Below are 72,089 nucleotides of genomic sequence, written 5' to 3'. Positions count from 1 at the left end.
TGCTTCACCCTCTTGCCATGTTTAACAACATTTAATATTGTTGGGTACATAAACGAGATCGAACTAAATAACTTAAATGTGGTGTTTCGTCAATATGCAACGGAGTTGCATAATGAGCTCCAATTAATTTGTAGGGTTGTTTGTGCACTTTGCCATGCCATCCCTCATTAAACCGGACATGCATCATACTTGTTTGCGCACCGTGCCATGTTCATGTGTTGGTTGTTTACTATGTTGTGTGCTTCTTTCCGGTGTTGCTTCTTCGGGTTGGTTCCGAGAACGTCGCGTTTGTGAGGACCCGTTCGACTACGTCCGTGTGTCTTCTTCATGGACTCGTTCTTCTTCCTTGCGGGATTTCAGGCAAGATGACCATACTCTTGAAATCACTTCTATCTTTGCTTGCTAGTTGCTCGCTCTTTTGCTATGCCTATGTTGCGATACTCTTGAAATGACTCATGAGGAGTTTTCCAGAATTGTGTTCGTTGCTTCCGGCCTCATTTAAACTTGCCTAGATAGGTAGTTTTCTTTGCTTCACCCTCTTGCCATGTTTAACAACATTTAATATTGTTGGGTACATAAACGAGATCGAACTAAATAACTTAAATGTGGTGTTTCGTCAATATGCAACGGAGTTGCATAATGAGCTCCAATTAATTTGTAGGGTTGTTTGTGCACTTTGCCATGCCATCCCTCATTAAACCGGACATGCATCATACTTGTTTGCGCACCGTGCCATGTTCATGTGTTGGTTGTTTACTATGTTGTGTGCTTCTTTCCGGTGTTGCTTCTTCGGGTTGGTTCCGAGAACGTCGCGTTTGTGAGGACCCGTTCGACTACGTCCGTGTGTGGGTACATAAACGAGATCGAACTAAATAACTTAAATGTGGTGTTTCGTCAATATGCAACGAATGTTGCGATACTCTTCTTCCTTGCGGGATTTCAGGCAAGATGACCATACTCTTGAAATCACTTCTATCTTTGCTTGCTAGTTGCTCGCTCTTTTGCTATGCCTATGTTGCGATACCTACCACTTGCTTATCATGCCTCACATATTGTTGAACCAAGCCTCTAACCCACCTTGTCCTAGCAAACCGTTGCTTGGCTATGTTACCGCTTTGCTGAGCCCCTCTTATAGCGTTGTTAGTTGCAGGTGAAGATTGAAGTTTGTTCCTTATTGGAACATGGAGATGTTGTTCCTTGTTGGAACATGTTTACTTGTTGGGATATCACAATATCTCTTATTTAATTAATGCATCTATATACTTGGTAAAGGGTGGAAGGCTCGGCCTTATGCCTGGTGTTTTGTTCCACTCTTGCCACCCTAGTTTCCGTCATATCGGTGTTATGTTCCCGGATTTTGCATTCCTTACGCGGTTGGGCTATAATGGGAACCCCTTGACATTTTGCCTTGAATAAAACTCCTCCAGCAATACCCAACATTGGTTTTACCATTCGCCACCTAGCCTTTTCTTTCCCTTGGGTTCTGCAGACTCAAGGGTCATCATTATTTTACCCCCCCGGCCAGTGCTCCTCTGAGTGTTGGTCCAAACTAGAGTCCTGTGCAGCGCCCCCTCGGGGAAACTCGAGGTTTGGTTTAAGCTGTATGGAGCGCTCATCTGAGTGTGCCCTGAGAACGAGATATGTGCAGCTCCTATCGGGATTTGTCGGCACATTCGGGCGGTGTTGCCGGATTTGTTTTAACTTGTCGAAGTTGTCTTGTAGAACCGGGATACCGAGTCTGATCGGAATGTCTCGGGAGAAGGTATATCCTTCGTTGACCGTGAGAGCTTGTCATGGGCTAAGTTGGCACACCCCTGCAGGGATTTGAACTTTCGATAGCCATGCCCGCGGTTATGGGCAGATGGGAATTTGTTAATGTCCGGTTGTAGAAAACCTGAAGTTGACCTTAATTAAAATACATCAACCGCGTGTGTAACCATGATGGTCTCTTCTCGGCGGAGTCCGGGAAGTGAACACGGTGTTGGAGTAATGCTTGACGTAGGTTGTTCTAGGATCACTTCTTGATCATAGTTTTATCGACCGTGCCTTGCCTTCTCTTCTCGCTCTCATTTGCGTATGTTTAGCCACCAGATATGCTAGTCGCTTGCTGCAGCTCCACCTCATACCTTTTACCCTTCCTATAAGCTTAAATAGTCTTGATCGCGAGGGTGTGAGATTGCTGAGTCCCCGTGACTCACAGATACTTCCAAAACCAGCTTGCGGGTGCCGTTGAATCATGCAGATGACGCAACCAAGCTCAAGGAGGAGCTCGATGAAGATTTTGTCCGTTGTGTTGTTTCATTCCTGTTGATCAGTAGTGGAGCCCAGTTGGGGTCGATCGGGGATCTGTGTAGCATTTGGGATAGTCTTCTTTTATTTTGGTTCCGTAGTCGGACCATGATTGTATCTGGATGATGTAATGCTTTATTCATGTATTGTGTGAAGTGGCGATTGTAAGCCAACTATGTATCTCTTTCCCTTATGTATTACATGGGTTGTGTGAAGATTACCTCACTTGCGACATTGCTTTCAATGCGGTTATGCCTCTAAGTCGTGCTTCGACACGTGGGAGATATAGCCGCATCGAGGGCGTGACACTGGGTGTCTTGGACTAAGTGTCCTTGACTGGGTGTCTGGGACTGTGTGTCCTCGAGTTTAAATACTCAGCCGCTCCAACCAGACGTACAACTGAGACAACAGTTGGAACTGGTCTACCAAATCATTGTCTTCACCGAGCTTACTGGTTTTATTTCCTCAACCTTTTCATTTCCTCATAACTGTGCTGTATGTATGTTCGTATCTGTGTTTGAAGACTTTGACTGAAGACTTTCTCAATTTCCTCAGTTCAATTTCTTCAGTCTGTTTGTCTTCATCCTGAGTTATCCTGTGATTACGCTTCCTGTACTCTGTGCCTGTCTTCATTTCATCATGATGACTATGCTGTATTCTGTTGTGTTTACTTCTGAGTACTTATTCCGCTGCTAGTAGTTCTTTGCTAAGGAATTTCCTCACCAGCAAATTCCTCAGTGAAGAATTTCATAAAAATCGCCTATTCACCCTCCTCTAGTCGATATAACGCACTTTCAATTGGTATCAGAGCAAGGTACTCCCTTGTTCTGTGTGATTTTGGTTTAACCGCCTGGAGTTTTAGTTATGTCGACCGCAGGTATGATCAAGGTCTCTGGTGGGTGTCCTACCTTCGATGGGATAGATTACCCCTACTAGAAGAATAAGATGCGAATGCATCTTGAAGCAATTGATAACGATCTCTGGTATGTTGTGGAAAATGGTGTTCCCTCAGTCACACCTTCTCTGAATGCTGCCAATGTGAAGAGATTCAAGCAACTCGACTCTCAAGCGAAGAATATCATATGTGGCCATCTGAGCAAAGGACAGTATGGCAGAGTGAGTGCTTTGGAAAAAGCGAAGCTTATCTGGGACAGGTTGTCCAAAGTGAATGAAGGAGTCTCAACTCAGCGTGACTCTTGAGTTGATGTTCTTCGCAATCTCTTCAACCGCTTCAAAAGACTCGACAATGAAAATGCGCAACAAACCTTCGATCGCCTCACTGACATCTCAAATGAGCTTCAAGCCCTTGGTGCCACTGACATCACCGACCATGAGGTGGTGAAGAAATTGTTGAGATCGCTTGATTCCTCATTTGACACTCTGGCATTGATGATACAAGAACGTGCTGATACAAGTCACTTGATCCTGCTGATATTCTCGAGAGGCTAAATACTCATGAGTTCCAACTTGCTGAAAAGAGAGATCTCTATGGTTCAAGCTATAGCAGAACACGTGCACTGAAGGCCAAGGCAGTATCTGAGTCCGAAGATGAAGACTCTGCTAGCAACCTTGGTGATCCTGAAGAACTGAGCCATGATCTGGCTCTGCTCGTGAAGAAGTTCCAAAAGTTCTCAAGACGTGGTCGCCTTGGAAGATCCTCAAGGAGCAATGATTCCTCATCCAGTGACTACAAGAAGAGGCTCTGTCACAAGTGCAAGAAACCTGGACATTTCATTCAAGATTGTCCTCAGTGGGAAAAGGAATCAAAGAAGAAGAAATACAAGGATTACAGTTCTCATGATGCAAAGAAAAAGAAGAAATGCACACAATCCTCATCATCAAAATCCTCAAAGCCTTCATATCACAAGAAGAGCAGCTCCCAGAAGGACAGGGCATTCATTGGCAAGGAAATGGACTCTGAGGCTGAATCTGAAGAAAATGAGGAAGAGGAGTCATCTGAGGAGTCCGAATCCGGAGTGGCGAGCCTAGCTCTCGCTACTGCATTCGTCATCAAGTCTATCTTCAATACTGAAGAAAATGACCTCACCAACAAGGCTGATGAAGGCGATGATGACTACGCTCCCACCTATTGCTTCATGGAAAAGGGTGCCAAGGATGATCAACCCAAAGCCACTGAGTGGGTCCTTGATAGTGGATGTACAAACCACATGACTGGTGATAAGAATCTATTGATGGATGCTCCATTATCTCCGTCACATCTGAAGCATATCATCTTTGCTGACAAAGGCAAAAGTCAGGTATTGGGTCTAGGTAAGGTTGCGATTACAAAGGATCGACACATGGACAAAGTCATGCTTGTTGAGTCCTTAGGATACAACCTTATGTCCGTCTCAATGCTTTGTGATCTTGATATGGTTGTTGTCTTTGGCAAGTACCGTTGTGTTGTGGTTATGGAAGCTGACAATTCCAAAGTCTTCGAAGGCTTTAGGAGAGGAGACCTGTATATTGTTGATTTCTCTACAGGACCACAGCCAGCCGTGTGCTTACATGCAAAAGCTTCAGAAGGCTGGCTCTGGCATCGACTACTTGGTCATGCAGGCATGAGGAATTTGCACATGCTTGCGAAGAAGAAGCATGTCATTGGCATCGAGAATGTCAAATTCCTCAAGGATCACCTATGCGGAGCCTGTGAAGCCGGGAAGATGACCAAGGCCAAGCATCCAGTGAAGACTATCATGACCACCACTCGCCCATTTGAATTGCTTCACATGGATCTCTTTGGTCCTAATCATTATTCTGCTATCTCAAATGAAGCATCTCAATATGGCTTCGTTATTGTTGATGATTATTCTCATTACACATGGGTACACCTTGTTACTTACAAACATGAAGTGCAGGAAGTCTTCAAACGATTTTCCTCGAGGGCTTCAACCAACTTTGGTAGCACATCAGAAGTGACAATGGCACTAAGTTTAAGAATTCTGGTCTCGATGACTATCTTGATGAACTTGGTATCACTCATGAGTTATCTGCTCCTTACACTCCTCAGCAGAATGGTGTCGTGGAGCGCAAGAACAGGACTCTTGCTGAGATGGCTCGCACTATGCTTGATGAATACAAAACGCCTCGTCGTTTCTGGATTGAGGCAATTGATACTGCGTGCCACATCATCAACAAAGTATATCTTCACAAATTCTTCAAAAAGACTGCCTATGAACTCCTCACTGATAAGAAACCCAATGTAAATTATTTCAAAGTCTTCGGTGCTAAATGTTGGATTAGAGATCCTCATCACAACTCAAAATTTGCATCGAAAGCACATGAAGGTTTTATGCTTGGTTGCGGAAAGGACTCACACACCTACAGAGTCTTCAACAACATTCTTCACAAAGTTGTTGAAATTGTAGATGTGCGGTTCGATGAAACTAATGGCTCGCAAAGAGAGCACCTACCTACTATGATAGATGAACCAGCACCTGAGGAAACTATCAAGTTCAAGGCTACTGAGGATGTCATTCCTACTGAAGAATCTGCTGAAGAATTCATTCCAGAACATGAAGAACGTCGAGCTAATGCACCTGAAGAAAATGCTGAAGAAAATGGTGCTGAAGAAAACGCTAATCAAACTCTTCAACAACAACCAGCTCATCCTCGCATTGCAAAAGAAGTGCAAGTTGAAAAGATCATCAATGACATCAAAGTGCCAGGTCCTCTCACACGCTCAAAAGCTTCACATTTGTCTAACTTTTGTGGGCAGTATGCTTTTGTCTCTATTACAGAGCCCACTAAGGTAGATGAAGCATTTCTGGAGCCTGAGTGGATTCAGGCCATGCAAGAAGAATTACATCAGTTCGAGCTTAACAATGTCTGGGAACTGGTCAAACGTCCAGATCCTCGCAAGCACAATATCATCGGCACAAAGTGGATCTACTGCAACAAGCAAGATGAAAATGGCCTTGTGGTGAGGAATAAGGCACGACTTGTAGCTCAAGGCTACACACAGGTTGAATGAATTGATTTCGATGAAACTTTTGCACCTGTTGCTAGACTTGAGGCTATTCGCATATTACTTGCTTATGCTAACCATCATGATATCACTCTATATCAAATGGATGTGAAAAGTGCATTCCTCAATGGTAAGCTTGAGGAAGAAGTATATGTTTCTCAACCCCGAGGTTTTGAAGATCCAAAAACTCCTGACAAAGTCTTCAGACCCAACAAGGCCCTCTATGGCCTCAAGCAGGCCCCACGAGCTTGGTATGATACTTTGAAGGAACTCTTCATGAAGAAAGGCTTCAAACCCGGTTCACTCGACCCTACTCTTTTCACTAAATCTTATGATGGTGAATTGTTTGTGTGCCAAGTATATGTTGATGATATTATCTTTGGCTGTACTGACCAACGTTATAGTGATGAATTTGCCTATATGATGAGTGAAGAATATCAAATGTCTAGGATGGGAGAGTTGAAATTCTTCTTAGGTCTTCAAATTCGTCAACAACACAATGGCATATTCATATCTCAGGAGAATTACCTCAAGGATGTACTGAGGAAATTTGGCATGCAAGATTGCAAAGGCGTCAAAATTCCTATGCCCACAAATGGCCATCTGTGCACTGATGAAAATGGTATTGACTTCGATCATAAGGTATACCGCTCCATGATAGGTTCCTTATTATACTTATGTGCATCTAGGCCAGATATAATGCTTAGTGTTTGCATGTGTGCCCGATTTCAAGCTGCACCGAAGGAATCACACATAAGGCTGTGAAGCATATTCTTCGATATCTAGCTCACACACCAACACTTGGATTATGGTACCCCAAGGGCTCGGCTTTTGATCTTGTTGGATATTCTGACTCTGACTATGCTGGTGATCGTGTGGATCGCAAGTCAACATCTGGTACATGTCATTTCCTCGGACGATCTTTGGTCTGTTGGTCCTCGAAGAAACAGAACTGCGTATCACTATCTATTGCTGAAGCTGAGTACATTGCCGCTTGTTCTTGCTGTGCCCAATTGCTATGGATGAAGCAAACTCTCAAGGACTACGGCGTCAACATGGAGAATGTACCTCTCTTCTGTGACAATCAGAGTGCCATCAAGATTTCTCACAACCCAGTTCAGCACTCGAAGACAAAGCACATTCAGATTCGTCATCATTTTCTTCATGATCATGTGTTGAAGGGCGACATTTCTATTGAGCATGTGAAGACTGAAGAATAGCTAGCCGATATCTTCACAAAGCCCTTGGATGAGAGGAGATTTAGCAAGTTGCGGTGTGAGCTAAATATCCTAGAATCTTCGAATGTTCTTTGAAAAGGACACTCATCCTAACACTTATGCAAAATTGATGACTTAGATGTGCAACACATGAAGAAACGTTTTTCTTCAATCAATGAAGAATAACACTCTTAGTGTGAAGAAATTAACGAAGAATTTGATTCTCAGAACCCTACGATAATTGTACGCGTTATCTGAAATCATCATTCTTATACGGTGGGTCACGCCACCACCAAAAGTTGAAATTCCTCAAATTATTCATATTCTTCAACTTTGCATAGTCTTCACTGGTTCCGTCGTTTTTCTTCATTGGCTATATATAGGGCTGGACTATTCTGTTACCCTCGCGCCCTATATAGAGGAGGTGATCCGTTTGTCCAAAGCCCACCGGACCTCTTGCATATGGTCAACCCCCAACCTTCTCCGTCCCGAGCGCACACCACCTCCACCTTCCCGCGCGCTGCCAGCCACCACCTCCGCCCCCGTGCCACCGGACGCCGCCTCCCTCCCCTGCCCCGCCTGACGCCGCCTCCCTCCCCCATGCCGCCGGACGCCGCCTCTCTCACCAGCCCCGCCGGACGCCGGCGCCACCACGACCACCCTCCCCGATGCGCCATTGCCATGACCACGCTCCCCGACGCGCCATCGCCACCCCCCCTCCCCTAGCGTGCCGCCGCCGCGACCTCCCTCCCCAGCGCGCGCCGTTCGTCCCTCTTCCCCACCGCGTGCAGGCAGTTCAACGTGCGACCATGGGCCGTTCAATGTCTCCGCCGTGGACACGCCCCTCTACCTCCTTCTGGTTGCCTGTCATCCTGGTGTGGCCAGGGCGTTGGTTTCGCCGCCAGTGCGACCAGCAGTCCAACCCGGCCGCCCCAGGCCGTTCACTCGTCGCAGCTCCCAGGTCCCTGCCCACCCCCCTTCTTTCTTCTTCACCGCATAAGCTTTTGCTAAGTGCATGCCATGTGTTTGCTAAAATTTCTCAGTGCACTCGCCTACTAGTTTTAATATGTTCATGTTTGTTTGTAGCTAATGTCAAATCTGGTTTCGCTTGAGGTAGGGACAAAGAAGTGAGCAAAAGGAGAAATTGATCAATTGCTCATTATGCAGCAGTGGTTTTCCTATGCACATGTTGACACAATGTATCATTAAAATGGGTACGATCAAAATGCCTCTCATAGGATTTGCTATAAATGTGTACACCTTTGTAGGCTTTTTCAGTTGCTAGCAAAAATAGATTTGTAGAAGTTCAACATAAAAAGTGAAATCAGTTAGTTGATGGAAAATAATTCACTTAGATATGTATACACTGCAGTAGAAGTTTGATTCAAAAAATTCTATAGTTTGTTAAACAAAAAATAAAAACACATACTGTGGTTTAGGGCCTAGACCACAAAAATTTCAGTAACTAAAACAGTTCAAAAAATAGGTACAATGGTAGTTCAGAGTTCAAATATAGTTGCCGTCAGATAATTGGAACTTTTCAGATGTTGAGAGGGAGAAATGCACTGCTCAATTCAAAAAATAGCTGAATGAAAGAACTATAGCTTTCTGTATGCTTGTTTTGTGTTCTTGCATCAAGTGACACCAAACCTGTTTGATGGAATATTCACAAGGAATGATCACACACAAGTGACACACTCAGTCAGAATCTAATTTTGGATCAGTGCTATTCTTATTTTCCATGTGTTCTGCATTTTAGGTGGTGGAGAACCAGTAAGTGCTACTACTGGTGTACACCAAGTTCAAGGATTTTCCCATGCTCGAGCATACACTGGCTCTGACCTCCACCCGTTGCCGCATGCCTGGGATCCGCAACCTCCGACCTCACATGTGGACCTCGGCTGGCTTCTCTGCCCCGAGTGTCGCCGCCGGTCTCCCTGCAGCATGGCTTCGGTTCCCTCCTCCGGATGCGTCTGCGCCAACCATCTCTACGAGGCACTCGGCACCCTGCAACATGACCGCTCCAAGGCCATGCCTTATGCTTCAGCGGCAAAAAGTGGAGCCTGCTGGAGGAGTCGCGGGGTCAAGGACCACCAGCTCAACAGTCCAACTGGTTCCTCTATGGCCGGTCGCTCAAGGAGCTGAGTGCAAGCCGCTCCTTGCTGCAAGCTGCTGCTGCACCTAGGACTGCCCGGCATAGCCGCATCCTTTTCTGTTGCTACCGATGCATGCCCCTACGCAGCTACCAATTGCTGCTATTGTTACCTCTATTTTCTATCTGAAGTTCAGTTCTAGTGCGGTGACTAGCGAAGCTAGAGAGGTACAGAATGTTGATTTGACCATAACCCTTACTCACACCTTTAATGTTGCTAGTGGTGGTGTTTATGTTGTTACTTCGATCGAGAAGGAAGTAGGAAGGAGAAGGAGAAGGAGAAGGAGCAGACTAGCAACCTTGACGTGGAGGAGAACGAGAAGGCCAAACATGCCACCCATGGTGCCCCTCAACGAACAGCTCAAGATCGACAAAGGTAGCCGCCGCAGTGCAATGAGTAATCAAATTGATTCATTTTGTTTGTTTCCTTCCATTCAATCTGGGGAACAATCAATTGTTCTTTAATCTTAACTTGTCTTGTTTGATCTCAACTTTGAATCCATCAGCCAATTAATTGTTCTTTCCTCATACCTCTGCTCTCGACCCTCGATCCTATTGCATTACAGGAAGTGAGCGAGTTTGAGAGAGATTTGAGAGATGAATGTGTATGTGGGGTTCCTGTTGCTATGTATTCTGGTTTTGCATTTATAGGAAGTGAGCAGAAATTCAGGAAGATGAATGTGCATGCTGCTGCACTACTGTGTTTGTTGTTTTTAGAAAGTTGATTGCTATCAAAATTTTGTTGCTTAAAATGATGCTATTTGCTGATCGATGCATATTTACATAAAAACTCTGAAAAAGTTTGGACAAAACCCCCTAGATCGTTCGAACGCCAAACCCTGTTAAGTTCCCCTTGAAAAAAAAATCTTATCTTGTTCCTATTTTTTGCAGGTTGTAGCAAAAACAAGTTGCTAAAGTCAAAGTCCCCAAAAAGCCTATTCTTTGCATCTTCAGTACTCACTCAGGTGAGGTCTGAATTTCTTCAAAATCTAAAGTTCAACTTCTTTGAAAATTTGGCAACAGTTCGATGAAAAGGTTTACCTCAGTACAAAAGTATGGGTACCCAACCAATTTCTGAACAATGTTTCTACTTTCTGTAGGTCCTTGTTGGGATGAGAGGGATGACTAGAAAGTTCAGAGAAATATATTTACTTGACCCAGAGGTGGTATAGTTTTATTGATCTCCTTTGTAATACTGTGTGGACTAGAAAATGGATTATTTTAGTATATTGCGATTTTCAGTCAAGTTTTTGTGCCCAAGCTGAGCTTATTTTGTCCATGTACAGTAATAATTAGTGTGTTAATTGTGCATTGCAGAGTTTTGATAGAAATGGTACTTCATTTGGTTTGTGATATTTAAACTTACGCATCACCATATGTCTATGTTGATGCCTGTAATTTATCTACTTTGTGTTCCCGAGATTTCTTTTATAGGTCTCTATTACAGAGTGCTGAGAGGGATTGATGTTAAATGTCGAACTTATGTTTTCGTGTGTAGTTGGTAAGATGTATACTGCACATCAGTGTAGTGAGAGAAATAAAAAATGCAGCTAATTATTTTAGATGTTAGGTTGTCTAGTGATTTTGTTTCACACAAATTGCAAAAAAGGTCGCACTTTCTTTCGCACTTAGTTCATGCGATTAGTTGTTATAAGTTCGAAGAAGTTTATAATACCTCCAAAGGACTATGAGATTTTTTTTGCATCAAGTGACACTACATCTGTTTTGATAGGATGTCCACAAGGAATGATCTTCAATGACGACTAATTCGTGTGAATTCCTCCACTAAACTACAGTTCGGTATGTTAATATTTCAGTAACACGCTCATTTCCGTTTGCTCATTTTAGTCTAGTACAATTTATTATTTTAGTTCAGTCCAAAGAACTTATTTTAACCGTGTAATATACATTGTTTGCAAAGATGAATATAGTTGTTATTGCAAAAACAGTACAAACTTTTTAAAAGTTTCTTTTTGAACTTCTCCCAATTAATATACATGAACTTGATTTTCTTTTTACATGTACTTACAACAGCTCGTTGGATTTTGTGTGTCTGCTTGTAACACAATCAGTTCATATCTCAGGAGACCATAAGTTCAAGTTCACTAGTATTTACAAATGCTGGTAGCAGTGCTAGCATTTTAAAACTTGTGACCTAAGAATTAAGCTTGCATCTTGTTACTTCTATGGAGGCACTAACCTTTTCATTTTTTTAGACCAACCACTGACCCGAGAATTAGCCATGGTGGTGATCGAGGGAGAACACTCGGCTAGAGGGGTTCCCAAATTAGTTGTGCATGGACGGCCACATCAAGCAGTAGTAAAGTTCATCATATGTAGACTAGTTATGAACTAAACATGCAACCTCCTCAATGTGCCTGATGATGCTTGACATACAAGTACATGCATTTGCCTGATATGCAAGTCCGTGTTGTTGGTATGGTCGTCGCGGAGTATTGCAGCGGCACATAGTGGCTCTTCGAGCTGCAAGACTTGCATCCGTTAGCTAGCACCAAATTTTGCTATTGCTCCGACCACTCATGCCAAGAACAGAGAGCACAATTCGCAAAGTTCAGAGCAATCTGTCATAGTTGATTCAGTGTCTAGGTCTAGTGGAATCCCAAAGGTGCGTGAAAATCTATGAAATTGCTATGTATGGGATGAGTTTTGTTTGTTGTGAGTAATGTACTAATGGTTATCTGCTGCTCCTTTTTGTCAAGAATTTGTAATGAGTTTCAGTTCTGATTTCACTCGCTCACAGTACCATTGTTCTTCATAGCACACCACCTGTTTGTGCAAATACCTATGAGAGGACACCATACAATGGAGATGAAAAGGTGTGTTCAAAATAATGTCAAACAACCTGCTCCTTTCAAACATTTTGGATAAGTGAAAAAATGAACGTTTGCAAGTTCAAAACAACTAGTTCAATAAGGTATTCAGAGAGCTTTTTTAGATAAAAGTTTTCCTGCAATTATCATTTTTCATGTGTGATCATTTCTCCACTTAGAGCAATTTTCATGTGTGATCTGTACTTCAGGTGCTAATATAAGAATTCGTGTCCTCAGGGAGTTCATGTATTACTACCATAGGAGTTCAAAAACTACACAATGAAAAAGTACGCCCCGTAGTACACTTAAACAAAGATACTCTAGAAAGTTTATTGGAAAGAATACTTAACATGAGCGGCATGTTTGTTTTAGTGTTCCTAAAGAATGGTCCGAGGACACAAATGCATCATTGCTTTATTGTTTCTCTTGCTTATTAAGATCTAAACGGATAACTTATCTTGAACTGGATGGTGCTGCAGTTTGGGGATTTTATATTATATGGCATTTGGGGATTTTGCAGCAGTTTATGAAAAGCTAGTAAGTTCAGACTCCGGAAGGAGAGATCATTGTTTGTTAAGGTCTGGTGTTTAGTTGGTGGTTATGTGGTACCTACACCGTCACTTTTCATCAAGACCTCAAGAAGAGATATCATCTCAAGGTGAAAAAAATTCCTTTTACTGCTCCCTTTCTTCTCTTACTCATTCATCTTATTATATGCACACAAAATTCATGTCATCCTAAATTTGTTACACTGGTGCGGGAGCAAAAAATAGATGCACAAGTTCATCTTTAGTGACACACTCGGTTCAAATTCTAATTTTTAGTTAGTACAATTCTTATTATTTTAGTTCAGCGCCGATTTCTGACTTCCTCGGCCATCACCACCACCTCATGTAAGTTCGCTGCCGAGAACAAGCATGACCACCTAAAATATCCGGTGGTCGCCTTGGCCGCCCTCGGCCACGAGCTCGTCCACCATGCTTACTTGCAGCCGTCCAAGTGGAGCACGGACATCAGTCCATGTAGAATTGAAGCCACCATCTTCACCAAGCAGAATGCTTGTGCTAGTTCAACTTTTTCAGTCCATCTTCTGTGTGCTATTCAGTACATCTAATGCCAAATCGTAAGTACAATTGCCTCATCTTCATATAACATAATTCAATTTATAATGTTGTTTACTGTCCTAATTTTTTGGTACCAGTAACCTTCCTATATACATATGCAGCATCAGTTCAGCCGCTGTTATGGTAATAAGTAGTTTAGTAACTAGAAAAACAACAAAAAGTTGGTTCACTTTTTTTCTCAGAAGCTTTTTTGGTTCACCTTGTATATGGTTTTTCAGTTGACCTTGTATATGCCTTTTCAGTTCATTGTACATGTTTCAAAAGGAGCTCCCTTAGTTTTAGTAGATGTGGAGATTGGTAAAATCTAAAGTTCAACTTTTCTGATGGGCACTTCATAAAGCAAAGAAAAAAGAAAGCAGAGCAAAAGTGAAGAAAAAGAAAAGAAAACCAAAGTGGTTCTGGGAAGAAAATGCCTACTATCGAGTAATACATTCTCTCATTAGTCTATGGTTATTTGTTCATGAGAATGAAAAAACAGTGGTACTATACAAATTATGTGAGCTGTTCATATAAAAAAATGCCTCAGTTTGTGTAACATCAGTTCTAACTTTTATAGCTTGATAAATGATTAGAAGTCAATATGAATTCATTTTGATCCATTCTCTTGTGATTTTAGGCTGAACTCCAATACTTGCATCCGCCACCCTAACGTTGGTGTGTTCCCTCAGTCCTCTCTCGACAAATCCAACAGTACAGGTTCTTCGGTGCGCCAAGTATTTCCTGCGGCGATGCCTGCATCATGGCCCATTGAGGAGATCTTGTGTATTCCACATAGAAGAAATATTGTCAGTTCATGAATAGAAAATTTATGTACCAGACTTAATATTAGTTTGGTGTGTATTCTATCTTCAGTCCATGAAAAATCACAGAATAGTTGGTGTGTGTGCAGAAATATCGTCAGTGCATGTTTCAAAATTCTGCAACTTTAGATATATCACCTAAATAAGTAATGATTTGTAGCGAGTCCATGAAAAATCACAGAATAGTTGGTGTGTGTGCAGAAATATCGTCAGTGCAAGTTTCAAAATTCTGTAACTTTAGATATATCACCTAAATAAGTAATGATTTGTAGCGAGTTTCTTCAAAATTCAGTAAAGTTTAGATATATCACCCTAATATCGTCAGTGCAAGTTTCAAAATTCTGTAAGTTTAGATATATCGTAAAGAAAAATCGATGAGTCACCATCTGCTTTATATTCATGTTCTCTGCATCACAAGTAGCAAATGGGATTGACTGGGAGTGATCCCTGAACCATTTCATTAAAGTCCATGGTTTCCAACAATGCTAATGCTACCAGAAAGGAGCTGGAGGTGATGAAGCCTCCTGGCTTCTCCAATTAGCATGTTTGGCCAGTCCTAAATCTCCTCCTCAATCTCTTCGATGATGATTGGGCGCCCATCAAGGACGAGAGCTACCTCATCCTTGTTGACACCATAGATTGCAAAAGCAATGAACCAATACCTACCACTACCCATCATGTAAAAAACGATACTTTCGTTTTTGTTAGCCTTCCTTAATTACCACTTGATGCTCACCTTTCCAATTGCAGTTTCCAAAAAAATTTAGAGCTTCAGTCCAAATATGTTGCTCCTGTGATTATCCATATGTAGAAAATCACACTAAAAGATTGTTTTGTTCTCTGAACCTAAACACATTTTTTCTTTGAGCTTAAATGCATTTATTCTCTGAACATAAATAGGATGGCTCTCTGAACTTAAGTGTGTGTGTGTTCTGTATGTACTCTGTGAGTGTTAGAGAACAATATGATGTATTTTGTTCTTGTAGAATGAAAAAATGATGTATGCATTGCTTCTTGGCCCAGCTGAGAGAACCCTCATGTTAAAAAGTATAAAGCAGTTTTGAAGCAATTCCTAGTGTCTTTCAAAGCATTCATGGTTAAAAAGCAACGACAACCTCTCCGTTCGAGTTGAGCATTGGTCATCGTCCAAGTTGAGGACTAGGTGCCGTCCAAGTTCAAAAAGGGTCGTATGCAAGTACAGAAGTTTGTTTTAGTGAGAAAAATGCGGGGTTTTGACAATATTCTGTATGATTCATATGTTCAACCTTAGAACTTGGTGATATGCAGTATATTTTTCTATGACGAAGGCACACATGAAGTTCTGTGCAAATGGTTACCCCCCTAGTGCTTCCAAGATTCATATTTTGTTTCTTGAAATGTGTTGTGCGCCTGTTTGATGAGGTAAAGCAAAGTAAAAGGTGAAAATGTCATTAAAAATACTTGGAAGTACAAATGTGAAAAATAAATAATTTCTGATTCTCGTCAGGTAGGAAGTTTGGAGAAGAAAACATAAGTTTTTAAAAGAAGGGAATGGTAAAAATGTAAGTCCGTTCAACTACATAAACCATGAAGGTACGATGTGTGATGACACTGTCAGTAAGGATAAGGATGAGAAAGAAAACTAAAAACTAAAACTAAAAGAACACCGAGTGATTATTTTTTGAGAAGTACAAACTCTCTAGTACCATAAGTACCATAAATAAAAAATAAAAATTGCATCAGTTCTGACTCAAGGGACATTAAATTTGCAAAAAAATTGTACCAGTAAAAGTTCGAAGGAAAAAAGCAACTTAATAAATGAAAAAAAATAAAAAGTTCACAACTACAAAAGTTGTACGTTCAAACATGACGTCTCAGATAAGTTTGGGAAAAAACTCAAATAAAAGAAAAGCCCACGGAAATTCAAATGGTAAAAGTTCAAGTCACAAAACGTGAGAAGTTCAAAAACATCGTTGCAAAAAAAGAATTCAAATAAGAAACACACAAAACATTTTATTTTTGAAAAAATATCATTCAATTCAAGATATAAACCATGCAAGTCCGAGGACTATGATACTGTAAACCATTGAAAAGTTACGAGGAAAACCATACCAAAAAAAGAGTAAAGTCTAGTCTGCGAAAACACGATCATTACAAAACCATACAGACATCAGTTCAAGTAGATTTTTTGGAACCATTCAAAATTACTCTGTGAAAAATACCTCCTGAGTACACACATACACATAGATCAGTACGAGTACTCTGTTTTTTCTGACGTGAAAACAATACGAAGGGTCTCACCGTATTTCAAATTATTCTTCATTAGTTGCGAATTTGAGAAAACGTTCAACATGACTAAGTTTCACATTTTCAATAGCTTTGCGTAGAAGTTGAACTGAAATCTTTGGCCTCTTTGAAAGTTTCGCATTTGACAATTCTTTGTGAAATTTCGTGGATAAGCAAATAAGCACTCTGGCAGTAAATGGGTTTGGATTCGTGGACAACAATAATTGATGGATGCAAATAAGCAATCTAGCCCTTTCTCTCAAAAAATAGAAATCGGAAACTAGCTATATACACAATTAAGAAACAAACTGCCTCCTCTGTTTCTTCCCAAATTGGGAAGAACGCAATACAACTAGTACTATGTATAGTATAACTGTGCTCTACTTAGCTGAACGATTAACTCCACACAGCGTCTGCGTCTCCGCCATGCCGCTGTGCTCCCTATCCTCTCGCCACGCTCCAGCATCCGGCGGCTCGATGAGCATCCCCTGCGCCAAGCTCTCATAGTACGACCCGGCAACCATGCCGCCAAACCACTGCTCGTTGTCGAGCTCCAGCAAGTCACCTGACAACATGGAGAACAACGCGCCGCTCGGGATAACAACCGAGTCCTCTGCTGGGCAAGGTACTGGAAGAACAATCTGCTGCCGCCGGAACACTAAATTGCTGTCAAGATTGATAAATTAAGGTGTTTTTTTGCAGGTTCAATCTCTGATTATTTTCTTGTGGGGAATCCAATCTTTGGTTTACCTTGTAAAAGTACCTCCTTCCGGGCTCCAACTCGTTCATGAGGCCATCAAAGACGAAGCCCGGATCCCTCCACCCTACGCCATCGTTCGCCGGCGCGTCGCACATGTGCTTCTGCTCGTACGTCCTCACCTCCGTGCCCACCTCCGTCCAGCCCTTCTCCTCCTCCTTCTCAAGCCCATACCTCATGGCCCTCTTTCTGGTGTACGCGCACATGAACATCACCCGCATCTCGTCGGCCCTATCGGCGAACGTGAGGTGCAACTGCTCGGGCCGCGTGGCCGAGCCCGCGAAAGAGACCTCGCCAGAGTGGAGGACGCGGTGGCGGCCATGGAGGAGCGAGTTACCGTCGTGGTCGACGTGGTGGTAGGAGTACTCTTTGGCAGTACAGCGAAAGTGGCGGAACTGGTAGCGCGCCCGCAGGTTGGGGAGCCATGGGAGGGTGAGCTCTCCACGGCTGTTGCGCCAGGAGGCAGAGCCATTGAGGAAGATGTAGCCGAGAAAGTCGCGGTCGCTGGAGGTAGGGCCTGGGTTGCCAGGAGGGATCGGCCACAAGCATCTTGGTCGACGGCTGGAGTGGCCGGCTGAACAGACGGGGGGAGAGCGGGAGGGGCTCTTATTTGCATTTTTAATAAAATACGATCAGTTCAACGAAAATGACAGAATCAGTACAACCCCTCGAATGCATCAGTTCAAGTAGGGTAACAGAATAATATTCTGTTACGCGAAACAAAATAGCCTTGGGTGAGGAATAGTTATTCTTCACCCCCTCTCTATTTTGACGTCAATGCACCGTATTTTTAGGTTCCGTAAATTTTGTCTTATTTCATACATAAAAAGAGAACGTAAGAAAATATATACTCGTCCTAGAAAATATTTTATGTTACGTAAAATTTTGAACGTAAAACATAGTGTAAAACATACATAAAATGCGATATTTCTGGTCTTATAACGTATTTTTTTGTTTTCTTATATCAAATTTTACGTAATGAATCAATACAAATGTAAATATTTATATTTCAAACGTAATTTATTTATGAAGTGGTCGTAAGATTACCTCATGTGAAAAATAATTTATTCTACACCCTGGGTGATAAATAGTATCACTATATATATATGAGTTTATGTCCTCTACAGCATTCACTTATTGCTATTTCTTCAAGTTGGTTTTCTGCTAAGTGAATGTGATCGGACCCTTCCCCTCTATGCTATACTCAACCCAATCTGCTCACAAATTCTTCATGTGCGTTCTATTTGAAACTTGTTCAAAATCTTCACTGTGTCCTTGTCAGCTGAAGAAATTGCGAACGGAACTTTAAAACCTATCTTATCGAAATTTTCGGTTTTGCCGCTCAAACCGTTCTGCATCCCTCGATACACTTATCCACTCACCCACGATCTAACACGATCTCCACCTCTCACTACGTGGGTGACACATGTCATGCAAATGAGAAGGGTCAGGGGCACGTTCGTCCAATTTCTTCGGGCAAGCAGTTTTTCACCGTGGCTATAAATACCCCTCCTTCCCTTCCTCACTTCTTTTACTCCGCTCGACCTCTCTCTCCAGCTCGAGCTTCTCAAACCCTAGCGCCACCGCTACTTCATCGCCGCCGGTGAGGAAGAGCTTCACTGCCTCGACCTCGTCGCCGACGTACTCGCGCCGACCGCGGACATCTTCACTCCGCCGCCGCCGTAGCCGTCTTCCTCCGCTAAGTTAGGGCATGGAAGATCTGCACAGACGAACTTCACATCTCCTCACTCCAGTTCGTCATGTTCTTCATCCAGGGTAAATAAAAGTTAGTTTTAGTGCCCTCGTTGATTCGAATGATTATCTACAAAATCTTCAAAGGTGTTTTTCTTCATATCTTCACACACTAAACTCCTCACAAGTCATCTGTTCTTGATTCGTTTCTCTAAGCATCATTTTTCTTCAAGATTCCTCAATTGTGTGGATCTTCGATCTATACAACTCTGGAACCTAAGACAAAGAACGCTTAGTGAAAATCTTCAAGACTCATCTGGTCAAATTCCTCAAACCTGTTCATTTTGAAAAACCTTCTGAGAATACATATGACCTCTCCAAATTCCTCGCAACTATACTCTGTTCACAGGTATACATGTCAGCTACTGAATCACTAGGTTCTCATCAACTTAACTCATTTGCAGCGTTCCTCGAAGAAAAGTTGCATACTTCTTCAGAGAATTCGATTGTTGAAATTCCTCAACTGAAGAAAATGGCTGATGGTAAAAGGCCACAGAAGGGAGGAAAGAGGCCTGAGGTAAATACATCGTTTGAGATCGCTGATGACATATATGCTGGGTACTGCACACTTACTGAGGAAACCAAGAATGAGCGCAAAGTGCGCATTCAGAAAATAGAGAGGAGATGGGCAAGAGAATGGAGGGAGTACAGATATGTCACTCCTAAGTATATGAAGAAATTCGCACTCAATCCTCCATGCCCAAGAGCTCCATTGGCACCTGGCCAAATTGTTGATCCCACCAGCCTCAAGCGCGGTGAGGACTATCCTAATGAATGGGCCAAGCGCCAAGCCAAGCTGGCTAAGCAAGCCAGAGAAGCAGTGAGGAAATTTAATGAAGACTCTGCTGCTACTGCTGCTGCCTCTGCTGAGGCCTTTGCTGTCAAGCCAAAGAAGGCTATGTCAAAGAAGCCTGCGTGCAAGCCAAGTGCTTCACCAACAATGCCCTCAAGGCCAAGTTCCTCAGCAATGCCCTCACGGCCAGAATCCTCAAAGCCCTTACGGCAAATTCCTCATGCTGCTCCTGTTCCTCCAAAGTCCTCAGCTCCTCCGCCAAAGCCTTCAGCTGTTCCGACTAAATCCTCAGCACCTGTGCATCTCGCTTCGTGCCAAAGGACTGCCAGCATCTCCATTGCCTTAGGTGTCTCAGCTAGTTCCTCAGCTGCACCAAGTTCCTCAGCTGGCCCCTCACTACTAAAGACAAAGGCCACTGCTAGACGAGGTCCACGCCCAAGTCCTCAAAAGAAGCAAGTCGCTTTCCAAGTGCCGTATGATGAAGACGAAGCTGATGATGATGAACTTGCAGAAATCATCAGAGATAGGCAAGTCAGGGCCGCTAGAGCCAAAGGATCAGAGGTGCCACTGCTTTTGGATCCCAAGCTGATCCTCGACTACATTGATGATTGGCACAAGGACCCCAACACTCCCTTGCCTGACTTCAAGCTGACTCCTGGCCAAAGTCACATGCTGACCCACTTCATTCAAGAAGAAAAGTGGAAATTTGAGAAGGCCAGGAAGATCAAGAAAGCGCAGTACAAGAAAGAGGGCTATCTGAAGAAAAACGTTGTCTCTATGACAACTGAAGAACTTGTCACTACTCAGACTGAGATTAAGAAACTCAGTGATGACTTTGAAGCATATCGCGCTGATTGGCCTGGAGCCAAGGTTCGTTTTGTGAAACTTGCGGATAACTTCACTTCCAATGTTGCAGCCCCAACACAACAGGAAATTCCTCAGGCTGAAGCATCTGCTCAGCCGACTGAAAAATATGCCAGCACCGCTGATGAAAATCAGGCTGCTGAAGAAAATGTGAGTTCCAGGGCTAATGACTGCACTCCAACCGCTGAAGAAATTGCCAGGGCATCCACTTGTGGTGCGCCTGAAGAAACTGAAGAAATCAGGGCAACTGCATCAGTTGTGCTTGAAGAAAATCAACCAGATTCCTCAGCTGCTCCTGCACCAACTTCAACTCCAATCCTTCCATCTGCATCAGATGTGAAGAAGACCAAGGCTGCAGAGCGTGCTGCAGTGAAGAAAAGGAAAGCATCAGCTGCTTCAGATTCTTCAGCTCCGAAGAAAATGAAGCCTATGACAAGTTCATCTGCACATCCGATTGATGTTGTTCCCATCTCAACCAGGACATCAAAGGGCCTTGTTCCTTTTGATGAAGAATATGTGATCCCCAGCGGATCTGATGAAGAAACTCATTCTGCTGCCTCGTCTGAACCATTGGATGAAGAAATTGAAGTGGATGCGATCCCTTCAACACCTATCATCTCCTCGCCTATGCCTCAGTTCACAGCTAAAGAGGCTGGCGTTGAAGAAATGGAAGATGATGATGTGGACATTGGCTGCTCCACACCCATCATCAGTGATGAATTCTGGGAAAGTCAGCATCCAAACTCTCCAATGTTCACTCCTCTACAGCAAATTCCTCAGTCCCCCACACAAACTGTTCACATGGGATCTGAAGAAACTCATCCCACTGCATCTGTCCATGAGGAAATTCCAGCCACTAGCGTTGATGAAACCGCTGCTGCACAACCAACTACGCAGACTGCCACTGAGGAGGAACCAGAAATTCCTCAGCCTGAAGAACCTGCGATTGAGATTCCTGAAGTCGTGATGCAACTCACTGACACCCCTCTGCCGAAGCCAAAGGATAGATTCTCACGCAAGCAAAAGTTCAAGGCTGATGATTTCTTCGGCGAGCATGTATTCTTCGAAGATTACAACCCATATGACTCTGCTCGCATTAGGAAGAGGCGTTTCTGGACTGCCAGTCAAGCAAATTTCTATTCCTCAGTGTTGTTCAACAAGGAGAAGATTTTCTACCATGAGCATATTCCTCACGTGGATATGGAATCTCTGCCGTGCTTCGCACCAGTCCTCAGTGTTCTTCATGACGCTGGGCTACTCAACTTTTGCTCTGACATCTGCGATTGGAATGAGGAACTGATTCTTCAATTCTATGCAACGCTGCACATCACCGGAGATGCTAAAGATGTGAATTCATGGGTGCTGGACTGGATGTCTGAAAACACTCACTACACTGCACCAGCCTCTGAATTGCTTCGTGCTCTACCACTCAGTCCTCCCCTTGAAGAAGCTCGCTGCATCTACAGTGAACCTGAGCTCACACATCATTACGTGCAGGTGCTGATGAAACCTTTGAAGCCAGGTCAAGCACCAAGAACCAAATTCCTCGTGAAGGAATTGCTGTACGTGCCCAGAACTGTCTATCGTATTCTTACGAGGATAATCAGTCCTATCAAAGGCCACGACTCATCTGATGAGGAAATTGTTGGCATCATGAAGAATCTGGTATTCAACATCGTTCATGTCATTCCTGTCAATTATCACGATTTCTTCATGAGGACCATGGCCAATGTTGCACTGTCTCCGTTTGAGCTGAAGCCTTATGCACCTTGGATCATGAGATTCCTCAGGACAAGGTCTTCGGTCAACTACAAAGCTGATTTCCAGAATCATCTCAGCTACTTGGCCCCAATTGAAGTCCTCAAGCAGACATATTCCTTAGTTGATGGAAAGGGCAAGGCACCAGCTGTAATTTATGAAGGCATTCGTCCATTGGATGGTCAGTTTCGCAAAGCTGCATCTTATTCCACCAATGATGACTCTGCCACACATGACTCTGCCAATGCACCTAATTAAGTCCACTCCTCAAGCCACTGCTCCGCGCGTGATGACTGACCGTGAACTTCTGCTTAGTCTTCACCAGAAGCTGGATCGAAATCATAAATGGGTTAAGCGTCAGTTTGGTTCACTTCTTCACAACATGACTGCCACACACAATGGAGTGAAGAAAAACCACTACTACCTCCATCAAGTCTTCAGTCGCACCTGGGCAATCCTGTCACATCTGTATGGTGAAGAAGATCTGAAGAACATGGGTCTTAATGAAGATTTTGACTGGTCTGCACCTCCACCGAAGAAATTCAAGAAGGTCAAGGTTCCTTCTCTGGTGGCCAGCTCATATTCTTGATCGCGCGACACTGATGAACATGAAGATTTGGACGACACTGCGGCAGGACCTACATCAACAAACGACCCCAACAACGCTGGCGCTCCTTCATCAACATGATTATCTTCAGGGGCGTTAGTCCTCATTTTTGATCCTTTTGGTCATTCGATGACAAAGGGGGAGAAATATGAGTTAGTCTTCAAGCGGGTCTACTATATGGGTGTTTTTTGCTAAGTTACAACTCTCATTCTTCTAAAACTTTATTGGATCGAGTTGTAATCTTAAACCCGATGGTGCCCTGATACTTTTGATGCACTGTGCTCTGATACTCTTGATGCACTATTCTGCATGCTTATTCCTTGTTAATATTATTGCACGCATGCTGAATTTCATCAGGCACCATATTTCATCATACATTTCAAATTCTTCATATTATATGTTAAATGCGTGTATGAATTACAAGATATATGGGAAGATCTCCATGATTCAACTCTTCAAGTGTGCATTGCATCAAAAGCAAATTCCTCACTATGCACATCTTCAGGGGGAGTTCTTATATATCTTGCAATCAAATTCCTCAATATCAGTATTTACACTTCATATGTTTATCCCCGTTGAAAACTTAACCTATATTGTCATCAATCACCAAAAGGGGGAGATTGTAAGTGCATCTAGTGCCCCTTAGTGATTTTGGTGTATTGAAGACTTATAGGTTAAGGGACTAATGCGTGTGTGAGTGTACACAGGTCTATAAGTCTATGAGGAGTTTGATATTTACAGGAAAAGTCGACGCCTAAAAATGAATATCTTCGACTGAAGATTTTGGTATTTCTGAAGACTTGGAAAGTGAAGAAATTGGTGGGTCCGTGAAGACTTGATATTCATGCGAGAAATATGAAGCTTGAAGACTTTCGTTTTCATAGTTTTGTTTTTCTCTTTCTTGAGTCATAGGAAACACCGTACTGTTAAAGGGGGTCGAGGAAATACTAAGGAAAAATTTCCATGTGATGCTCAACTCAAATCCTACACCTACCAATCCCTTCGAGTGAAGCCATTGGAAATCTCATATAGTTCAGTCAATTTCTTCAGTGACAGAGACGAAGTTATTCTGGTCTCTAAGGAATTTGTCCTGACTAAGGAGTTAGGAATTCTCCAGTGCGGATTGCCTACACAGTGAGGAACATGATAGCCCTGACGATTTTGCTACTCAAAATTCCGACCGTTGCTGTGCTATGCGCCAGCTGTCCCAAAATATCTATCCACCTAATGGTCATATCATTGAAGGGCATTTATGTCTTATCATGTCGGGCTGCTCCCTAGGCTATAAATAGCCGCCCCCTACAACCACTAGCTAGTTGGCTGCTCCGAGAGAAACTGACACTTGTCATTTGAGAGCAACCCATCCTCCGAGGAGTTTGAGCGAAAATCATCAAGTGAGGAAAAACCAGAAACCCAAAACCCAAACACCTACAAACCCCAAGTGATTGAGCATCACTGAAGAGATTGATCCCGAGTGGATCCGACGCTTGTTACCTTTGAAGACTGTGCTTCTTCCAAACGGTTAGGCGTCATGGTCTAGAGCATCCAAGAGGAATAGTGGATCGCCGAGTGACCAAGTTTGTGAAGGTTTGGAAGTCGCCTGAAGACTTACCACAAGTGATTGGACGAGGTCTGTGTGACCTTAGTTCAAGGAGAATACGGTGAGGACTGGGTGTCTTGGACTAAGTGTCCTTGACTGGGTGTCCGGGACTGGGTGTCCTCGAGTTTAAATACTCAGCCGCTCCAACCAGACGTACAACTAAGACAACAGTTGGAACTGGTCTACCAAATCATTGTCTTCATCGAGCTTACTGGTTTTATTTCCTCAACCTTTTCATTTCCTCATAACTGTGCTGTATGTATGTTCATATCTGTGTTTGAAGACTTTGACTGAAGACTTTCTCAATTTCCTCAGTTCAATTTCTTCAGTCTGTTTGTCTTCATCCCGAGTTATCCTGTGATTACGCTTCCTGTACTCTGTGCCTGTCTTCATTTCATCATGATGACTATGCTTGTATTCTGTTGTGTTTACTTTTGAGTACTTATTCCGCTGCTAGTTGTTCTTCGCTAAGGAATTTCCTCACCAGCAAATTCCTTAGTGAAGAATTTCATAAAAATCGCCTATTCACCCCCACTCTAGTCGATATAACGCACTTTCACCCATTGATGTTCATGGCAGTGCGACCGCACGAAACCATCACTACAAAAAAGACACATTCGTGACATTTTGGGCCGAACGAATTTTTTTCCTGTCATACTTATGACACTTCTGTGACAATAATTGTGAAAAAACACGGTATCATCATAGATGTGGTGGGGTCCTACTTCTATGACAAAAAATCATGACAGAAAATGGGCTTTTCATCCTGGGCGGGCCGGAGACGCAGCTGCATGACATTCTTTGGGTCGTCCATGACGGAATAAACCGTGGTAGAAGCGAGGGCGAGGAAAATATCGGGGTGTTCCCGGTTACGGTGGGTGGTCGGGGCCAAGCGATGCGCGTTTCTCTCGTACATGCGCGTGCGTGGGTGCGAGGCGTTGGGCTCTAACTGAACCCGAGTGATTGCACTACAGGCTACGTGTTACTGAACCCGAGTGATCGATCGATGGCTGTTAACTGAACCCGATCGAGCGATTCCTTCACTACTGCTGCTAACTGAAGCCGATCGATGCTGCCTCTGGATGAACAGTGAGCGTTGGGGGTGGGGTTGGATGAACAGTTCTCGGTGGGGGTGGATGAACAGGACCCCGTGGTGTTGCCTCTGGATGAACAGTACCCTGATCGATCGAGCCAATTGGGGCTGGATGAACAGGATCCCGTGGAGGGCAGGATGAACAGGACCACACCGTGGAGGACAGGATGAACAGGACCACCCCATGGAGGGCAGGATGAACAGTAGCCCGTGGAGGGGTGGTTGAACAGGAGCCCGTGGAGAGGGCTGGTTGAATAGTAGCCGGTGGAGTTGTTGGGTTTCATAGTAATTTCAAAATTTTTCCTACGCACACGCAAGATCATGATGATGCATAGCAACGAGAGGGGAGAGTGTTGTCTATGTACCCTTGTAGACCGCAACGGAAGCGTTGACGCAACGTAGAGGAAGTAGTCGTACGTCTTCCGATCCGACCGATCCAAGCACCGTTACTCCGGCACCTCCGAGTTCTTGGCACACGTACAACTCGATGACGCTCCCCGGGCTCCGATCCAGCAAAGCTTCGGGGATGAGTTTCGTCAGCACAACGGCGTGGTGACAATGATGATGTTCTACCGACGCAGGGCTTTGCCTAAGCACTACTACGATATGACCGAGGTGGAATATGGTGGAAGGGGGCACCGCACACGGCTAAGGAACGATCACGAAGATCAACTTGTGTGTCCTAGGGTGCCCCCTGCCTCCGTATATAAAGGATCCAAGGGGGGGGGGGTGCGGCCGGCTTAGAGGAGGCGCGCAGGAGGAGTCCTACTCCTACCGGGAGTAGGACTCCCCTCCCGTTCCTTGTCCAACTAGGAGAGGTGGAGGGAGAGAAGGAAAGGGGGGGGGGCGCCGCCCCTCCCTCCTTGTCCAATTCGGACTAGGGGGAGAGGGGGCGCGCGGCCTGCCATGGCAGCCCCTTCCTCTTCTCCACATTAGGCCCATAAGGCCCATTAACCCCCCGGGGGGTTCCGGTAACCCCCCGGTGCTTCGGTTTTATCCGAAACTTCCCCGGAACCCTTCCGGTGACCGAATATAGTCATCCAATATATGAATTTTTATGTGTCAACCATTTCGAGACTCCTCGTCATGTCCATGATCACATCCGGTACTCCGAACTAACTTCGGTACATCAAAATGCATAAACTCATAATAACTGTCATCGTAGCGTTAAGCGTGCGGACCCTACGGTTCGAGAACAATGTAGACATGACTGAGACAAATCTCCGGTCAATAACCAATAGCGGGACCTGGATGCCCATATTGGCTCCTACATATTCTATGAAGATCTTTATCGGTCAGACCGCATAACAACATACGTTGTTCCCTTTGTCATCGGTATGTTACTTGCCCGAGATTCGATCGTCGGTATCCAATACCTAGTTCAATCTCGTTACCGGCAAGTCTCTTTACTCGTTCCGTAATACATCATCTCACAACTAACTTATTAGTTGTAATGCTTGCAAGGCTTATGTGATGTGCATTACCGAGAGGGCCCAGAGATACCTCTCCGACAGTCGGAGTGACAAAACCTAATCTCGAAATACGCCAACCCAACATGTACCTTTGGAGACACCTGTAATACTCCTTTATAATCACCCAGTTACGTTGTGACGTTTGGTAGCACCCAAAGTGTTCCTCCGGTAAACTGGAGTTGCATAATCTCATAGTTATAGGAACATGTATAAGTCATGAAGAAAGCAATAGCAGCATACTAAACGATCGGGTGCTAAGCTAATGGAATGGGTCATGTCAATCAGATCATTCACTTAATGATGTGATCCCGTTAATCAAATAACAACTCCTTGTTTATGGTTAGGAAACATAACCATCTTTGATTAATGAGCTAGTCAAGTAGAGGCATACTAGTGACACTTTGTTTGTCTATGTATTCACACATGTATTATGTTTCCGGTTAATACAATTCTAGCATGAATAATAAACATTTATCATGATATAAGGAAATAAATAATAACTTTATTATTGCCTCTAGGGCATATTTCCTTCAGGAGTAGCGCGCGGTGGAGGTTGGATGAATAGGAGCCCATGGATGAACAGTCGCAGGTGGAGGCTGGAGGAGGTCGACGGTGGATGAACAGTAGCCCGTGGAGGCTGGAGGGAGTCGATGGTGGAGATGAACAATATCCCGTGGAGTCCCATTTTGCGGTACGCCACACCCCTCCCGATGAACAGGACCCCCGTTTCGACCATAGCGCTCCAACACAAGCCCGTTTCCTCCGTTTTACGGTATGCCACACCCCTCCCGATCAACAGGACCCCCGTTTCGACCCTAGGAGGTCCGTTTCCTCCGTTTTGCGGTACGCCAGACCCCTCCCGATGAACAAGATCCCGTTTCAAACGTGGCCGGTCGAACACAAGGCAGTTTCCTCTATTCTGCGGTACGTCAGGCCTCATTTCCATCGGCTGTTCCGTCCAAGCCCTCCCGATGAACACGACGACGTATTCCATTCCGACCCAGCCGGTTGGCTCCCCATGAACACGACGACGACTGATGTCTACTACACAACCTTCTTCATGTAGACGTTGTTGGGCCTCCAAGTGCAGAGGCTTGTAGGACAGTAGCAAATTTCCCTCAAGTGGATGACCTAAGGTTTAGCAATCCGTAGGAGGCGTAGATGAAGATGGTCTCTCTCAAGCAACCCTGCAACCAAAGAACAAAGAGTCTCTTGTGTCCCCAACACACCCAATACAATGGTAAATTGTATAGGTGCACTAGTTCGGCGAAGAGATGGTGATACAAGTGTTATATCGATGGTAGATAAATGTTTTTGTAATATGAAAATATAAAAACAGCAAGGTAACTAATGATAAAAGTGAGCACAAACAGTATTGCAATGCTAGGAAACAAGGCCTAGGGTTCATACTTTCACTAGTGCAAGTCCTCTCAACAATAATAACATAATTGGGTCATATAACTATCTCTCAACATGCAACAAAGAGTCACTCCAAAGTCACTAATAGCGGAGAACAAACGAAGAGATTATGGTAGGGTACGAAACCACCTCAAAGTTATTCTTTCCAATCAATCCGTTGGGCTATTCCTATAAGTGTCACAAACAGCCCTAGAGTTCATACTAGAATAACACCTTAAGACACAAATCAACCAAAACCCTAATGTCACCTAGATACTCCAATGTCACCTCAAATATCCATGGGTATGATTATACGATATGCGTCACACAATCTCAGATTCATCTATTCAACCAACACATAGAACCTCAAAGAGTGCCCCAAAGTTTCTACCGGAGAGTCAAGACAAAAACGTGTGCCAACCCCTATGCATAGATTCCCAAGGTCACGGAACCCGCAAATTGATCACCAAAATATACATCAAGTGGATCAATAGAATACCCCATTGTCACCACGGGTATCCCACGCAAGACATACATCAAGTGTTCTCAAATCCTTAAAGACTCAGTACGATAAGATAACTTCAAAGGAAATCTCAATCCATTACAAGAGAGTAGAGGGGGAGAAACATCATAAGATCCAACTATAATAGCAAAGCTCGCGATACATCAAGATCGTGCCACCTCAAGAACACGAGAGAGAGAGAGAGAGAGAGAGATCAAACACATAGCTACTGGTACATACCCTCTGCCCCGAGGGAGAACCACTCCCTCCTCATCACGAAGAGCACCGGGAGGATGAAGATGGCCACCGGAGAGGGATTTCCCCTCCGGCAGGGTGCCGGAACGGGTCTAGATTGGTTTTCGTTGGCTACGGAGGCTTCTAGCGGCGGAACTCCCAATCTATTGTGCTCCCCGATTGTTTTATGGTATATGGGTATATATAGGAGGAAGAAATACATCAGGGAGCCACGAGGGGTCCACGACGGTGGAGGTCGCGCCCCTGCCTCGTGGCTTCCTCGTTGATCCCCTGACGTGCACTCCAAGTCTCCTGTTTTGCTTTCTTTCCAAAAATAACTTTTCCGAAGGTTTCATTCCGTTTGGACTCCGTTTGATATTCCTTTTATGTGAAACACTGAAACAAGGGAAAAATAGAAACTGGCACTTGGCTCTGGGTTAATAGGTTAGTCCCAAAAATCATATAAAATAGCATATAAATGCATGTAAAACATCCAAGGTTGATAATATAATAGCATGGAATAATCAAAAATTATAGATACGTTGGAGACATATCAACGACGATGTTTCTCCGTTCCAACCCAACCATGTAGACGAGCCCTAGCCGTACATACGCGCGAGTAGGTGTTCGAGACCCCGCCCGTATGTACGTACGTGGCCGTATTTACTTTCTTGCACCCTGGCCGATGTACGTACGTGTGCATGCTACGTGCGCGCCTCTACTACGACATGTGCGTGCCTCTACATCAACCATTATGTACGTACACGTTCGCGACCAGAATGACAACGCTACGTACGCTTCGACCAGGTGCCTCCCGACTGTCAGGCACTTCCTTGCGCGCGAAGATGTAGCTAGTGGGTCCTAGCAGTCAGGGGGGCGAATCATTTTTTTGCCCGGACACACTTCCTTGCATGCGAAGATGTAGCTGGTGGGTCCCAACAGTCAGGGGGAAACATTTTTTTCGCGAAATACGGTGGCCCGTCCGGTGGGTCCCTGTTGTCAAGTGGAGGAATATTTATTCTGCGTGTAATAAGGAGGCACTTCCTTGCTGCGGCCGTGGACCCAGCTGTCAGCCTCTCCACGTACAGTACTCTTCCGATGAAATTCATTCCTTGACAACGTTAACCACGCCGCACCGAGAGCACCAGGGCGGTGGACCACGGTGAGGCCTAGGAAGGGGACGACATGGAGCCGGGGAAGATGCGGCAGTGGAAGCCCGCGCGGAGAGGAGTACGAGGGTTCACTGGTTCGGCTGTGGTGTGAGGTTGCCATCGCCGCAGGGCCTGGACAGCGGTGGGAATAGTAGGGGGCGGTGAGGCCTCCGCGGCAGCACAACCGGCCACGGGAGGCAGGAGCATGTGGCACAACCAGCGCTGCTTTGGGCGTTTGGAGCAAGAAGACCAGAGCTTGAAGAAGCACTACGGTCGTTGGATGGACATCGTACGGTCACTTGAGATCAAACCGTGCATATTGACTAAGTTGACAAAGCCCTCCATCCCCGTTAACTTAGTAGGCCCACAAGTCAGCCTCCCACTATATTGGGTCCCAGCTAGCAGGGGGAGTATTCTTTTTTTGTGTGTAATAAGGAGGCACTTCCTTGCGTGCGAAGATATAGCTGGTGGGTCCAAGCTGTCAACGGCGGTAACGTTTTTTTCGCGAAATACAAAGGCCCTTTCGGTGGGTCCTAGATGTCAGGTGGAGGAATAATTATTTTGCGCGTAATAAGGAGGCATTTTCTTGCGTGCGGCCATGACCTAGCTGTCAGCCTCTCCACGTACAGTCCACTTCAGATGCATGTCGGTCGTTGACCACGTTGACCAGGCCACGTCGAGAGCACCAGTGCGGTGGACGACGACGAGGCCTAGGAAGGGAACGACACGGAGCCAAGAAAGACTAGGCAGTTGTTTCCCACGCGGAGGAGAGTACGACTGTACAAGGGTTTACTGGTTCGTCTGCCGTCGCCGGGGAATAACAGCAAGTGTGGGTGAGTAGAGGGATGGCTAGGCCATCGATGGGAGTACGGTGGGGCGGTGAGGCCTGCACGGCAGCACAGCCGGCCGCGGGGAGGAGAGAGCAGGCAGTCCCGCCGGCGCTTGTTTGAGTGACTGGAGCAGGAAGGCAGAGATTGAAGAAGCACAACGGACGTTGGATGGACATCCAACAGTCACTGCTTGTGCGTCAACCTTTTTTTAGGAAAGCCTCAAATATGTGGAAAACATCATACATCCCATCTGCCATTATTTCTAATAATTTATAGCCCATTTGCTAATTCTTAAGTTTTTTCTGGAGACCATATTCTTTTTGTTAGCATTACAACCCATATTGTGGCCACGGTTAAACAATTATACGAAATTTTGCATATTTCGATGCGGTCCGAACTATTTTTAATCCCGAAATTTCGAGTCACGTTCAAACTGATTTTAAAAATAAATATATATCAATATAAAATCCAACAAATTGTCCACGCATAAAAATCAATGCAATTTAAAATCTCAAAATGATAAAAAAGAAATTTGAAACTAATTGCCAGTTTGATGTGTTTTAAAAATGTACAATCCATTTCTCATTACTGATAGGCCATATTCTCGGCCAGCTGAATGAAAGCTCTCCTCGTCTTGAAAGATTTGCAGCCCAACAGGCCTGACAAAGCGACTTACTTGGCAAATCACAAAAAAACTGGGTTGTGATCATGGACCGAACTGTCAGCCTCTCCACGTACAGTACTCTTCCGATGGAAGACGGTCGTTGACCACATTGACCACGCCGCGTCGAGAGCACCAAGGCTGTGGATGACGACGAGGCCTAGGAAGGGGATAACGTGGAGCCGGGGAAGACACCGCAGTGGATGCCCACGCGGAGAGGAGGACGAGGGTTCACTGGTTCGGCTGCGGTGTGAGGCTGCCGTCGCCGCAGGGCCTGGCTAGCGGTGGGAGTAGTAGGGGGCGATGAGGCCTTAACGGCAGCACAGCCGGCCATTGGAGGCAGGAGCAGACGGTCTCGCCAGCACTGGTTTGGGCCGCTGGTGCAATAAGAGCAGCGATTGAAGAAGCAACATGACCGTTCGATTCAAATCCAATGGTTACTGCTCCTAGAATCGTCCGTTGACTAAGTTGACAAGCCCTGCGTATGCATCAACTTAGTAGGCCCACAGGTCAGCCTCCCAACCGGTGTGCCCCAGATGTCAGTGGGAGGAATCATTTTTTTCGCGTAATAAGGAGGCAGTTGATTGCATGCGGCCAGGCCAGCGGAGGGAGTAGGGTGGGCCGGGGAAGCCTGCGCGGCATCACAGCGGGCCACAAGAGGAGGGAGCAGGCAGTCCCGCCGGTGCTAGTTTAGGCGGCTGGAGTAGAAAGATCAGAGATTGAAGAAGCACATCGGCCGTTGGATGGACATCCAACAGTCACTGCTGCTAGAATCGTGTGTTGACTGACAAAGCCTTGCGTAAACAAGTCAGCCTCGAAATCTGTGGCGTGTACAGCCCATTTGCTATTATTTTTATAATTTTTACTCATTTTCTAATTCATATGGAATTTATTGCAGCCCGTTTTCCATTTTTAGTATTGCTGCCCATTTTCTGGTCAGTACCAGGATTAAAAAGTTAACTAAATATGTGGGAAATTTTGAAAATTCGCAAATTTTTACTGGGGAACAAAATATTCTTAATCCAAAAATTAGCAGCCATACTAAAACAAATTTAAAAATAAATTAATACTATGTCATGTTAAATTCAATGAAATACATATAAGATATCAGTAAATAACAAAAACAAAAAAGAAATTAATATCCCATTTGCTATAATTTTTTTGGAATTTTCAACCCCTTTTGATATTACTTTTAACAGACACTGACCATACTCTTTGGCCAGGCCGGAATGCATCCCTCCCCGTCTTGAAAGATTTGCAGGCTAGTAAGTCGGAGAAAACAAATAGGCCTAACTTGGGTATTCTTGAAAAAGAAATACCGGGCTACCTATTTTTCCAAAGAAAAAACCGCTGGGCTGGTCATATTGTTAGACGGGCCACAGAGACCGCACAACCCAGCTTATAGCCTGCTCCTCCGAATTACTACTAAAAAAAGTTGTGCAATTCTGTCGTTAATTGACTATACGTTGAAAATGATGTGGGTCCCAGATATCAGCATGGTGGATTAGAGTAAAAAAACGAGGGGTTCATCTGAGTAGTAAAAGAGGCGCTTGCTTGTGTTCGGGAGTGACCTGGTGGGTCCGTACTGTCATACTCACAACTACAGTCCTCTCCTGATTCACTATGTTGACCAGGACCGTTTCAAAAAAAAAAACTATGTTGACAGGGCCGGACGGCGGTGCCGCGGCGAGCGCACCAAGGCGGAGGATAAAGTGGTGCCGCCAATGTGCTGGGCTAGGTTGGACATTCTTATTGAAAAATAACAATGGACCGAATCTATTTACGACGTTGACTACGATTTGCATGGGTCCGCTGGTTGCAGGAAGAAAATGCTGGGAGGAAGAAGACTGGTCGCTATCTTTGCCGAAGAATAATATCGACTGAATGTAACGACACTATCATAGGAAATAATATCCTCCTGTTAAATCTTGAATTTAAAGAACTGGTGCATGAGCATTTAGCTTTATTTATTTATTTACTTATTTATGTTTAGGGGACCATGACCATGTACCTGGGCCGGATTCATGTGAGAGCCTCCCTTCCAGTTAATTCCGGGCTACTCTATTGGGCCTTCATCAGTGGGCTGCATGTTATCAACAAGTGGAAAATGTGTTCCGTACGAAAAATAGTATGTGCTACGTGTGGTACGGGGCACTAAAGGATCGAGCCATGCAACGACTTCCAAAACATTGTGTTTGTTGTTCTAACAACACATTTATTCAACCAACAGACGAAATATACCACTGATTATACATTGAAAACAACAGCTGCAGCAACCAGGGCTGGGGGTGCAGCAGAAGCAGTAAGCAGGCCAGAAGAGTGAAGACGCAGCTCTCTCTTCCAAACCAAACATCAGCCATCATTACAAAAGGGCTACCAAAAAAGAACAAGTGTGTGCATAAACTAAATAAAGATCCTACTACACCAAGTGTACGCATCTAACTAACTAGCTCAGTTAGACGTTACTATTTATTAAGCTGTGGAGATTGACTGATGGCTTGAACCAGATGGGTGCCTGACGGGGGAAACTCCAGCCAGCAGGTCAAAGTCTGATACTTGCGACCCTCTCTCCTACTTTGGGCTACAGAGCGTGGTGGCACATATCAGGGTATGGTGCATGCAGAGACTCATGGTACGTTGTGTACACACAGTTTTGCTTGATGAACGAAACCACGCTGACATCATGATCCTTTCCGTCAGTTATCTACTGGTTAATCGGATAATTCAGTCTGACAAACAGAGAGTGTGTACCAAGGCTACTTACCAACCTTGAGTCAAAAATTCCTGAAGGCCCAGAGAAGCTGGGATCCTGCTGAAAGACCTTGCAGTGAATGTGATTGTATTCCGCGAAACAACATGTCCGGTACGTGCGAATGATTGCCGTCGTCTGATCGAGCCAGGAACCACCTGCAACTGCCTTGCCGCTTTTCTTTAAAAGGTTCTGGGATTAGGAAGGGTAGGGACACCAGGCGGCCTACAACATCATATCAAGTTGGAGTCAAATAACCCACAAAAAAGTTGGAGTCAAATAAAAAAGGGCTCTTGATGTAATCAATCTTAAGAACAACATGTTATGAGCATGAATATTTTTTCAGTAAATGTTGACAGTAATATAAGCAAGCCATCATGATATCATAGGAAAGTATCATAAAAAAAGTTGGATTCAAATAAAAAAGGGCTCTTTGATGTAGTCAATCTTAAGAACAGCATGTTATGAGCATGAATATTTTTTTAGTAAATGTTGATAGTAATATAAGCAAGACATCATGATATCATAGGAAAGTAACATACTGCTGTAACAGCCGTTTGTAGCGATGATTGGAGTAGGCCAGCAATACGTCCAACCATAGAAGGAGTCGACTGTGTAAATGAAGCCCTTGTGTTCAATGGCATCAAAGAACCATGGAGGATGTATGATCCTGTGATGGACGTGCATATTTATCCACTTACCGCAGTGACCTGTTAGATAGGCGAGACCGCGGTTGAAGAACACAATTAGCCTAAAGTCTTTATAATTCGCAGATCTTGTGGGCACTTGGCATATTACAACCTTGAGCAAATCAAACTTGGTATCATGTTGGCTACTTAAGATTCCGAGTATTCTGGGCCGCGGTGCCAAAGCAGTGCAGTGTTAATCGAAGGAAGGGGGATCAATCGCCGGGTGTAGACCTCCACAAGAATCTAGCTGCCGCGACCGTCGACGAGCACCATCCAAGACGTGTTCATGCCGATCCAGTACATACAGTTAATGTAGTTGAGGGTGACGAGGATCGGATCACAGTCAAGGGGGTTGATGCTTGCCACCCTACGATCTTTATGCTGCGTGACACGTCGTTTCTGATGATCATGCGACATCAACAATCAAGGAGCTGGCTTAAAAAGCTCCGGCCTGAGGGCTTTGAGTAAACGGTACAACCACGATGAGCATGCGGCATGGTACTGAGATTGTCCACACGCGAAACAATGAGCTTGATTACCTCTGTGGGGAGTGAATTCCAGCCACTCTTTCGGCGGACGCTGCTCGGTTCTGCCATTGTTAGTGCTTCGGTTTCAGACGAGGGGGGGGGGAGGCGCCTTAGCGGGGATGGAAGATTGGACGAGGGGGAGGCACCTTAGCAGGGATGGAAGAGCAGACAAATATGGAGAAGCGAATATGTGCTGCGGGAAGTGGACAGGTGATGTGACTACAGCACGACGGTTGACTTACGAGACACATACCAGTAGCGTAGGGTCATATCGAAGTCAGACAACTGGCTTGAGTGATCATAGTACTGGTACTCCCTATAGTACCTGCTACTATGCCCTAACTTGCTTGAGTAGAGTAGTAGTGGAGTAGGAGTCGCTGGAGGATCAGCGCCGCCTGCTAGTCTCGGAGGAGGACTGAGGGAGTCCTGGATTAGGGGGTGTTCGGATAGCCGAACTATACCTTCAGCCAGACTCCTGGACTATGAAGATGCAAGATTGAAGACTCCGTCCCGTGTCCGGAAGGGACTTTCCTTGGCATGGAAGTGTCGCGACCCGATCCGAATGGATCAAGCGCTCTGTGCTCAGGTGTCATCCCTGGATCAGTAATGCTGACACCACACAGTACATCGAAGGATTTATAGCAGAGTGGCAATCACACACTTATTACATCGTTGTCTCAAAGAGAACTTATTACAATAAACATGGCTTAAGGCCATCTAGTGTCGATAACAGCGGAAGACTTGGAAGATAAATGGGTCCATCAACTCCAACGGCATCACTGAGTATAGAACCACGACCTAAAACACCTTACTCGTCATCTGAAAAGTCTGCAACATGAGAAGTTGCAGCCCGAAAACGGGTCAGCACATGGAATATGCTGGCAAAGTAACACATAGAGAGTAATGGAATGAAACAACTATACTATATGCATATATGGCTGGTGGAAAGCTCTATGGTTACAGTTTTGCGTAAAGCCAGTTTTTCCCTACTGCAAAGGAATAAATTTATTTAACTATCATGGTGGTTGTGAAACATCGAGAATGGTTGACAGCATTCCGATCCCAATTAAGTGAACAATTAAAACCCAACAACATTAATTAGAAGTAACATGTTGAGATTCACATGATATTCAAATACTAGATACTCAAGTTGTCCATAACTGGGGAAACGGCTAATCATGATTAGTTTGTACACTCTGCAGAGGTTTGCGCACTTTTCCCCACAAGACTCGATCGCCTCCGTTTGGTTTCTCGCACTACATGGTGTTTGAGAAGACGGATGACCGAGACACAGTCTTTCAGAAGCGCTAGCACCTTACATGTGGGGTAGACCGTACCACCTACAACCCCTACATCTTCTAGTCCACCCCATAAGAGTTCGCACTACTTAGTCAACTATGCCAGAGCCCATAATGGCTTGTGGCCGCACACGGAAGTTTCTAGCATGAAAGATCTTATGATCCCTTTGAGCCTGGGTGGCGGTCCAAAAAAAACAGGCAAGTCCTGATAGACATCAGGTGCCTCAATCCACCCAGATGTGTGTTTAAGTTGCCACCTTAGATAAACCATTAAAATTAACAAACTCACATCTGTCATGGATATCACTCACCCAATCCACGTCTACTAGCATAGCATGGCATAATAAGCAAACGTAGAAGTAACTCCCAAAGGTTTGATAATAATACAGGTAATAGGTACTACCTCATCTACTTCCCATCCCACAATTTAATTAGATCCTAACCATGCAATGTGTGAGGATTGATCTAATGCAATAAAACTGGGTTGTAGAAAAGGTATGATCAAAGTGTTACTTGCCTTGCTGATGATCCGCGAGTCCTAGGGAATCGAAGTAACAAGCGGCGCAATCCGGGTGATCTATCGCAGACAAACAACAAGAACACAATAAGTACTCATCTAATGCACACGTAAAACTCGAACAAGAGAACGAACCAGAAGGTTCAACTTAAGAACTCCGGTTGCAAAGAAAGAATGAACCGAACAAAGAAACGGAAAACAAACGGCGGAAGAAAACAGCTCGGTTCTAGCAAGTTGAAACTAGGTCAAATTTTACCGGGGCAAAAACTTGTTTAAGTTGATTAGACGGAACGGCGGTTTCGAAACAAAACTCCAGGCGCTTGAATCACCTGATTCCGATAAACGAGCGAGAAGATAAACTAGAACGAAGATCGGATCTGAGATCGCGATCGCGGAATAAATCCGATGAGAAGAAAAAGAAGAACGGTTATACGAACGGACGTTCGTTAACCGAGAAGAATCCGGTGATCACGTTCGTTAGGACGAACGGTCCGGCGAACGGTCCAAAGGCAACTAAATCAGAAGAGAAAACGAATCCGATCTAGGGTTTCGGAGAAGAAAACCAAAACGAAAAACTGATCTAGAAAACGAATCAGAAGAGAAGAAAAGAATTAGAACGATTAGAAGAAAACGATCCGAGGAAAAGAGACGCGGGGCAACCTCCGGCGAGGGGCTCCGGCGGCTTGGCGTAGGGCGGTGGCGCGCTGGCGGCGACTTGGGGCGCGGCGCGGGTGTAGGGTGCGGTGGAGGGCTTGGGGTTTGATTTGATGGGTTTAGAGGGGGGGGGGTTGTTGGGGTATTTATATTGGGGAGGGGAGAGGAGACTTGGGGTAGGGGACAAGAAAAAGAGAGGAAAAAGGAAAACGAAACAAAGGAAAGGGGGCTAAGAATCCTACTAGGATTCGGCTAGAGCAAGAGGCGAGGCGGCGGCCTGCGCTCCTGTGCCTGGCGCGCAGCGCACTGGAGGCTGGGGCGGCCGGCTGGCTGGGCCTTTGGCCCGGCTGGCCTGGCGGGAGGCTCCCCTTTTTTTAAACGGTTTTCGCGCGCAGAAAACATAAGAAAAAGAAACTAAACGAACTCCGAAAAATCTAAAGTAAATTTTCCCCGACTCCTAAAAATGAGCCGAACAAAATGAACTTTACTCCGGACCTAAAATGCAATTTTCGAAAACACGCATTTTTCCCTATCCAAATAAAATGCAAACAAAACTCCGGCAAACAAAAATTTGATCTATTTATTAAATCTTCATTTTTTTCCTAAATTTGGGAAAGTCATATTATTCCCTCTCTCATATTTTGATATTGGAAAAATAATTGAAGATAAAATAAATAAATCAAATGATCCTCTTTTCAAATTCGAGAAAACTCTCAAATATGAAAATAACGAAATCCCCAACTCTCTCCGAAGGTCCTTGAGTTGCGTGAAATTTCTAGGATCAACCAAAATGCAAGAAAAAAAATATGTTATGCATGATGATCTAGTGTATAACATTCCAAATTGCAAAATTTGGGATGTTACAAACCTACCCCCCTTAAGATGAATCTCGCCCTCGAGATTCGGGTTGGCTAGAAAATAGGTGAGGGTGGTCTTTGAGCAAATCTTCTTCTCTCTCCCAGGTGGCTTCATCCTCTGAGTGGTGGTTCCACTGGACTTTGCAAAATTTGATAACCATGCTGCGAGTAACTCTGCTGGCATAATCGAGAATCTTGACTGGCTTCTCCTCATATGTTAGGTCATCCTTTAACTGAATCGCTTCAAGCGGTACTGTATCTCTTAGCGGTACCTCCGCCATCTCGGCATGACATTTCTTCAGCTGAGAAACATGGAATACATCATGAACTCCTGACAGTCCCTCTGGTAATTCCAACTTATAAGCGACTTCTCCCATACGTTGCAAGATCTTATATGGTCCAACGAAACGCGGTGCTAACTTTCCCTTAACTCCAAAGCGCTTAACTCCTCGAAGTGGGGATACTCGAAGATAAACTCTGTCTCCGGTTTTGTAAACTATCTCCTTGCGTTTAGAATCTGCGTAGCTCTTCTGCCTGGACTGGGCTACCTTGAGCCTATCGCGAATCAACTTAACTTTCCGTTCAGACTCCTTAATCAAATCTGGTCCAAAGAATTGACGGTCTCCAACTTCGTCCCATGACAACGGTGTCCTGCACCTCCTTCCGTATAAAGCTTCGAAAGGTGCCATCTTCAAACTGGTTTGGTAACTGTTGTTATAGGAAAACTCCGCATACGGCAAGTTTTCGTCCTAGCTAGATCCATAATCTAGTGCACAAGCTCTCAGCATATCTTCCAAAATCTGATTGACTCTCTCGGTCTGTCCATCTGTCTGCGGATGAAAAGCTGTGCTGAACTCTAGTCTGGTTCCTAAAGTTTCATGCAACTGATTCCAAAACTTTGAGGTAAATTGGGTTCCTCTATCTGATACGATACTCCTCGGAACTCCATGCAAACAAATGATCCTAGTCATGTATATCTTTGCCAACTTAGCACTGGTGTAAGTGGTCTTAACTGGAATGAAATGTGCTACCTTCGTCAAACGATCAACTACTACCCATATCGAGTCATAGCCTGATTTTGTCCTGGGTAGTCCTGTGATAAAATCCATGCCTATCTTATCCCACTTCCATTCGGGTATCGGCAATGGCTGTAACAATCCTGCTGGCTTCTGATGCTCTGCCTTTACTCTCTGGCATACGTCACAAACTGCTACATATGCTGCAATATCCTTCTTCATTCCGGTCCACCAGAATGTTTCCTTTAAATCCAAATACATCTTGGTATTCCCTGGGTGAATCGAATATGGTGAATCATGTGCCTCTTGCAAAATCAACTTCCTGATCTCCGGGTCATTTGGCACACAAACACGGTCCTCAAACCATAAGCTATCGTGCTCATCCTCACGAAATCCCTTAGCTTTTCCTTTGCTAAGTTTCTCCTTTATAGCAGCAATCTCTTTGTCAGATCTCTGAGCTTCTCTGATTTTATCCATCAATGTTGACTGAATCTCCAATGCTGCTACATAGCCTCTCGGAACTATTTCCAAACATAGCTCACGAAGGTTTTCTGCTAACTCCTTGGGTATTTTCCCCGTCATTAGGGTATTGACATGGCTCTTACGGCTCAATGCGTCAGCTACTACATTAGCTTTTCCGGGATGGTAATGCAATCTCATGTCATAATCCTTGATGAGCTCCAACCATCTCCTCTGTCGGAGGTTCAACTCCTTCTGCGTGAAAATGTACTTCAAACTCTTGTGATCCGTGTACACCTCACAATGATTTCCAATGAGGAAATGTCTCCACGTCTTCAATGCGTGCACTACGGCTGCTAACTCCAAATCATGCGTGGCATAATTCAAGTCATGAGGCTTCAGTTGCCGTGAAGCATACGAAACAACTCTTCCTTCCTGCATAAGCACTGCTCCAAGTCCTCGACGTGAAGCGTCGCAGTACACCTCATAATCCTTGGTTTGATCTGGCAAAATCAATACTGGTGAGGTAACCAAACGTTTCTTCAACTCCTGGAAACTAGCCTCTCACTCCTCAGTCCATTTGAACTTAGTATCCTTCTTCAACAACTCCGTCATAGGCTTTGCAATCGTTGAAAAGTTCTCAATGAATCTCCGGTAGTATCCTGCGAGTCCAAGAAAACTCCGGATCTCTCCAACTGTTGTGGGTGCTTCCCACTCGGTTACGGTCTCAACCTTTGTGGGGTCAACTGCTATACCTTCTCCGGATATAACGTGTCCGAGGAATCCAACTTCCTTCAACCAAAACTCACATTTGCTGAATTTGGCGTATAATTGATGTTCCCTTAGTTTCTCCAAAACCAAACGCAAATGTTCCTTATGCTCCTCTTCATTCTTTGAATAAACCAGGATGTCATCAATGAACACTATGACGAAGTTATCCAAAAACTCCATAAAAACTTTGTTCATCAGGTTCATAAAATAGGCAGGTGCATTAGTCAATCCGAATGACTTAACGGTATACTCATACAGTCCATATCTCGTGGTGAATGCTGTCTTAGGTATGTCCTGCTCTCGAATCTTCAATTGGTGGTACCCTGATCGCAAATCGATCTTGGAAAACACTTTAGCTCCTTGCAACCGATCAAACAGATCATTGATCATTGGCAGTGGGTACTTGTTCTTGATGGTTACTTCATTCAATCCCCGATAATCTACAACCATCCTTAATGATCCATCCTTCTTTTCCACTAGAAGTACGGGTGATCCCCAAGGCGAAGAACTTGGGCGAATGTAACCTTTATCCAATAACTCCTTAATCTAATTCTTAATTTCTACAAAATCCTTTGCTGGCATCCGGTACGGTCGCTTCGGTATTGGGCCTGTACCTGGCAATAACTCAATCAAAAACTCAACGTCTCTATCCGGTGGCATGCCTGGTAATTCCTCAGGAAATACATCAGGAAAATCCTTTACCACTGGTACTTCTTCTTGCACAACTCCTGTTAGGCAGTTTACTTGTGTCCTGTTTGGCACATGCCGGGATACATACTTGATCCTTCTTCCTTCTGGTGTGGTAAGCAAAATTGACTTAGTAGCACAGTCGATGTTTCCTCCATACATCGACAACCAATCCATCCCTAATATCACATCCAATCCTTGAGATTCCAATATTATTAGGTTTGAGGGAAACACATAGTTACCAATCCTTAATGGTAACCGATCACACCATCGTCTATTCATAAACTCCGCTCCTGGTGAGCTTACTAACATGGGTGACCTAAGGGCTTGGGTTGGCAGGTTATACTTATCCACAAATCCCCTTGATATGTATGAACGCGATGCACCAGTATCGAAAAGAACGAGTGCGGTAAATGACTTAACCAAAAACTTACCGATTACTGCATCGGCTGATCTTCAACCTCCTCCACATTAACGTGGTTCACCTGTCCCCTATTGAAAGGGTTCGGTTTCTTCCCAGAGCTTCCATTGCCATTTCCATTCTGGCCTTCGGGACATTCATTGGCATAATGTCCGGTCTTGGAACACTTGAAACAGGTGACTTGACTCAGGTCTCTCTTGGTTGGGGTCGATGGGATGGTACGGTTCTGGCCGTTGCTTCCTCCATTCCCATTACCATTCTTGTGGCCATTATGGTTGTGCGAGCTACCTCCTCCATGGGTGTGCTGAAACTGAAATCCTGGTTTAGGGGTAAAACGGGGCTTCTGCTGGGCTCCAGAGTTATACTTCCCCTGCACATACTTCCTCTTGCGGTTCTCAATCTGCTGTTGCTTCCGTTCAATCATGATGGCACGATCTACCAACTCCTGGTAGTTGTTGAAGGAGGCTACCATCAACTGCATGCTTAGTTCATCATTTAGTCCTTCCAGAAACTTCTCCTGCTTAGCTGCATCCGTAGCAACGTCATCTGGGGCATAACGTGCTAACTTGTTGAAGTCGTCGACGTAGTGGCCAACTGTCCTTCCTCCTTGTCATAAGTTGCGAAACTCACGCTTCTTTATGGCCATAGCTCCTGCTGAAACATGGGCAGTGCGAGAAGCTTGCTGAAACTGATCCCATGTGACAGTTTCAACTGGGTAAGTGGCTGTGAAATTCTCCCACCATGCTGCCGCGGGTCCGTCAAGCTGGTGAGCGGCAAACTTCACTTTCTCACCATCCGTGCATCCTGTAGTGGTCAACTCCCTTCCTATCTTGCGGAGCCAATCATCTGCTACTATTGGCTCGGTGCTACTGGAAAACACCGGCGGATTCAGCCTAAGAAAACGGGCTAAGTGGTCAATAGGTGGTGGTGGTGGTGGGTTGTTGCTGTTGTTCTGCTGGTTCTGGACTAACATCTGCATCAATTGATTCTGCTGCTGGATCAACTGAGTGAGCTCCGGTGGAAATCCATTGTCACGTCTCGGAGGCATCTGAGGGTTTAGAAAAGACGAGATATAAGAATAGAGTGAGGTCTAAAGGGAAAACACTACCCATATGCACATGAGCAAATGCACACAAAATCACTTCATTCAATCAAACAAGGACTTACAATCGGTCTAAAGCTATCGCAAAAGTGCTTGACTATAATGTTTACATGGGGGAATACTACTACTATTTGGTGGTCATCTAGAAATTTGAACCGGTGGAAGACTCCATGATATCTGCTCCAGCTTCGTCTTCAAAGTCGGGTTCACTTGGATCCGAATCGGTGTCATCGATGATGATGTAGTTGTCCGGACATGCGACGTACTCGTCCTCCTCCTTGGATGCTAACTTCTTCTTGAGTTCTTCAATCTCCTGCTTAAGATCGCCATTGTGTCTTGCTAGAGCTACGATCTCGTCCATGTAGTCCTTGCGTGTAGAATTCAGTTCTCCTTCTAGCTCGATGATCCTTGCCTTCGCATTCTTCAACTCTATCATATCATTGCACATCTGGTTCTCGAGGCGTCGAATGTGCTGGTTTAACTCCTGGATGAAAGATGCAATGGATCTATCCTTCTTGGTGCTGACTAACTCCCATTGTTCATCTCGGCGTCCGCAAATCTGGTAGATAGTGTCCTTGAGGTCTTCTTGATAAACTTCTCCAATGCGTCCTATGGTGATATGAGCTGCCATGCTCCTTCCCAGACTCTAGGTTGGTGCATTGAAAACACTATCTATAGGCTTCGTGATTGGCGCGAATGTCCTTCCCGGAACGTGAGCTTGAATCTTCCAGCGCTCCTCTTCAGGCAGAGTGGCGTTGAAGGTTCCCGTGAAGCTTGGTAATCCAATGTTCAGGTACTTGGTGACTTCCTTCAGGTGAAATCCAAATGGTGTCCCTTCATCCGGTTGAGCGTACTTAATCTTCGCGTGCATCATCCTAGAAGAGTAGAAAAGATGAGGAGTTAGAAAACGAGAAGAGAATGGTGATCTATGGCTTTAACTTAGTGGTCGTGTCCTACAGTCAGCGTGTGCTCTGATACCATTCTCTGTCGCGACCCGATCCGAATGGATCAAGCGCTCTGTGCTCAGGTGTCATCCCTGGATCAGTAATGCTGACACCACACAGTACATCGAAGGATTTATAGCAGAGTGGCAATCACACACTTATTACATCGTTGTCTCAAAGAGAACTTATTACAATAAACATGGCTTAAGGCCATCTAGTGTCGATAACAGCGGAAGACTTGGAAGATAAATGGGTCCATCAACTCCAACGGCATCACTGAGTATAGAACCACGACCTAAAACACCTTACTCGTCGTCTGAAAAGTGTGCAACATGAGAAGTTGCAGCCCGAAAACGGGTCAGCACATGGAATATGCTGGCAAAGTAACACATAGAGAGTAATGGAATGAAACAACTATACTATATGCATATATGGCTGGTGGAAAGCTCTATGGTTACAGTTTTGCGTAAAGCCAGTTTTTCCCTACTGCAAAGGAATAAATTTATTTAACTATCATGGTGGTTGTGAAACATCGAGAATGGTTGACAGCATTCCGATCCCAATTAAGTGAACAATTAAAACCCAACAACATTAATTAGAAGTAACATGTTGAGATTCACATGATATTCAAATACTAGATACTCAAGTTGTCCATAACCGGGGACACGACTAATCATGATTAGTTTGTACACTCTGCAGAGGTTTGCGCACTTTTCCCCACAAGACTCGACCGCCTCCGTTTGGTTTCTCGCACTACATGGTGTTTGAGAAGACGGATGACCGAGACACAGTCTTTCAGAAGCGCTAGCACCTTACATGTGGGGTAGACCGTACCACCTACAACCCCTACATCTGCTAGTCCACCCCGTAAGAGTTCGCACTACTTAGTCAACTATGCCAGAGCCCATAATGGCTTGTGGCTGCACACGGAAGTTTCTAGCATGAAAGATCTTATGATCCCTTTGAGCCTGGGTGGCGGTCCAAAAAAACAGGCAAGTCCTGATAGACATCAGGTGCCTCAATCCACCCAGATGTGTGTTTAAGTTGCCACCTTAGATAAACCATTAAAATTAACAAACTCACATCTGTCATGGATATCACTCACCCAATCCACGTCTACTAGCATAGCATGGCATAATAAGCAAACGTAGAAGTAACTCCCAAAGGTTTGATAATAATACAGGTAATAGGTACTACCTCATCTACTTCCCATCCCACAATTTAATTAGATCCTAACCATGCAATGTGTTAGGATTGATCTAATGCAATAAAACTGGGTTGTAGAAAAGGTATGATCAAAGTGTTACTTGCCTTGCTGATGATCCGCGAGTCCTAGGGAATCGAAGTAACAAGCGGCGCAATCCGGGTGATCTATCGCAGACAAACAACAAGCACACAATAAGTACTCATCTAATGCACAGGTAAAACTCTAACAAGAGAACGAACCAGAAGGTTCAACTTAAGAACTCCGGTTGCAAAGAAAGAACGAACCGAACAAAGAAGCAGAAAACAAACGGCGGAAGAAAACAGCTCGGTTCTAGCAAGTTGAAACTAGGTCAAATTTTACCGGGGCAAAAACTTGTTTAACTTGATTAGACGGAACGGCGGTTTCGAAACGAAACTCCAGGCGCTTGAATCACCTGATTCCGATAAACGAGCGAGAAGATAAACTAGAACGAAGATCGGATCTGAGATCGCGATCGCAGAATAAATCCGATGAGAAGAAAAAGAAGAATGGTTATACGAACGGACGTTCGTTAACCTAGAAGAATTCGGTGATCACGTTCGTTAGGACGAACGGTCCGGCGAACGGTCCAAAGGCAACTAAATCGGAAGAGAAAACGAATCCGATCTAGGGTTTCGGAGAAGAAAACCGAAACGAAAAACCGATCTAGAAAACGAATCAGAAGAGAAGAAAAGAATCGGAACGATTATAAGAAAACAATCCGAGGAAAAGAGACGCGGGGCAACCTCCGGCGAGGGGCTCCGACGGCGTGGCGTAGGGCGGTGGCGCGGTGGCGGCGACTTGGGGCGCGGCGCGGGTGTAGGGTGCGGTGGAGGGCTTGGGGTTTGATTTGATGGGTTTAGAGGGGGGGGTGTTGGGGTATTTATATTGGGGAGGGGAGAGGACACTTGGGGTAGGGGACAAGAAAAAGAGAGGAAAAAGGAAAACGAAACAAAGGAAAGGGGGCTAAGAATCCTACTAGGATTCGGCTAGAGCAAGAGGTGAGGCGACGGCCTGCGCTCCTATGCCTGGCGCGCAGCGCACTGGAGGGTAGGGCGGCCGGCTGGCTGGGCCTTTTGCCCGGCTGGCCTGGCGGGAGGCTCCCCTTTTTTTTAAACGGTTTTCGCGCGCAGAAAACAAAAGAAAAAGAAACTAAACGAACTCCGAAAAATCTAAAGTAAAATTTCCCAGACTCCTAAAAATGAGCCGAACAAAATGAACTTTACTCCGGACCTGAAATGCAATTTTCGAAAACGCGCATTTTTCCCTATCCAAATAAAATGCAAACAAAACTCCGGAAAACAAAAATTTGATCTATTTATTAAATCTTCATTTTTTTCCTAAATTTGGGAAAGTCATATTATTCCCTCTCTCATATTTTGATATTGGAAAAATAATTGAAGATGAAATAAATAAATCAAATGATCCTCTTTTCAAATTCGAGAAAACTCTCAAATATGAAAATAACGAAATCCCCAACTCTCTCCGAAGGTCCTTGAGTTGCGTGAAATTTCTAGGATCAACCAAAATGCAAGAAAAAAATATGTTATGCATGATGATCTAGTGTATAACATTCCAAATTGCAAAATTTGGGATGTTACAAACCTACCCCCCTTAAGATGAATCTCGCCCTCGAGATTCGGGTTGGCTAGAAAATAGGTGAGGGTGGTCTTTGAGCAAATCTTCTTCTCTCTCCCGGGTGGCTTCATCCTCTGAGTGGTGGTTCCACTGGACTTTGCAAAATTTGATAACCATGCTGTGAGTAACTCTGCTGGTATAATCGAGAATGTTGACTGGCTTCTCCTCATATGTTAGGTCATCCTTTAACTGAATCGCTTCAAGCGGTACTGTATCTCTTAGCGGTACTGTATCTCTTAGCGGTACCTCCGCCATCTCGGCATGACATTTCTTCAGCTGAGAAACATGGAATACATCATGAACTCCTGACAGTCCCTCTGGTAATTCCAACTTATAAGCGACTTCTCCCATACGTTGCAAGATCTTATATGGTCCAACAAAACGCGGTGCTAACTTTCCCTTAACTCCAAAGCGCTTAACTCCTCGAAGTGGGGATACTCGAAGATAAACTCTGTCTCCGGTTTCGTAAACTATCTCCTTGCGTTTAGAATCTGCGTAGCTCTTCTGCCTGGACTGGGCTACCTTGAGCCTATCGCGAATCAACTTAACTTTCCATACAGACTCCTTAATCAAATCTGGTCCAAAGAATTGACGGTCTCCAACTTCGTCCCATGACAACGGTGTCCTGCACCTCCTTCCGTATAAAGCTTCGAAAGGTGCCATCTTCAAACTGGTTTGGTAACTGTTGTTATAGGAAAACTCCGCATACGGCAAGTTTTCGTCCTAGCTAGATCCATAATCTAGTGCACAAGCTCTCAGCATATCTTCCAAAATCTGATTGACTCTCTCGGTCTGTCCATCTGTCTGCGGATGAAAAGCTGTGCTGAACTCTAGTCTGGTTCCTAAAGTTTCATGCAACTGATTCCAAAACTTTGAGGTAAATTGGGTTCCTCTATCTGATACGATACTCCTCGGAACTCCATGCAAACAAATGATCCTAGTCATGTATATCTTTGCCAACTTAGCACTGGTGTAAGCGGTCTTAACTGGAATGAAATGTGCTACCTTCGTCAAACGATCAACTACTACCCATATCGAGTCATAGCCTGATTTTGTCCTGGGTAGTCCTGTGATAAAATCCATGCCTATCTTATCCCACTTCCATTCGGGTATCGACAATGGCTGTAACAATCCTGCTGGCTTCTGATGCTCTGCCTTTACTCTCTGGCATACGTCACAAACCGCTACATATGCTGCAATATCCTTCTTCATTCCGGTCCACCAGAATGTTTCCTTTAAATCCAAATACATCTTGGTATTCCCTGGGTGAATCGAATATGGTGAATCATGTGCCTCTTGCAAAATCAACTTCCTGATCTCCGGGTCATTTGGCACATAAACACGGTCCTCAAACCATAAGGTATCGTGCTCATCCTCACGAAATCCCTTAGCTTTTCCTTTGCTAAGTTTCTCCTTTATAGCAGCAATCTCTTTGTCAGATCTCCGAGCTTCTCTGATTTTATCCATCGATGTTGACTGAAACTCCAATGCTGCTACATAGCCTCTCGGAACTATTTCCAAACATAGCTCACGAAGGTTTTCTGCTAACTCCTTGGGTATTTTCCCCGTCATTAGGGTATTGACATGGCTCTTACGGCTCAATGCGTCAGCTACTACATTAGCTTTTCCGGGATGGTAATGCAATGTCATGTCATAATCCTTGATGAGCTCCAACCATCTCCTCTGTATGAGGTTCAACTCCTTCTGCGTGAAAATGTACTTCAAACTCTTGTGATCTGTGTACACCTCACAATGATTTCCAATGAGGAAATGTCTCCACGTCTTCAATGCGTGCACTACGGCTGCTAACTCCAAATCATCCGTGGCATAATTCAAGTCATGAGGCTTCAGTTGCCGTGAAGCATACGAAATAACTCTTCCTTCCTGCATAAGCACTTCTCGAAGTCCTCGACGTGAAGCGTCGCAGTACACCTCATAATCCTTGGTCTGATCTGGCAAAATGAATACTGGTGAGGTAACCAAACGTTTCTTCAACTCCTGGAAACTAGCCTCACACTCCTCAGTCCATTTGAACTTAGTATCCTTCTTCAACAACTCCATCATAGGCTTTGCAATCTTTGAAAAGTTCTCAATGAATCTCCGGTAGTATCCTGCGAGTCCAACAAAACTCCGGATCTCTCCAACTATTGTGGGTGCTTCCCATTCGGTTACGGTCTCAACCTTTGTGGGGTCAACTGCTATACCTTCTCCGGATATAACATGTCCGAGGAATCCAACTTCCTTCAACCAAAACTCACATTTGCTGAATTTGGCGTATAATTGATGTTCCCTTAGTTTCTCCAAAACCAAACGCAAATGTTCCTTATGCTCCTCTTCATCCTTTGAATAAACCAGGATGTCATCAATGAACACTACGACAAACTTATCCAAAAACTCCATAAAAACTTTGTTCATCAGGTTCATAAAATAGGCAGGTGCATTAGTCAATCCAAATGACATAACGATATACTCATACAGTCCATATCTCGTGGTGAATGCTGTCTTAGGTATGTCCTGCTCTCGAATCTTCAATTGGTGGTACCCTGATTGCAAATTGATCTTGGAAAACACTTTCGCTCCTTGCAACCGATCAAACAGATCGTTGATCATTGGCAGTGGGTACTTGTTCTTGATGGTTACTTCATTCAATCCCCGATAATCTACAACCATCCTTAATGATCCATCCTTCTTTTCCACTAGAAGTACGGGTGATCCCCAAGGCGAAGAACTTGGACGAATGTAACCTTTATCCAATAACTCCTTAATCTGATTCTTAATTTCTACCAAATCCTTTGCTGGCATCCGGTACGGTCGCTTCGATATTGGGCCTGTACCTGGCAATAACTCAATCAAAAACTCAATGTCTCTATCCCGTGGCATGCCTGGTAATTCCTTAAGAAATACATCAGGAAAATCCTTTACCACTGGTACTTCTTCTTGCACAACTCGTGCTAGGCAGTTTACTTGTGTCCTGTTTGGCACATGCCGGGATACATACTTGATCCTTCTTCCTTCTGGTGTGGTAAGCAAAATTGACTTACTAGCACAGTCGATGTTTCCTCCATACATCGACAACCAATCCATGCCTAATATCACATCCAATCCTTGAGATTCTAATATTATTAGGTCTGAGGGAAACACATAGTTACCAATCCTTAATGGTAACCGATCACACCATCGTCTAGCCATAAACTCCGCTCCTGGTGAGCTTACTAACATGGGTGACCTAAGGGCTTGGGTTGGCAGGTTATACTTATCCACAAATCCCCTTGATATGTATGAATGCGATGCACCAGTATCGAAAAGAACGAGTGCGGTAAATGACTTAACCAAAAACTAACCGATTACTGCATCGGGCTGATCTTCAACCTCCTCCACATTAATGTGGTTCACCTGTCCCCTATTGAAAGGGTTCGGTTTCTTCCCAGAGCTTCCATTGCCATTTCCATTTTGGCCTTCGGGACATTCATTGGCATAATGTCCGGTCTTGGAACACTTGAAACAGGTGACTTGACTCAGGTCTCTCTTGGTTGGGGTCGATGGGATGGTACGGTTCTGGCCGTTGCTTCCTCCATTCCCATTACCATTCTTGTGGCCATTATGCTTGTGCGAGCTACCTCCTCCATGGGTGTGCTGAAACTGAAATCCTGGTTTAGGGGTAAAACGGGGCTTCTGCTGGGCTCCAGAGTTATACTTCCCCTGTCCATACTTCCTCTTGCGGTTCTCAATCTACTGTTGCTTCCCTTCAATCATGATGGCACGATCTACCAACTCCTGGTAGTTGTTGAAGGTGGCTACCATCAACTGCATGCTTAGTTCATCATTCAGTCCTTCCAGAAACTTCTCCTGCTTAGCTGCATCCGTAGCAACGTCATCTGGGGCATAACGTGCTAACTTGCTGAAGTCGTCGACGTACTGGCCAACTGTCCTTCCTCCTTGGCGTAAGTTGCGAAACTCACGCTTCTTTATGGCCATAGCTCCTGCTGAAACATGGGCAATGCGGAAAGCTTGCTGAAACTGATCCCATGTGACAGTGTCAACTGGGTAAGTGGCTGTGAAATACTCCCACCATGCTGCCGCGGGTCCGTCAAGCTGGTGAGCGGCAAACTTCACTTTCTCACCATCCGTGCATCCTGCAGTGGTCAACTCCCTTCCTATCTTGCGGAGCCAATCATCTGCTACTATTGGCTCGGTGCTACTGGAAAACACCGGCGGATTCAGCCTAAGAAAACGGGCTAAGTGGTCAACAGGTGGTGGTGGTGGTGGGTTGTTGTTGTTGTTCTGCTGGTTCTGGACTAACATCTGCATCAATTGATTCTGCTGCTGGATCAACTGAGTGAGCTCCGGTGGAAATCCATTGTCACGTCTCGGAGGCATCTGAGGGTTTAGAAAAGACGAGATATAAGAATAGAGTGAGGTCTAAAGGGAAAACACTACCCATATGCACATGAGCAAATGCACACAAAATCACTTCATTCAATCAAACAAGGGCTTACAATCGGTCTAAAGCTATCGCAAAAGTGCTTGATTATAATGTTTACATGGGGGAATACTACTACTATTTGGTGGTCATCTAGAAATTTGAACCGGTGGAAGACTCCGTGATATCTGCTCCAGCGTCGTCTTCAAAGTCGGGTTCACTTGGATCCGAATCGGTGTCATCGATGATGATGTAGTTGTCCGGACATGCGACGTACTCGTCCTCCTCCTTGGATGCTAACTTCTTCTTGAGTTCTTCAATCTCCTGCTTAAGATCACCATTGTGTCTTGCTAGAGCTACGATCTCGTCCATGTAGTCCTTGCATGTAGACTTCAGTTCTCCTTCTAGCTGGATGATCCTTGCCTTTGCATTCTTCAACTCTATCATATCATTGCACATCTGGTTCTCGTGGCGTCGAATGTGCTGGTTTAACTCCTGGATGAAAGATGCAATGGATCTATCCTTCTTGGTGCTGACTAACTCCCATTGTTCATCTCGGCGTCCGCAAATCTGGTAGATAGTGTCCTTGAGGTCTTCTTGATAAACTTCTCCAATGCGTCCTATGGTGATATGAGCTGCCATGCTCCTTCCCAGACTCCAGGTTGGTGCATTGAAAACACTATCTATAGGCTTCGTGATTGGCGCGAATGTCCTTCCCGGAACGTGAGCTTGAATCTTCCAGCGCTCCTCTTCAGGCAGAGTGGCGTTGAAGGTTCCCGTGAAGCTTGGTAATCCAATGTTCAGGTACTTGGTGACTTCCTTCAGGTGAAATCCAAATGGTGTCCCTTCATCCGGTTGAGCGTACTTAATCTTCGCGTGCATCATCCTAGAAGAGTAGAAAAGATGAGGAGTTAGAAAACGAGAAGAGAATGGTGATCTATGGCTTTAACTTAGTGGTCGTGTCCTACAGTCAGCGTGTGCTCTGATACCATTCTCTGTCGCGACCCGATCCGAATGGATCAAGCGCTCTGTGCTCAGGTGTCATCCCTGGATCAGTAATGCTGACACCACACAGTACATCGAAGGATTTATAGCAGAGTGGCAATCACACACTTATTACATCGTTGTCTCAAAGAGAACTTATTACAATAAACATGGCTTAAGGCCATCTAGTGTCGATAACAGCGGAAGACTTGGAAGATAAATGGGTCCATCAACTCCAACGGCATCACTGAGTATAGAACCACGACCTAAAACACCTTACTCGTCGTCTGAAAAGTCTGCAACATGAGAAGTTGCAGCCCGAAAACGTGTCAGCACATGGAATATGCTGGCAAAGTAACACATAGAGAGTAATGGAATGAAACAGCTATACTGTATGCATATATGGCTGGTGGAAAGCTCTATGGTTACAGTTTTGCGTAAAGCCAGTTTTTCCCTACTGCAAAGGAATAAATTTATTTAACTATCATGGTGGTTGTGAAACATCGAGAATGGTTGACAGCATTCCGATCCCAATTAAGTGAACAATTAAAACCCAACAACATTAATTAGAAGTAACATGTTGAGATTCACATGATATTCAAATACTAGATACTCAAGTTGTCCATAACCGGGGACACGGCTAATCATGATTAGTTTGTACACTATGCAGAGGTTTGCGCACTTTTCCCCACAAGACTCGATCGCCTCCGTTTGGTTTCTCGCACTACATGGTGTTTGAGAAGACGGATGACCGAGACACAGTCTTTCAGAAGCGCTAGCACCTTACATGTGGGGTAGACCGTACCACCTACAACCCCTACATCTGCTAGTCCACCCCGTAAGAGTTCGCACTACTTAGTCAACTATGCCAGAGCCCATAATGGCTTGTGGCTGCACACGGAAGTTTCTAGCATGAAAGATCTTATGATCCCTTTGAGCCTGGGTGGCGGTCCAAAAAAAACAGGCAAGTCCTGATAGACATCAGGTGCCTCAGTCCACCCAGATGTGTGTTTAAGTTGCCACCTTAGATAAACCATTAAAATTAACAAACTCACATCTGTCATGGATATCACTCACCCAATCCACGTCTACTAGCATAGCATGGCATAATAAGCAAACGTAGAAGTAACTCCCAAAGGTTTGATAATAATACAGGTAATAGGTACTACCTCATCTACTTCCCATCCCACAATTTAATTAGATCCTAACCATGCAATGTGTGAGGATTGATCTAATGCAATAAAACTGGGTTGTAGAAAAGGTATGATCAAAGTGTTACTTGCCTTGCTGATGATCCGCGAGTCCTAGGGAATCGAAGTAACAAGCGGCGCAATCCAGGTGATCTATCGCAGACAAACAACAAGCACACAATAAGTACTCATCTAATGCACAAGTAAAACTCGAACAAGAGAGCGAACCAGAAGGTTCAACTTAAGAACTCCGGTTGCAAAGAAAGAACGAACCGAACAAAGAAACGGAAAACAAACGGCGGAAGAAAACAGCTCGGTTCTAGCAAGTTGAAACTAGGTCAAATTTTACCGGGGCAAAAACTTGTTTAAGTTTATTAGACGGAATGGCGGTTTTGAAACGAAACTCCAGGCGCTTGAATCACCTGATTCCGATAAACGAGCGAGAAGATAAACTAGAACGAAGATCGGATCTGAGATCGCGATCGCGGAATAAATCCGATGAGAAGAAAAAGAAGAACAGTTATACGAACGGACGTTCGTTAACCTAGAAGAATCCGGTGATCACGTTCGTTAGGACGAACGGTCCGGCGAACGGTCCAAAGGCAACTAAATCGGAAGAGAAAACGAATCCGATCTAGGGTTTCGGAGAAGAAAACCGAAACGAAAAACCGATCTAGAAAACGAATCGGAAGAGAAGAAAAGAATCGGAACGATTAGAAGAAAACGATCCGAGGAAAAGAGACGCGGGGCAACCTCCGGCGAGGGGCTCCGGCGGCGTGGCGTAGGGCGGTGGCGCGGTGGCGGCGACTTGGGGTGCGGCGCGGGTGTAGGGTGCGGTGGAGGGCTTGGGGTTTGATTTGATGGGTTTAGAGGGGGGGTGTTGGGGTATTTATATTGGGGAGGGGAGAGGAGACTTGGGGTAGGGGACAAGAAAAATAGAGGAAAAAGGAAAACGAAACAAAGGAAAGGGGGCTAAGAATCCTACTAGGATTCGGCTAGAGCAAGAGGCGAGGCAGCGGCCTGCGCTCCCGGGCCTGGCGCGCAGCGCACTGGAGGCTGGGGCGGCCGGCTGGCTGGGCCTTTGGCCCGGCTGGCCTGGCGGGAGGCTCCCCTTTTTTTTAAACGTTTTTCGCGCGCAGAAAACAAAAGAAAAAGAAACTAAACGAACTCCGAAAAATCTAAAGTAAATTTTCCCCGACTCCTAAAAATGAGCCGAACAAAATGAACTTTACTCCGGACCTAAAATGCAATTTTCGAAAACGCGCATTTTTCCCTATCCAAATAAAATGCAAACAAAACTCCGGCAAACAAAAATTTGATCTATTTATTAAATCTTCATTTTTTTCCTAAATTTGGGAAATTTATATTATTCCCTCTCTCATATTTTGATATTGGAAAAATAATTGAAGATGAAATAAATAAATCAAATGATCCTCTTTTAAAATTCGAGAAAACTCTCAAATATGAAAATAATGAAATCCCCAACTCTCTCCGAAGGTCCTTGAGTTGCGTGAAATTTCTAGGATCAACCAAAATGCAAGAAAAAAATATGTTATGCATGATGATCTAGTGTATAACATTCCAAATTGCAAAATTTGGGATGTTACAAACCTATCCCCCTTAAGATGAATCTCGCCCTCGAGATTCGGGTTGGCTAGAAAATAGGTGAGGGTGGTCTTTGAGCAAATCTTCTTCTCTCTCCCAGGTGGCTTCATCCTCTGAGTGGTGGTTCCACTGGACTTTGCAAAATTTGATAACCATGCTGCGAGTAACTCTGCTGGCATAATCGAGAATCTTGACTGGCTTCTCCTCATATGTTAGGTCATCCTTTAACTGAATCGCTTCAAGCGGTACTGTATCTCTTAGCGGTACCTCCGCCATCTCGGCATGACATTTCTTCAGCTGAGAAACATGGAATACATCATGAACTCCTGACAGTCCCTCTGGTAATTCCAACTTATAAGCGACTTCTCCCATACGTTGCAAGATCTTATATGGTCCAACGAAACACGGTGCTAACTTTCCCTTAACTCCAAAGCGCTTAACTCCTCGAAGTGGGGATACTCGAAGATAAACTCTGTCTCCGGTTTCGTAAACTATCTCCTTGCGTTTAGAATCTGCGTAGCTCTTCTGCCTGGACTGGGCTACCTTGAGCCTATCGCGAATCAACTTAACTTTCCGTTCAGACTCCTTAATCAAATCTGGTCCAAAGAATTGACGGTCTCCAACTTCGTCCCATGACAACGGTGTCCTGCACCTCCTTCTGTATAAAGCTTCGAAAGGTGCCATCTTCAAACTGGTTTGGTAACTGTTGTTATAGGAAAACTCCGCATACGGCAAGTTTTCGTCCCAGCTAGATCCATAATCTAGTGCACAAGCTCTCAGCATATCTTCCAAAATCTGATTGACTCAGGTAAATTGGGTTCCTCTATCTGATACGATACTCCTTGGAACTCCATGCAAACAAATGATCCTAGTCATGTATATCTTTGCCAACTTAGCACTGGTGTAAGTGGTCTTAACTGGAATGAAATGTGCTACCTTCGTCAAACGATCAACTACTACCCATATCGAGTCATAGCCTGATTTTGTCCTGGGTAGTCCTGTGATAAAATCCATGCCTATCTTATCCCACTTCCATTCGGGTATCGGCAATGGCTGTAACAATCCTGCTGGCTTCTGATGCTCTGCCTTTACTCTCTGGCATACGTCACAAACTGCTACATATGCTGCAATATCCTTCTTCATTCCGGTCCACCAGAATGTTTCCTTTAAATCCAAATACATCTTGGTATTCCCTGGGTGAATCGAATATGGTGAATCATGTGCCTCTTGCAAAATCAACTTCCTGATCTCCGGGTCATTTGGCACATAAACACGGTCCTCAAACCATAAGGTATCGTGCTCATCCTCACGAAATCCCTTAGCTTTTCCTTTGCTAAGTTTCTCCTTTATAGCAGCAATCTCTTTGTCAGATCTCTGAGCTTCTCTGATTTTATCCATCAATGTTGACTGAATCTCCAATGCTGCTACATAGCCTCTCGGAACTATTTCCAAACATAGCTCACGAAGGTTTTCTGCTAACTCCTTGGGTATTTTCCCCATCATTAGGGTATTGACATGGCTCTTACGGCTCAATGCGTCAGCTACTATATTAGCTTTTCCAGGATGGTAATGCAATCTCATGTCATAATCCTTGATGAGCTCCAACCATCTCCTCTGTCTGAGGTTCAACTCCTTCTGCGTGAAAATGTACTTCAAACTCTTGTGATCTGTGTACACCTCACAATGATTTCCAATGAGGAAATGTCTCCACGTCTTCAATGCGTGCACTACGGCTGCTAACTCCAAATCATGCGTGGCATAATTCAAGTCATGAGGCTTCAGTTGCCGTGAAGCATACGAAACAACTCTTCCTTCCTGCATAAGCACTGCTCCAAGTCCTCGACGTGAAGCGTTGCAGTACACCTGATAATCCTTGGTCTGATCTGGCAAAATCAATACTGGTGAGGTAACCAAACATTTCTTCAACTCCTGGAAACTAGCCTCACACTCCTCAGTCCATTTGAACTTAGTATCCTTCTTCAACAACTCCGTCATAGGCTTTGCAATCTTTGAAAAGTTCTCAATGAATCTCCGGTAGTATCCTGTGAGTCCAAGAAAACTCCGGATCTCTCCAACTGTTGTGGGTGCTTCCCATTCGGTTACGGTCTCAACCTTTGTGGGGTCAACTGCTATACCTTCTCCGGATATAACGTGTCCGAGGAATCCAACTTCCTTCAACCAAAACTCACATTTGCTGAATTTGGCGTATAATTGATGTTCCCTTAGTTTCTCCAAAACCAAACGCAAATGTTCCTTATGCTCCTCTTCATTCTTTGAATAAACCAGGATGTCATCAATCAACACTACGACGAACTTATCCAAAAACTCCATAAAAACTTTGTTCATCAGGTTCATAAAATAGGCAGGTGCATTAGTCAATCAAAATGACATAACGGTATACTCAAACAGTCCATATCTCGTGGTGAATGCTGTCTTAGGTATGTCCTGCTCTAGAATCTTCAATTGGTGGTACCCTGATCGCAAATCGATCTTGGAAAACACTTTAGCTCCTTGCAACCGATCAAACAGATCGTTGATCATTGGCAGTGGGTACTTGTTCTTGATGGTTACTTCATTCAATCCCCGATAATCTACAACCATCCTTAATGATCCATCCTTCTTTTCCACTAGAAGTACGGGTGATCCCCAAGGCGAAGAACTTGGGCGAATGTAACCTTTATCCAATAACTCCTTAATCTGATTCTTAATTTCTACCAAATCCTTTGCTGGCATCCAGTACGGTCGCTTCGATATTGGGCCTGTACCTGGCAATAACTCAATCAAAAACTCAATGTCTCTATCCGGTGGCATGCCTGGTAATTCCTCAGGAAATACATCAGGAAAATCCTTTACCACTGGTACTTCTTGCACAACTCTTGTTAGGCAGTTTACTTGTGTCCTGTTTGGCACATGCCGGGATACATACTTGATCCTTCTTCCTTCTGGTGTGGTAAGCAAAATTGACTTACTAGCACAGTCGATGTTTCCTCCATACATCGACAACCAATCCATGCCTAATATCACATCCAATCCTTGAGATTCCAATATTATTAGGTCTGAGGGAAGCACATAGTTACCAATCCTTAATGGTAACCGATCACACCATCGTCTAGCCATAAACTCCGCTCCTGGTGAGCTTACTAACATGGGTGACCTAAGGGCTTGGGTTGGCAGGTTATACTTATCCACAAATCCCCTTGATATGTATGAATGCGATGCACCAGTATCGAAAAGAACGAGTGCGGTAAATGACTTAACCAAAAACTAACCGATTACTGCATCGGGCTGATCTTCAACCTCCTCCACATTAATGTGGTTCACCTGTCCCCTATTGAAAGGGTTCGGTTTCTTCCCAGAGCTTCCATTGCCATTTCCATTCTGGCCTTCGGGACATTCATTGGCATAATGTCCGGTCTTGGAACACTTGAAACAGGTGACTTGACTCAGGTCTCTCTTGGTTGGGGTCGATGGGATGGTACGGTTCTGGCCGTTGCTTCCTCCATTCCCATTACCATTCTTGTGGCCATTATGGTTGTGCGAGCTACCTCCTCCATGGGTGTGCTGAAACTGAAATCCCGGTTTAGGGGTAAAACGGGGCTTCTGCTGGGCTCCAGAGTTATACTTCCCCTGTCCATACTTCCTCTTGCGGTTCTCAATCTACTGTTGCTTCCCTTCAATCATGATGGCACGATCTACCAACTCCTGGTAGTTGTTGAAGGTGGCTACCATCAACTGCATGCTTAGTTCATCATTCAGTCCTTCCAGAAACTTCTCCTGCTTAGCTGCATCCGTAGCAACGTCATCTGGGGCATAACGTGCTAACTTGCTGAAGTCGTCGACATACTGGCCAACTGTCCTTCCTCCTTGGAGTAAGTTGCGAAACTCACGCTTCTTTATGGCCATAGCTCCTGCTGAAACATGGGCAGTGCGAAAAGCTTGCTGAAACTGATCCCATGTGACAATGTCAACTGGGTAAGTGGCTGTGAAATTCTCCCACCATGCTACCGCGGGTCCGTCAAGCTGGTGAGCGGCAAACTTTACTTTCTCACCATCCGTGCATCCTGCACTGGTCAACTCCCTTCCTATCTTGCGGAGCCAATCATCTGCTACTATTGGCTCGGTGCTACTGGAAAACACCGGCGGATTCAGCCTAAGAAAACGGGCCAAGTGGTCAACAGGTGGTGGTGGTGGTGGGTTGTTATTGTTGTTCTGCTGGTTCTGGACTAACATCTGCATCAATTGATTCTGCTGCTGGATCAACTGAGTGAGCTCCGGTGGAAATCCATTGTCACGTCTCGGAGGCATCTGAGGGTTTAGAAAAGACGAGATATAAGAATAGAGTGAGGTCTAAAGGGAAAACACTACCCATATGCACATGAGCAAATGCACACAAAATCACTTCATTCAATCAAACAAGGGCTTACAATCGGTCTAAAGCTATCGCAAAAGTGCTTGACTATAATGTTTACATGGGGGAATACTACTACTATTTGGTGGTCATCTAGAAATTTGAACCGGTGGAAGACTCCATGATATCTGCTCCAGCTTCGTCTTCAAAGTCGGGTTCACTTGGATCCGAATCGGTGTCATCGATGATGATGTAGTTGCCCGGACATGCGACGTACTCGTCCTCCTCAATCTCCTGCTTAAGATCACCATTGTGTCTTGCTAGAGCTACGATCTCGTCCATGTAGTCCTTGCGTGTAGACTTCAGTTCTCCTTCTAGCTTGATGATCCTTGCCTTCGCATTCTTCAACTCTATCATATCATTGCACATCTGGTTCTCGTGGCGTCGAATGTGCTGGTTTAACTCCTGGATGAAAGATGCAATGGATCTATCCTTCTTGGTGCTGACTAACTCCCATTGTTCATCTCGGCGTCCGCAAATCTGGTAGATAGTGTCCTTGAGGTCTTCTTGATAAACTTCTCCAATGCGTCCTATGGTGATATGAGCTGCCATGCTCCTTCCCAGACTCTAGGTTGGTGCATTGAAAACACTATCTATAGGCTTCGTGATTGGCGCGAATGTCCTTCCCGGAACGTGAGCTTGAATCTTCCAACGCTCCTCTTCAGGCAGAGTGGCGTTGAAGGTTCCCGTGAAGCTTGGTAATCCAATGTTCAGGTACTTGGTGACTTCCTTCAGGTGAAATCCAAATGGTGTCCCTTCATCCGGTTGAGCGTACTTAATCTTCGCGTGCGTCATCCTAGAAGAGTAGAAAAGATGAGGAGTTAGAAAATGAGAAGAGAATGGTGATCTATGGCTTTAACTAAGTGGTCGTGTCCTACAGTCAGCGTGTGCTCTGATACCATTCTCTGTCGCGACCCGATCCGAATGGATCAAGCGCTCTATGCTCAGGTGTCATCCCTGGATCAGTAATGCTGACACCACACAGTACATCGAAGGATTTATAGCAGAGTGGCAATCACACACTTATTACATCATTGTCTCAAAGAGAACTTATTACAATAAACATGGCTTAAGGCCATCTAGTGTCGATAACAGCGGAAGACTTGGAAGATAAATGGTTCCATCAACTCCAACGGCATCACAGAGTATAGAACCACGACCTAAAACACCTTACTCGTCGTCTGAAAAGTCTGCAACATGAGAAGTTACAGCCCGAAAACGGGTCAGCACATGGAATATGCTGGCAAAGTAACACATAGAGAGTAATGGAATGAAACAGCTATACTATATGCATATATGGCTGGTGGAAAGCTCTATGGTTACAGTTTTGCGTAAAGCCAGTTTTTCCCTACTGCAAAGGAATAAATTTATTTAACTATCATGGTGGTTGTGAAACATCGAGAATGGTTGACAGCATTCCGATCCCAATTAAGTGAACAATTAAAACCCAACAACATTAATTAGAAGTAACATGTTGAGATTCACATGATATTCAAATACTAGATACTCAAGTTGTCCCTAACCGGGGACACGGCTAATCATGATTAGTTTGTACACTCTGCAAAGGTTTGCGCACTTTTCCCCACAAGACTCGATCGCCTCCGTTTGGTTTCTCGCACTACATGGTGTTTGAGAAGACTGATGACAGAGACACAGTCTTTCAGAAGCGCTAGCACCTTACATGTGGGGTAGACCGTACCACCTACAACCCCTACATCTGCTAGTCCACCCCGTAAGAGTTCGCACTACTTAGTCAACTATGCCAGAGCCCATAATGGCTTGTGGCCGCACACGGAAGTTTCTAGCATGAAAGATCTTATGATCCCTTTGAGCCTGGGTGGCGGTCCAAAAAAAACAGGCAAGTCCTGATAGACATCAGGTGCCTCAGTCCACCCAGATGTGTGTTTAAGTTGCCACCTTAGATAAACCATTAAAATTAACAAACTCACATCTGTCATGGATATCACTCACCCAATCCACGTCTACTAGCATAGCATGGCATAATAAGCAAACGTAGAAGTAACTCCCAAAGGTTTGATAATAATACAGGTAATAGGTACTACCTCATCTACTTCCCATCCCACAATTTAATTAGATCCTAACCATGCAATGTGTGAGGATTGATCTAATGCAATAAAACTGGGTTGTAGAAAAGGTATGATCAAAGTGTTACTTGCCTTGCTAATGATCCGCGAGTCCTAGGGAATCGAAGTAACAAGCGGCGCAATCCGGGTGATCTATCGCAGACAAACAACAAGCACACAATAAGTACTCATCTAATGCACAGGTAAAACTCGAACAAGAGAACGAACCAGAAGGTTCAACTTAAGAACTCCGGTTGCAAAGAAAGAACGAACCAAACAAAGAAACGGAAAACAAAGGGCGGAAGAAAACAACTCGGTTCTAGCAAGTTGAAACTAGGTCAAATTTTACCGGGGCAAAAACTTGTTTAAGTTGATTAGACGGAACGGCGGTTTCGAAACGAAACTCCAGGCACTTGAATCACCTGATTCTGATAAACGAGCGAGAAGATAAACTAGAACGAAGATCGGATCTGAGATCGCGATCACGGAATAAATCCGACGAGAAGAAAAAGAAGAACGGTTATATGAACGGACGTTCGTTAACCTAGAAGAATCCGGTGATCACGTTCGTTAGGACGAACGGCCCGGCGAACGGTCCAAAGGCAACTAAATCGGAAGAGAAAACGAATCCGATCTAGGGTTTCGGAGAAGAAAACTGAAACGAAAAACCGATCTAGAAAACGAATCGGAGGAGAAGAAAAGAATCGGAACGATTAGAAGAAAATGATCCGAGGAAAAGATATGCGGGGCAACCTCCGGCGAGGGGCTCCGGCGGCGTGGCGTAGGGCGGTGGCGCGGTGGCGGCGACTTGGGGTGTGGCGCGGGTGTAGGGTGCGGTGGAGGGCTTGGGGTTTGATTTGATGGGTTTAGAGGGGGGGGTGTTGGGGTATTTATATTGGGGAGGGGAGAGGAGACTTGGGGTAGGGGACAAGAAAAATAGAGGAAAAAGGAAAACGAAACAAAGGAAAGGGGGCTAAGAATCCTACTAGGATTCGGCTAGAGCAAGAGGCGAGGCGGCGGCCTGCGCTCCTGTGCCTGGCGCGCAGCGCACTGGAGGCTGGGGCGGCCGGCTGGCTGGGCCTTTGGCCCGGCTGGCCTGGCGGGAGGCTCCCCTTTTTTTTAAACGGTTTTCGCGCGCAGAAAACAAAAGAAAAAGAAACTAAACGTACTCCAAAAAATCTAAAGTAAATTTTCCCCGACTCCTAAAAATGAGCCGAACAAAATGAACTTTACTCCGGACCTAAAATGCAATTTTCGAAAACGCGCATTTTTCCCTATCCAAATAAAATGCAAACAAAACTCCGGCAAACAAAAATTTGATCTATTTATTAAATCTTCATTTTTTTCCTAAATTTGGGAAAGTCATATTATTCCCTCTCTCATATTTTGATATTGGAAAAATAATTGAAGATGAAATAAATAAATCAAATGATCCTCTTTTCAAATTCGAGAAAACTCTCAAATATGAAAATAACGAAATCCCCAACTCTCTCCGAAGGTCCTTGAGTTGCGTGAAATTTCTAGGATCAACCAAAATGCAAGATAAAAATATGTTATGCATGATGATCTAGTGTATAACATTCCAACTTGCAAAATTTGGGATGTTACAGGAAGGCAAGCTTGGCGATACGGATGTTCAGATCTCCTACCATTGTAACCGACTCTATGTAACCCTAACCCTCTCCGGTGTCTATATAAACCAGGGGTTTTTAGTCCGTAGGACAACATACACATCAACAATCATACCATAGGCTAGCTTCTAGGGTTTAGCCTCTCTGATCTCGTGGTAGATCTAGTCTTGTACTACCCATATCATCAATATTAATCAAGCATGACGTAGGGTTTTACCTCCATCGAGAGGGCCCGAACCTGGGTAAAACTTCGTGTCCCTTGCCTCCTGTTACCATCCGGCCTAGACGCACAGTTCGGGACCCCCTACCCGAGATCCGCCGGTTTTGACACTGACAAGGACGGCAGCGTCTTCCTCTTGATCGTGGCCACCGGCGAGGCCCGCGCAGGCCGCCGCCACACCTCTGTAGTGTGCGTCAGGGGCGACGCCACTGATGCTGACACTGACACGGGGCCAATATATGGGTGCGTGCTCACTATTACTACCCCTCGGAGGTACATGGACGGCGACATTGGCTACGTCAAGCTGACATGGACTCTGCCGAGCTGGGAACTTCCCGCCGATGTGGACATGGAAGACGCATGGTATTATTTGACCCCCAACAATGTGCATTAATGCGCGGCACCACGTATGGTAGCATCCATCTCCGCCCAGTATGCTTTAGCACGGGCAAAGGCCATTCGTGCGCCTTCTATACACGCCGACCTCTTCATCGCATTAATGCGCGGCACCACGTCAAGGAACTGCTGCACCAACCCAAAATAGCTGTTCGGTTTTAGCCTTTCCGGCCATAGCTGATCCACAACAGACCTCATGGCGAGTCCGGACAACCTATTTAGTTCGGCCCATTCGGCTAGTTGGTCAGACAACGAAAGTGGACGCTCGGGAGAATGGAATTGTGTCCAAAACAGCTGGTCCACTTCACGGTCCGTCTGACCCTTGAAGTACTTGGCCGCATCAGCAGCGCTCGCCGCCAAATCCATATACGCATCCTCCGAACTCCATAGCAGATCTAGAGGGGCATACCGTGGATCTCCGAACTTACTCTGCAGCATAAAGGATTTCCCGGCTACAATATCCCCAGCTTCCTGCAGCTCCTCCTTCTTTGCCCTCATAGCAGAGCGGAGGTCTTTTCCCGTTGCAGCAACCTTCTCAAGGTGCGATGCCTTCGCCTGGTTTTCCTTTTCAAGAGCCCGGAAACGGTCGATGGCGGCTTTTAATTCTACGGCCATATTAGCCATCTTATCCCGGCTCTCGCCATGCGCGGCCTTCTCGGCTCGCAACTCTTCGGCCGCCTTCAAAGCAGCCGCATTACCCAATCTTGCTTGTTCCTTGGCTCGGGCAAGTTCCGCCGCAAGGTTTCAACAGTGGCAGCTCCATCTGCAGTAATAACATGTTAAATATACTGGCTTCATGCTGCTCTTACTATGCGGCGTTTACCAGATAATAACACCTACCCTGCGCCTCGTCAAGCCTTTTGTTAACAAGCTCGATGTCGGTGTCTGCCGCATCCAACTGCCGTTTTAAATGGGTAAACTCGCTAGTCCGGCTAGCCACCGGAGCTTCCATCACCTGCTCATACAAACAGTATGGTTACTACCTGGGATTATGATCCTCTGATCGTCGTCGTTCCCAACGACAACCAGAGTCTTAGGGGCTACTATCTACACAGGGCACACTTAGCATGTGCAGGACTATCATACATTATTTTACGTACCTCAAAACCTGTCAGTAGACTCATAAAAGCTTTATGCAATCCACTTTCGGCGGACAAGATTCTCTCCATCACCGTATTCATCAGCACATGGTGTTCATCTGAGATGGCCGCTTGCCCCACCAACTCCCTCAGAACATCCGACCGCACACTAGACGGTGCCGGACTCGTTTGTCTACTCTCTTCGGGAGCCGGACACTGGGAACTTCGGGGGTCGACGAGATTATCTTCTGGCCTTGCCAGACTCGGAGAGGCCCTCCGCGACGACACTTCAGGGTCGCCCGCTTCTGGAGCAGAGGAGTCCGGAGGAGGCGTTTCACTCTCCATCATCTCTGGAAGAAGATCCCCCGAAGACGAGCTCATTTGAGAGGGGCTAAGGCCCGAACTGCAAAGATACATGTAGTGGTTATCTTCTCAGAAGAAAAGACGACATATCTGTACTACTAAGGTATTTTGGGTCACTTACGACTCGTGGGAGAATTGATCCCCCAGAGGACTTTGTGCGGCAACCGCACCCCCCGGGGTAGGACCCTCTGTGGGAGACTTCTTCTCCCGTTTTGAAGCTTCGGCTTCCGAATCCCCAGACGCAATCCTTTTCCTATTCTGGTCGTCTTCCTTCGTGAAGACGCTCGCTCCCTCGGCTGGAGCGGCCAGCATTTGGGGCCCGCGACCGCCCGCATTTTCCTTCAAGGGCTCCGGGCAAGGTGCGGTCTGGAACATCTTTTCCAATATCGGATTTTCCAAACCCTCAGGGAGGGGGGCCAAGCACCGAATAAACTTTGCCTTCGTTAGCCAGTCCTGGTCAAAAAGCGAACTCTCAGAAATAACTTCGCATCAAAGGAGAGGTAGTACGCTCGGTCGGAAGATGCCTTACCTGCTCGGCGGCACGGTTGCTACTCAGGCCCACGTCCTCGGTAATTTCCGGACACTCCACTTGAGGTCTGAAGAACAACTTGTACATCTCCTCGTGCGTCAGGCCGAGGAAATTTCGAATGGCGCGCGGTCCCTCGGGATTGAACTCCCACAAGCGAAGAGGCCGGCGTTTGCAAGGCTGGACTTGACGAACCAGCATAACTTGTGTTACCGCGACCAAACTGAAATCTCCATTAAAGAGATCTTGAATGCGGCTTTGCAGTATAGGCATGTCCTTGGCCGGACCCCAGCTCAATCCTCTGCTAATCCATGACATCAGCGATGGTGGAGGGCCTGGGCGGAAGACAGGGGTGGCCGCCCACTTGGCACTTCTAGGAGCCGTGATGTAGAACCACTCCTGTTGCCACAATTCAGACACCTCTAGAATGGAACCTTTGGGCCATGCAGCTCCCGTCATCTTGTGTACTGAGGCGCCTCCACACTCCGCATTTTGCCCCTCGATCATCCTCGGTTTTACTTCAAAGGTCTTGAGCCATAGGCCAAAGTGAGGGGTAACCCGGAGGAAGGCCTCGCACACAACAATAAATATCATGATATGAAGAAAGGAGTCTGGAGCTAGATCATGGAAATCTAGCCCGTAGTGAAACATCAAGCCCCTGACAAAAGGATCCAATGCAAGGCCTAGACCTCGGAGGAAGTGGGAGACGAACACGACGCTCTCGTTGGGTTCGGGGGAGGGGACGACCTGCCCCCAGGGAGGCAGCCGATGCAAAATCTCGGCGGTCAGATATCTGGCCTCCCTCAACTTTTTGACGTCTTCTTCCATGACGGAAGAAGGCACCCATCGGCCTTGAAGGCTAGATCCGGACATGACTGAAGGTTCGGAGCACCTGACCTGAACTTTGGGCGTTTGAGCTTGAGGTGGGGGAAGGATTTGATTGAGCACGGGAGGGAAAAATAAAAGACCTCGTCCCTTTATAAAGAGGGTGGATATCGAGTGTCCTCTCCGTGTCCGTTTGGACTTGCCTATGATCTAAGAGTCCTAGAAGCGGTTGGGTTACCCACGCCCGTATTGATGAGAATCCCGGAATAAGGGGACACGATCTCTGCTTTGACAAGACGTGCCAAGGAAACTGCCTCTCATAACGTGCTGAGGTGGGATACTGAAACGACTCGGATAAAGGCTTGGTCGTGGTGTGTCACGCTATGGAATACGTCAGCAGATTAGATTTGTGTAAATATTATTCTCTCTATGGTAATATGTGGAAACTTATTTTGTTGAGCCAGACACTATCTTTGTGTTCCAAATCTTCTATGAATTACTTGGAGGAGGAACCCACCTTGCAATGTCGAAGACAAACTGCGCGCCGGACTCGTCGTCATTGAAGCCTGGTTCAGGGGCTACTGAGGGAGTCCTAGATTAGGGGGTGTTCGGATAGCCGAACTATACCTTCAGCCGGACTCCTGGACTATGAAGATGCAAGATTGAAGACTCCGTCCCGTGTCCGGAAGGGACTTTCCTTGGCGTGGAAGGCAAGCTTGGCGATAAGGATGTTCAGATCTCCTACCATTGTAACCGACTCTATGTAACCCTAACCCTCTCCGGTGTCTATATAAACCGGGGGGTTTTAGTCCGTAGGACAACATACACATCAACAATCATACCATAGGCTAGCTTCTAGGGTTTAGCCTCTCTGATCTCGTGGTGGATCTACTCTTGTACTACCCATATCATCAATATTAATCAAGCAGGACGTAGGGTTTTACCTCCATCGAGAGGGCCCGAACCTGGGTAAAACTTCGTGTCCCTTGCCTCCTGTTACCATCCGGCCTAGACGCACAGTTCGGGACCCCCTACCCGAGATCCGCTGGTTTTGACACTGACAAGGACGGCAGCGTCTTCCTCTTGATCGTGGCCACCGGCGAGGCCCGCGCAGGCCGCCGCCACACCTCTGTAGTGTGCGTCAGGGGCGACGCCACTGATGCTGACACTGACACGGGGCCAATATATGGGTGCGTGCTCACTATTACTACCCCTCGGAGGTACATGGACGGCGACATTGGCTACGTCAAGCTGACATGGACTCTGCCGAGCTGGGAACTTCCCGCCGATGTGGACATGGAAGACGCATGGTATTATTTGACCCCCAACAATGTGCATGGGGACTCCAAGGAGGTTCACCTGGACATCTGCATTACTAAGTTAAATGTTGATCATTAGTCTTTGCTCAATGTAATCTGCTGTCTAAGCATGTGGAGACTTCCATGCATGATCTTTCTCTATTGGAGTATCGCGCATGAATAGAAGTGTATCCATTTATGGTTTAGTCTAGAATCTTCCGTGTATGAATTTTTACTACAGTACTGGTGAAAGACTTATGATGAACCATTTGTTACATATCCTCTGCCCCTTTCCAAGTCATCCTGATTTAATCCCTCCGTCTAGGTGTATAAGGGCATGGTTAACACTTAAATAGTATAGCCAATTGTTGACTATAAGAAAGTGCCATGTCATCTGTAGCCAACATGTATAACAATGGATACTCAAAAACTAATTCTTGAAGATCATTTCCTGCAAAGCACAATAAGAGCTATTTCTTCACAAGTTTTGGATGTAGGTTGAACAGTTGAATGCTTTTGTTTGCAAAAGATACTTTTCTATCCATTTCACCCGTGTTTGTGAGCTCTAGAGATGAGATAATTGTTGGGTAACGTAGAAGAATTTAAAAAAATTCTACGCATCACCAAGATCAATCTATGGACTTATCTAGCAACGAGGGAAAGAGGAGTGCATCTACATACCCTTGTAGATCGCGAGCGGAAGCGTCCAAGAGAACGGGGTTGATGGAGTCGTACTCGTCGTGATCCAAATCACCGATGACCGAGCGCCGAACGGACGACACCTCCGCGTTCAACACACGTACGGTTGGGAAGACGTATCCTCCTTGTTGATCCAGCAAGGGGGAAGGAGAGGTTGATGGAGATCCAGCAGCACGACGGCGTGGTGGTGGAAGCAACGGTGATCTCGGCAAGGCTTCGCCAAGCTCAGCGAGAGGGAGAGGTGTCACGGGAGGGAGAGGGAGGCGCCAGGGGCTCGGGTGCGCAGCCCTCCCTCCCCCCTCTTTATATAGGGGTCCAGGGGGGCGCCGGCCCCTCTAGATCCCATCTAGAAGGGGGCGGCGGCCAAGGAGGGTGGCTTGCCCCCCAAGCCAAGTGGGGCGCCCCCCACCCCTAGGGTTTCCAACCCTAGGCGCAGGGGGAGGCCTAAGGGGGGCGCACCAGCCCATCAGGGGCAGGTTCCCCTCCCACTTCAGCCCGTGGGGCCCTCCGGGATAGGTGGCCCCACCCGGTGGACCCCTGGGACCCTTCCGGTGGTCCCGGTACAATACTGGTAACCCCCAAAACTTTCCCGGTGGCCAAAACTGGACTTCCTATATACAATTCTTCACCTCAGGACCATTCCGGAACTCCTCGTGACGTCCGGGATCTCACCCGGGACTCCGAACAACTTTCAGGTTACCGCATACTAATATCTCAACAACCCTAGCATCACTGAATCTTAAGTGTGTAGACCCTACGGGTTCGGGAGACACACAGACATGACCAAGACGACTCTCCGGTCAATAACCAACAGCGGGATCTGGATACCCATGTTGGCTCCCACATGCTCCTCGATGATCTCATCGGATGAACCATGATGTCGAGGATTCAATCAATCCCGTATACAATTCCCTTTGTCAATCGGTACTTTACTTGATACCCATGTTGGCTCCCACATGCTCCTCGATGATCTCATCGGATGAACCATGAGGTCGAGGATTCAATCAATCCCGTATACAATTCCCTTTGTCAATCGGTACGTTACTTGCCCGAGACTCGATCGTCGGTATCCCAATACCTCGTTCAATCTCGTTGCCGGCAAGTCACTTTACTCGTACCATAATGCATGATCCCATGATCAACCACTTGGTCACATTGAGCTCATTATGATGATGCATTACCGAGTGGGCCCAGAGATACCTCTCCGTCATACGGAGTGACAAATCCCAGTCTCGATTCGTGCCAACCCAACAGACACTTTCGGAGATACCCGTAGTGCACCTTTATAGTCACCCAGTTACGTTGTGACGTTTGGCACACCCAAAGCACTCCTACGGTATCCGAGAGTTGCACAATCTCATGGTCTAAGGAAATGATACTTGACATTCGGAAAAGCTCTAGCAAACGAACTACACGATCTTTGAGCTATGCTTAGGATTGGGTCTTGTCCATCACATCATTCTCCTAATGATGTGATCCCATCATCAATGACATCTAATGTCCATAGTCAGGAAACCATGACTATTTTTTGATCAATGAGCTAGTCAACTAGAGGCTCACTAGGGACGTGTTGTGGTCTATGTATTCACACATGTATTACGATTTCCGGATAACACAATTATCATGAACAAGGAAATATAATAATAACCATTTTATTATTGCTTCTAGGGCATATTTCCAATAGTCTCCCACTTGCACTAGAGTCAATAATCTAGTTACATTGTGATGAATCGAACACCCATAGAGTTCTGGTGTTGATCATGTTTTGCTCTAGGGAGAGGTTTAGTCAACGGATCTGCTACATTCAGGTCCGTACGTACTTTACAAATATCTATGTCTCCATTTTGAACACTTTCATGAATGGAGTTGAAGCGACGCTTGATATGCCTGGTCTTCCTGTGAAACCTGGGCTCCTTGGCAAGGGCAATAGCTCCAGTGTTGTCACAGAAGAGAGTCATCGGGCCCGACGCATTGGAAATGACTCCTAGGTCGGTAATGAACTCCTTCACCCAGATTGCTTCTTGTGCTGCCACCGAGGCTGCCATGTACTCTGCTTCACATGTAGATCCTGCCACAACGCCTTGCTTGCAACTGCACCAGCTTACTGCCCCACCATTCAAAATATACACGTATCCGGTTTGTGACTTAGAGTCATCCAGATCTGTGTCGAAGCTAGCATCGACGTAACCCTTTACGATGAGCTCTTCGTCACCTCCATAAACGAGAAACATATCCTTAGTCCTCTTCAGGTACTTCAGGATATTCTTGACCGTTGTCCAGTGTTCCATGCCGGGATTACTTTGGTACCTTCCTACCAAACTTACGACAAGGTTTACATCAGGTCTGGTACACAGCATGGCATACATAATAGACCCTATGGCCGAGGCATAGGGGATGACACTCATCTTTTCTCTATCTTCTGCCGTGGTCGGGCATTGAGCCGTGCTCAATTGCACACCTTGCAATACAGGCAAGAACCCCTTCTTGGACTGATCCATATTGAACTTCTTCAATATCTTTTCAAGGTACGTACTTTGTGAAAGACCAATGAGGCGTCTCGATCTATCTCTATAGATTTTGATGCCTAATATATAAGCAGCTTCTCCAAGGTCCTTCATTGAAAAACACTTGTTCAAGTAGGCCTTTATGCTTTCCAAGAATTCTATATCATTTCCCATCAACAGTATGTC

At 45.3% G+C, this 72,089-nt stretch overlaps 1 protein-coding gene across 1 annotated transcript; it reads right to left on the bottom strand.

The window, feature by feature from the left end:
• Window positions 1-17,025: 17,025 nt before the first annotated feature.
• On the bottom strand, window positions 17,026-64,504 carry LOC147970562 (uncharacterized). Its single transcript, XM_087523488.1, has 3 exons — window positions 64,394-64,504; window positions 17,409-18,007; window positions 17,026-17,311 (listed from the first exon to the last, which is right to left on the bottom strand). Exons 1-3 carry the CDS (start codon window positions 64,502-64,504, stop codon window positions 17,026-17,028), a joined length of 996 nt encoding a protein of 331 aa, XP_087379614.1.
• Between the last annotated feature and the right edge of the window lie 7,585 nt (window positions 64,505-72,089).

The sequence above is a fragment of the Triticum urartu genome, chromosome 5A (assembly GCF_056163025.1).
Source record: "Triticum urartu cultivar PI428250 chromosome 5A, HENAU_Tu73, whole genome shotgun sequence".
NCBI lineage: Eukaryota > Viridiplantae > Streptophyta > Magnoliopsida > Poales > Poaceae > Triticum > Triticum urartu.
Note: the sequence above shows the minus strand (reverse complement) of the source record. Positions and strands in the feature narration are given on the sequence as shown.

Excerpts from the sequence above, each read along its gene's own strand:
- LOC147970562 (XM_087523488.1), bottom strand. The coding sequence starts at position 64,504 with ATGTCGCCGTCCATGTACCTCCGAGGGGTAGTAATAGTGAGCACGCAC. Across the intron at positions 18,008-64,393 it reads CCCTGACGCACACTACAGAG|AGCCCCTCCCGCTCTCCCCC; the intron begins GTGTGGCGGCGG and ends AATGCAAATAAG. Across the intron at positions 17,312-17,408 it reads GAGTTGGAGCCCGGAAGGAG|CAATTTAGTGTTCCGGCGGC; the intron begins GTACTTTTACAA and ends CAATCTTGACAG.